Below are 72,089 nucleotides of genomic sequence, written 5' to 3'. Positions count from 1 at the left end.
TATCTTTAAACAAAATATGAATGGATAGATCTGTCTATCTATCTATCTGCCTATCTATCTATCTATGTAGCTCACATAGCTGTAGAAACTCACTTACCTGCTTGTTCTCTGTTGTGTTCTCTTGTCTGACAATGCTGTTAGGTTGCAGCAGTCACAGGTGTGATAGGTTTAAGTATTAAGATGATTTTGCTCAAGGACCTAACAGTAGCATTCTGGCAGTGAGATTTGAACTCTCAAATATCATATTGCCTCTGATTCTGCACACGTCCTGACCTTGAAAATAGCTTTACCTGTTGAACTCGTGTCTGCCTGTGTATTGACCTCCACGACAGATTATGATTTTGGGAAAATCTCCAATTAAAAGCCTTTGCACTTGCATCCAACCGCCTCTGGCTCCACATCATTATAAACAGATGGAAACAGATTTTTTAAATAAATGAGCTTGCGAGTGTGTGTTCCAGTTTCTCCTTGACGGAGTGTGTTTGTTTGGCGGGTGCTCTTTTGATTACACCATCTTGATGCTTTTCTGCCGATTATTCATCATAGCAATAGTTGATGAAAACACACAATGACTAACTGAGTTTTTGGAAATTTGCTTACTATATGTGCAACATTTGGATGGAAACATACATAATGAATGGTGACATGAGTCTGGATTCCATCTTAGAGATTATATAGAATTTTTTTTTTTTAAATGTTTGCAATACAAAAAAAATTCTGTTTCAAGTTATCAGATAAATTGTTTGTTGATGCGTGATTTGTTGCGAAAACCTAACATAAAGGTTTTTTGGAATTGTACATTTTGGTGTCATATGACAAGATTTTCTGCACCAATCCAAACACACCAGCAGGAAAAGCAGGGTAGTGGAACTGCTGGCCTGAGATGTAGATGAGAACCTTTCTTAGTTTCACAATTGTTGATATACATGTGTAATGTGGTAATGAATGATATGATAATGAATGATAGCTTTTTAGCTAGACTAGTGGCTAACTGTGTTTTTGATGAGCTACATGCATTTTTGTAACTCAAACCTGTTTAAATTGACAAAAGTTAGTTTACTGATACATCTATTTGCTCTTGGTGATATATAAATAGAAATGCAGGGTGCGTTAATTCAGGTCTGTGTCTGAACCCTCTAAACTGTTTTAGCTAGCATGTTAGCATAGGCCAGCTAGTAGCTATACTTTCTATACTTTATGCAAAAGGACGCAGTACTACGTCTGGTAGAAAATATTCTTTCGTATGTCACTCACAGTAACGTTTTACTACTGATTCATTATTTTTGCTTGTGGCAGCAGTGCCATGACAACAATAATACAGTGTCAATCAGCCTTTTTATAGCTCTAGTTTCTTTAGTTTCTTCTCTATCTTTGACAGTCGAGGCATGCTCTGACTGAACACACCTGACTCTAATATTTAGATGCTTCTACACACTTGATTAGCAGGCTCTCAGCAGGACGGTGGAGCGCCAGGAGTGAACACAGCACCTGTGATCTAATCATCAGCAATAGAAACGATTTCACATGCTGGGTTTGAGTCAGTGCGATGCTAAGTCACAGTCCTGATTCATTTGGACACATGGCCACATTGGCTGCCCCAGTTGGACCTTTTGTTTTTTTTTCAACTTCATAAGGTTGAAACTAAATGGCCTTGAGCTGTATATGTAGTTTAGATTACTTTCATAGATTTTTTGATACCTTCAAGTCCTCCTCAGATGTTTATGTGTACGTGATTATGATGTATTGGGTGAATGGGGTGGATTTGGTCAGGGGAAAAATGGACAGTGTGAGAACTTATTTAGTTTGTATAGAGTAAAACAGGAATGAGTCCTAAAACCCGGAAATGAGTTAGCATTTTAGCACTTCCGGTTCCATTGTCCTAACCATTGCTAACGAGTGGCTAAATGGGACTACAGAGGTTGTCGGAGACATCACGCCAAACAGGAAAACTCAGAGGCTACAGCCTTGCTGTGTTTATACTCATGATCTTGTAAACTATTCCAACCTAAACTTTCTGACATATACATTTTAAATTTATACTATATTCCACTTGTAATGTTTTTTAAATAATGATTGAAAGGGTTGTCAGAAGCTTAGTGGTAGTGACATTGAAGTCATGCAACCGTGGTGTAGTTTGTTTATAGCCTAAATTTAGCTGAAAAGGGAACGAGACATTGCATGAACTTCATGCTGTGGGAGGTCCCCTCGCATGCAACTGGTATCTGAAGTCTGTGTAAAATCACGCCTATTTATAGGCCTGCCATGGTCAAGTGACGTGGCATTTCGTGTGTTGTGTGACTATAAAATGGTGCCTGTAAAGCACGTCATCAGCTTCTCTTCGTCTGAAGTGAAGACGCAATTTACAGGTATACCCCAGTATAACAAAGCCCTGTTCTCAGGGAACAGGGTTACATGTGTAACCCAGATGTCCCTTTTCAAAGGAAACTCAACATTGCATGAGCTTCACGCTGTGGGAATGAATATACCCACTCTGTCACACTGAGGTTATGGCATGTCCAAAAAGGTCTGAGCCTGAGATTCACTGCAAGATCCTTGACCAAACTGTAATACCAAATGAGTGTGTGAAGCATAGACCACCCCGCCGCAGCACGCATATCCTGTAAGGGTAACCCTTAAATTAAGCCTTTGAGGAGGCAACCCCCCAAGAGTGAGCCCTTAGAGATTGCTTCCACTATCCAAATAGAGATGCACTGCTTTGACACAGCTTCACAACCTCAGTTGAGAGACCGGAATCTATGAGCTGGTGTCCCTCAGGGCCCAGAACCACGGTTTCCATGGTTCCAGCTGAGGGTGACAAATCAACCCTCTGGCTTGAGACAATAGATCCCTGCAAACAGGAATCTCCCTGGGAGTGACGTCCAGTAGAGATTATCTCCAAGAACCATATTTGAGCTGGCCAATAACGTGATACCAGTAGCAGATGTACACGGTCTTGCTGAACTCTCTCTAGAACCTGTGGGAGCAGAGTGATTGGGGAAAAGGTGTACAGATGTGACCTCGGCCTTGTGTATACCATGGCTTCCATCCCTAACCTTTTTGTTTGGTGCGTGAGGAGTGAGGATGAACAACAGCGGGCAGTGTGTTGTCTCCTTGGAGGCAAATACATCCACTTCTGCTCAGCCGAACCTCTGCCATATGGACTTCACCACTTATGGATGTAGCCCCAATCCAGTACCTGCATCAACAAGATGGCTGCTCCCACATTCTGGTTGCTCAGAATTTACCTTGCATTCACTGACAAAACTTCCCTTCTGCAAGAGATCTTCCACCCTGTCTGGTAATAATGGCCACATGGCATCCCACAGAGGTTAGTTCTGGGTCAACTGCTCTGTTCTATCTACAATACATCTCCGGGACAGGTGATTGAGTCTCATGGCTTCTCATACCACTGCTATGCTGATGACACCAAGCTCTATTTTTCCTTCTAGCCTGACAACCCATGATATCCATCTGTGCAGGCAGGGGGATTAGCTCAGCACTCGCTTAGCATGTGAGAGGTAGTGGGATTGATGCCTGCATCCTCCAAATACTGCTCTGTTCTCAGTGTCAAAAACTATCCCTGAGACCCTTTTTATGAACAGCTGCACAAATTCATAGATTATACAACTAAGCCAATCATTTTACACCCTGTCTGGTAATGTGGAGATTCTCAATTACATGCAGGGGGATTAGCTCAGATGGTAGAGCACTTGCTTCGCATGCAAGAAGTAGCAGGATCGATGCCTGCATTCTCCAACTGCTGCTCTGTTTTCAATGTTCAAAAGCTATCCCTGAGAACCTTTTGAGGTACAGCTGCACACATTCATGCATTTATCTAGCCAGGCAATCATGTGGCAGCCCTGCAATGCATAAAATCATGCAGATGTGGGCCAGCAGCTGCAGCTAATGATTTTGAAAGATCGCAAGTTCCTCCAAATATTGCTCGATCTTGCGTTAATTTCTGCGATCGCAAAAATGCCAAAATCCTGGAAGGACTGCTTAATAACTGGAAAAGAAGTCCCATAATTAAGCAATATCACATGAGCAAGAGTGCAGGTATACTGAATATCGGAATCGTGATACTGAGTATAACGACACGATTGCGAGTGCGGTATTGCTTTTATACAACAGATCTATAAACAAGAAAATTGATATTGATTAAGTGACATTTTGGACACAATATGTTCAAAAACTATCCCTGAGAACCTTTTAAGGTACAGCTGCACACATTCATGCATTTATCTAGCCAGGCAATCATGTGGCAGCCCTGCAATGCATAAAATTATGCAGATGTGGGCCAGCAGCTGCAGCTAATGTTCACTTCAACCATCATATTTGGGTATGACATTGACTAGTGGAGCCTTACAGTAATACTTGGGGCTAACTGCTCTAACAACCTCTCGTCCCCTGATTCCTCCCTCCACGGTCCATCAGGACCACTTCTTTCACTGATTATTGTTTTTACATCAGGCCTGTTAGCAGGCTGTGATTGTGGACACACCTTTCTCCTGGCTTTCTACGGAGGGAGGCAGGCTACCACACTCACCTTCTGTTCCTCCCTCACAATTTAGCAGGTCTGCCTGATAGGCCTGCAAGACTTCACCAACCAATGCTGAGGTGGCCTTGCACAGCTTGGATGGCAAAGCTGGCCCCGTAATTTCGCTACCGTTGATGGAGAGAGGTAGCTTGCAAGTGCCTCCTCCACTTTCATTATAGCAAAATAACCATACTGTTTATTCCCCACGATGGTCGAATAATCCGACATCGCAGGGATATAAGTATGGCTGGTGTACAGCTTTCCCCAGAAGCGCAATATTTCGTGATGCACCTCTGGGGAAAAAAGGTGAGTTTTCTGCGGTGTGAGGGAGTTTTATTTTCATTGGGAAGAAAGCGCTTGTCCAGTCTGCCATGACCCTTGTTCTCTTCCGCGGGCCAGTCTAATTTTAACTTCTCAACTGCCCTAGTGATCACTTTGAGCAGCTCTTTTAAGAACTGAGAGCTACTCTCTGTTCTTGATGCACTGCCTCCCCCCTCTCGCTCCTCAGAGTAAGAGAGGGTGGGTTGATTCGCCATACCAGAGGGAGAAGTTGCTTCGTGAGCTCCAAAACCTTTAAGCAGAGAGTTGGATTTGGAGGAAAGAGCAAGAGATAGAACAACACTCGTCTCTGGTTCCCCCTCCAGATCCATACGGGACAGCCAGGATTTGAGCCGGCTGGCTGCCTTGACGGTGGCCAGCACAGAGTCCTGAGGTTCCAAAATCCATCTCACTTCGGCTGAGAAGCGAGAGAGCCGGGAGCAGAGCCGCTTCATTGTGAAGCATTCACAATGAGTGCAGTCAGCCCCCTTGAGGGCTGCTGCAGCAAGCTCCACTTCCATACACTTCACACATAAAATGTGTCCACCCCCCTCTTTAATAAAACAACAGCAGAGAGTAATACACTTTCTGAACTCTCTGTGGCTCATTCTGTTTGCACAGGATAGCGACAGAAGAGAAAAGATATATGTATATATTTTTATTTTAATATACTGACTCATTTATTACATTGATTTAGTATCATTTTCACAACATTTGTTTTTATCACTGATAAAAAATAATGCAACTCATTTTTTTCTTTCTTTTCTTTTCTTTATTTTTTTTTACAGAATCACTCACCAACCAGATTATTAGGAAGCCCGTTTAAGTAAAAAGTAAACTGTCCATTCTGTGAAGCTTTTCTGCTCACCACGGTTGTAAAGAGCGGTTATTTGAGTTACTGTAGCCTTCTTGTCAGCTTGACGTAGTCTGGCCTTTCTCCTATGACCTCTCTCATTAACAAGGTGTTTCTGCCTGCAGAATTGCGGCTCACTGTGTATTTTATTTTCCCCCTCACCATACTGTGAAATTCTAGTGTTGCGTAAAAATCCGTAAAAATCCATATCAGCTGTTTCTGAAATAGTATTTTTTTAACAGGAGGATGACATCCCCTCGAAATTGTACTTTGTAACTTTCCACACATGGCTGTGTTGACTAGCTTAGCTAGTTAGAGTGTTATTGGGTTTTCTTCCCCTCCTTTGTGTTTGAGGGGGTGTGACATCATCAATGGTTACAAACAGAATAAAAGGGATTATAGTTTTTATAGATCTAAATTCATCTACACAAAGAAGAGGAAGATGAAAAAAAAAGTGACTGGACAGAACCTGTATGAATTTCTTATAGAATGATGAAAGTGTGTGTGTGTGTGTGTGTGTGTGTGTGTGTGTGTGTGTGTGTGTGTGTGTGTGTGTGTGTGTGTGTGTGTGTTAATTAGTTAGTTAGTTACTGGGGCTCAGGTGGATCTTGCCCTAATCATAAAAATGAGGCCATGATGATTCATGGCCTGATTTCAACCAGGAATATCAACAAACTGGCAGAGAGGACAGACAGATACACACAGAGAGAGAGTGAGAGTGAGTGAATGAGTGAGAGAGAGAGAGTGAGGGAGAGAGAGAGAGAGAGAGAGAGAGAGAGAGAGAGAGAGAGAGAGAGAGAGAGAGAGAGAGAGAGAGAGAAAGAAATTGTGGAAACAGATAATCAGAAGTGGAGTGGAGGGATTTGAATCTCTTATGAATCCACACACTGCTCGTGACCTTGGGTAAACACAAGTTGGGGAAAATGGATGTGATGAGAAACAGGGGAATGAGGGACAGAGATAAAGAGAGAAAGACTGAGGCATGATGGAGGAAGATGAAGTGGAGTGGCCAGAGGGAGGCCATCAGCATGTGTGTTTCAGGTCTCTGTGGTTAATGGACTCTGTGGGTGAGAGAGAGCGAGAGAGAGAGAGAAAGAGAGAGCGAGAGAGAGGAATGAGTAGATGCATTACTGTAATGGCATGATGCCCATATTAATTACGCAACTGTAATAAACAAAGTAATTTCAGCTTGTTTCTGTCCAGCCTCCTCCTCCTCTCCTAGATATTTGTGTGTGTGCATGTGTGCGTGTGTGTGTGTGTGTGTGCGCGCGTGTGTGTGCGTGTGTGAGTGAGTGAGTGAGTGAGTGAGAAAGAAAGAGAGAGACTGAGGTATCTCTGTAGGCCTCACTTAATAGAAACACAAAAAATGGGTCAATAACGAATAGAACACTGCCTAGTTTCAGAAAACATCCTCGTGCTGCTCACGTGTGTGTCTTGGAGCTGTTCTTCAATATCCCATTTCTTCATCTGTCACTCTCCCTCACACATCTCTTGTTCCCTCCCTCCTGCTCATTCTCAAAGGTTTCCCAGTGCAACGTCTGCTACGCTTCAGTGACAGCAGCTCATGTCCAGCTGCACCCAGAGCTCTCTCACAGAACCAGACCCTGCACTTCAAAGGCCATTTCAGCTGTGGGGGACACGATGCCAGATTGGGTGGTTTCCCTCCCAAATGAGTTTCTTTTCCACTGGGCCGAAACAAAATAACTTGGGGCTATGGATATAATTTTGGTACTTTTGTTGATTATTTATGGGCACTATCATTTATACAGTCTGACATGTATTTGCCAAAAGTTACATTTTGAAATCTAACTGGTATGTAAATGGTTAATGATATCGGTGAAAAAAGTGTGTGTGTGTGTGTGTGTGGGGGGGGGGGGGGGGGGGGGGGGGTCTTTTAAAACTTTTTTTTTTTTTACTATCCAACAAATTGGATGATCTGAGGATTGCTTACAAGTTGAGACAGATGGTATTCCACATTATTTATAAAATATTACATTGATATCATTCACAAAAAAATCACTTAATAAGGAACAAAAGCAAACTGATAAGATTGAATATGAAAATGCCATAATTGCCTAACATTCAATCAGCTTCTTGTTGCTATGCGGTTTCACTTTCATGATGTCACACAAGCTGTTTGATGATGTTTCACAGGCTGTCTGTGATTGGACATTCCATTTATTTATTTATTTATTTATTTATTTTTAATGAAAGATTCTGTCAGGTCCAGTTCTCCAACAAGGACAGCCTAGAACTATTTCATCCACATTAATTTAGAACTACTTCAGCAGTTTGATGTTCTTGAACTACTTCAGTTGGTCACTATTCTAGAACTGCTTCAACTGCTCAGTATTCTAAAATTACTTTAGCCACTAGAGTTCTGGAACTGCTTCAGATGCTCAGCGTTCTACCACTATTTTAGCTGCTACGTATCTTTTGACTATTTTAGCTGTTCTGTGCTGTTGGTTCTGTGTTCTAGAACTATTTTAGCTGCTCACTTTTTCCAAACTACTTCAGCTGCTCAGTATTCTATAACTACTTCAGCAGTTGAGTATTCTACAACTATGTTAGTTGCTGTTCAAGGTTCCAGAACTGCTTCAGCTCCTCATTATTATAGAACTATTTTAGCTGTTCGATATTTTGATGACCTCTTCAGCTGCTCAGTATTCTAGAACTATTTTAGCTGCTTAGTGTTCTGTGATTACTTCAGCTTTTCATGGTTCTACAACTATTTTAGCTGCTCAGTATTCTTCCACTATTTTAGCTGCTTCGTATTCTATGACTACTTCAGCTGTTCAGTGTTGTAGAACTATTTTAGCTACTCAGTATTCTAGAACTATTTTAGCTGCTTGGTATTATATGACTACTTCAGCTGTTCAGGGTTCTAGAACTGCTTTGGCTGATCAGTATTGTCGAACTATTTCAAGTGCTCAGTATTCTAGAACTGCTTTGGCTGATCAGTATTGTCGAACTATTTCAAGTGCTCAGTATTCTAGAACTGCTTCACATGATCAGTATTCTAGCACTAATATTAGCTGCTCAGTATCTTATTACTACTTTAGCTGTGCAGTATTCTAGAACTACTTCATCAGATGACTCTTCTAGAACTATTTAAGCTGTTCACTGTTCTAGAACTATTTTAGTTGCTCAGTATTCTATGATTTCTTCAGCAGTTCAGTATTCTAGAACTGCTCAGAGGTGTTAAATAACACAGCAGAAATACTTTGCTGTTGGTCTTAAATACATTTCAGGAATATTTGATCTTGACTGTGTGTAGATGACTCTTCTATACTGAGCGTCTCCAGTTAATTATATATATTTTATTATTATTATTTATTTATTTTTTTTTACTCAGCAGTCCAATCACCATAACACACCTCCAACGTTCAGCTCAAGGAGCTGACTCAAAGGTTCAACTGATTTACGAACGACACCACTAAAAAACTATTTGGAGCTAACTCTTAAGTCAGAAACTTGTCTCATTTTTTCTGAGAATGACTCTCAGTCCTGCTCATCAGAGCAAAAAGCAATACGATAAGAAAATTGTCATTACTTTTAATAAAATAACTTTTATCTCTCTAGTCATTTCTGAAAAAAACTGTAGCATTAATAATTTACAGACAGACAAAGAAACTGTGTGCCTATATTTTTAGAAATAACCATTAATGTATTTATTTATTTTTTTAAGAATGTTTATGCTTATCACATTAGCACCCAAGCTAACTAGCTAACTGCTTATGCAAACTTAGCGAAGGCATGTTTGGAAGCTGACATCAGCATTATTGATGCTGGGTTGAAATAGATGATTAAGTCGTTGTACTTTACTAAATGTGTTTTTTGTTCTGTAAACAATCTTCTCGGAAATCCTGTCGAGTTAGCTTGAGTCAGCTAGCTAGTCTGGAGTGAGTTAATAGCTATGCACTGAATACTGCAGTGAAGTTAAGTAAATTATTGGACAATATGACAATTTAGACTCCGAATTCTGTCAGAAAGCGACACACAATCTGCTTCACTCAGTGAACTTTACAAAATTTTCAAATCTGTATCTGGTTAGCAAACATTACTACAGCTTTAAAAATTACAACCTTGTGCTGCATGAGCTTGTGAGCTTATGCTACATGGATATCACGTAATTTCCGGGGTTTAGTTTGTGTTGTCCATGTTTACATGACTCGACTGTAAAATGCCATCAAAGTATATAGAAAAAATCTGTGCTTCTGATACAGACAACAACTTTAAAAATTAATCATCAGAATTATTTTTGATTCAGGGAGAAAACAAAAAAATCACATCATGAATCTCAAAGACTGTCAGACACAATATGAGTCATGATTAGACATTTATTTATTTATTTTATTTTCTGCAATACTGATGCTAAAAGCTTGAGTAGTATCAGCTGATATTGATACTCATCTGAGGTGTGTGTGTATGTGTGTGTGTGTGTGTGTATATATATATATATATATATATATATATATATATATATATATATATATATATATATATATAATATATGACACTAAGCTTTAAATGATGTTTTAAACAGAATCACCTAAAATACAGGGCAAATACGTAGCAAATATAACAATGTATATACTATATAATCAAGTATAAATATTGTCTAAATATAATTTATAAGTAGAAAAGTATACTATATTTATAAGTATAAAATCAGTCCTAACAAAATACAAATACAATCAATCCACTTGTAATATGTAAACATTTCCAGTTCCAATAATAAAGATAAAAAATAATAAAAAAAAAACTTTTCCAAATTAATTTTAAATCTTTTCCAGGATCAGTTAAAATGTGTTCTTTTTCCCCCTGTAATATCTCATTTTTGCTGCAGATTGTCGGTATTGAATGGGTACCATCTCTAATCATGATAAAGCCTAATAGCGTAGGTTTGTAGGCAAACTAGAATCAAAACAGTATTGTTGCATTGAAGAAGCCAGTTTGATGATTTAATGTCTACAAAAAGTTACTTTTTTATATTTAGAAAAACATAATTTAATTTACTATGAAAAAAATGTAAATGAAAATAATTATATAAAAAATCGGCACAAATAATAATTATTTTGGACACATTTTTAATAATAGAAATATATCACGACATCTCAGAAAAGCGTATCGTGACAAAATTTGTCACGAACACAAAATAATGTTGACATAATGCCCAGCTCCATTTTTGATTGGGATTGATTAAAAAAAAAAAACCACTACCTTCTTGCTCCTGTGTGCCTTAGACATGTTTTTATATGGTCTTTGCTTTCACAGCTAGTTGTGCTGGCTCAGTGGTTAAGGCTTTGAGCTCGGAAGGTTGTGTGCCGAAATCCCAGCAGCTCCAAACTGCCCTGCTTGGGTCATTGAACAATGACCTTCAGCTCAGATGTTTCCAGCATCACCCAAATTAGCAAATGTTTTGAATAATTTTACACTTTGTAAAATATTACTGTAAAATCTACAGCATTTTTTTTTACAGTGTGTGTGAGACTCAGACACAATGACAATCATAAAGCCTCAATGACCCTGTGTGTATAATCCATCACAAGTCGCCTGTAGACTCACAGTCTATAGACTACACAACATTTGGGATTGAAAATAGTCAGTCCAATTTGACAACCCGCACCCGAGAATTGCTGGCATACCGAAAACCTGCCGCCTGTCTCTGCCTGTGCGCCTCAGGCACTTTCTTCGCTACACCGAATAAGATGAGGCGATCAATTAAACGAACCAAAAGGATCGATTCGACTGAACACAGCTGCTGTAGCTGCCGCAGGGTTCCATATTTATGGACTGAGTTTATTAAAATGAGGAACCGGCGCACGAGCGTGGCGGCCTGCGTGGGCGCGTGGCAGATTTTAGGAGTGTAACAGAAACGGACCGTGTCAGAGCTTTCCAAAACACTGAGTTCAAAAAGTGTAAAAGCACAATCTGTCATGATGCTATAGGCTACTTAAAGGTGTAGTTTGTCATTTTTTCTGCAATCATATATCAATTTCAGTTGATTCTAAGTCAGTTATTATTGATAGTAATTGACCATAAATGTAATATTCTCGAAAAAGGACAGTGTGTAAAAACAAATAATTCGTATTTGCACACTGCTGCATAAGGGAGTTTTCACACTGGTGGTTCAGTCTGAAACAGAGCACGGTTTGCATGAAAAATTGATAATGTGAAAGCTGTCATGCAGACCAGGAAGCGCAGGAACCTTTATTAAAAATAAAGGTTCCAATTAGAACCAAAAAGGGTTTTTCAGCCTGGTGCCACAGGAGAACCCTTTTAAGTTGCACAAAGAACTTTTTACTTTCAAGTTCTTTAGAGAACACTCTATTTATTGGTGCTTTAAATAACCCAGAAATGGTTCTCCACAGCAGTGCCACAAGAAGCCATGTTATCATAAGTTCTCTAAAAAAAAAAAAAAAAAAAAAAGCCCTTAGTGCTTTAAGGAACTAAAGTTAGGTTCTTAAGAGTGATGCCAGAAGAACCATTGCCAGTCCTACAAAGAACCTTATAGGGTTCACTTTAACCTGTTAAGGGATGATACCTTGAAGAACCAATACACTGCTCTGAAGAACCTATAATAAAACATGAACTTCTTTCATTTCCACAGAGCTATATACAGTAGCTCAACTCAAGAACCCTATGCGATGAAAAATGGTTCTTGACAAGAAGAAGGTTCTTTGTATAACTTATGGTGCTGTAAATAATCCCTTAAAGAACCTTCATTTTTAAGAGTGTAGGAGTTTGTCTGAGTTCGGTTGCACTGGATCTGTGCCGTGATTCACATGAATGTGAACGCAACTCTTACTCGGGTTCGCATTTGTACGACCCCATGTGAAGCAGATCAGCCTGGTTTATGTGTGCAGAAGCACCAGTTGTGCCAGCAGCATTATAATTCACACACTCACTACATACATCTGGACGATTTAAAAGCAACATCTCTAGACGGCACTGCAGAGCCAAAACATCCCTGTCAGGTTTCCAAGTCAAACTATAAAATGTTACATTTTATACACAGTGACATTAAGCACACAATGAGCTGTCCCTCACAACTTTCTGCTGTCATCATGACTGTTGTCATGAGCTGTGTTTCAAATTGAAAACTCTAACCTTATATTCAAAGAAAAGCCAAAAGATACACACAAATGAGCACTTTCGGAAGGTTTAAAGGTTTACAAAATTGGAACACTAACTGTAATAAGAAAACTGGTTTGTGTATGCGATTTAAGAGACAATGCTTTTTGTTCAGCATTGGTAGAGAGATGGGAGCCTTCTTTTTTTTTTTTTTTTGCTTCGTTACAGTAATGCAGTGTAAGGATAGTAAAAAGTCCAAAATAACATGCACCCTATTCATTTAAATAAGACTTGTCTGAATGTGTGACCCCAAAAATATTAGCACAAACAATCTCTCTCTAATATTCATTTTTAAAATGAATGAATCAATCAATCAATCAATGAAACAAAAGAGTACATGGGGAGTTTCTCTTGTGACCCCATTTGTAAAAAAGTTTGAGAACTCAGTTACATTCTCACAACAGCCACTCCACCCATCATGATTAGGTCATCATTAACCGACAATGCTGACAATTAAAACATAACATTTAAAGATGAATGGATGGACAAGTGAGTGTAGTTTCAATACAGATGTCTATTTCTATCTTTCTGTGTTGTAATATCACTTGTTACACTGTCATCACTCTGTCATTGCATATCTCCATCAATTGTAATAAAATTAACAATTACCTCTAGCCTTTCTGTATTTCAAAAACATACCCACTGCTACTTTAAATTTCATTCTTGTAGACAGTGTTGGTTTGAGACTTTACTGTTTAATTGATGTAATACAGCTTTATATACAACTACAGCGCCCTCCACTAATATTGGCACCCTTGGTAAATATGAGCAAAGAAAGCTGTGAAAAATTGTCTTTATTGTTAAACCTTTTGATATTCTGGTGAAAAAAAACAAAAAAAAAAAAAACACAGAAATACTCTGCTCTCATGGATATCAAACAATTGAAAACACAACACAGGTTTATCAAAAAAATATCTTTGCTAAATATATGCGTGTGCCACAATTATTAGCACCCCTATGAATTCATATGAAAAAATATATATATTTGAAGTATATTGTCATTAATATTTAACTTTTTTTTTAGTACACCTGGGTGACTAGGAACAGGAAATTGTTCAAACATGACTTCCTGTTTCACAGGGGTATAAATATGAGGTAACACATAGGACAAATTCCTTTAGTCATTCATAACAATGGGTAAGACCAAGGAATGTAGCTTTGATGTGCAGCATAAGGTTGTTGGGCTTCACAAAATTCGAGTTTCTTTAAGAAAATTGCACAAGCATTGAAAATGCCCATTTCCACCATCAGGGCAATAATGAAGAAATGTTATGAATCAACCTGGAATTGGACGTGCGCCTATATTGTCTCAATGCACTTTGAAGAGGACGGTGTAAGTGGCCAAAAAATCTCCAAGGATCACAGCTGGAGAATTGCAGAAGTTAGTTGTGTCTTAAGGTTAGGAAGTCTCCAAAACTACAATCTGAAGTCACCTACATCACCCCAAGTTGTTTGGAAGGGTTCCAAGAAAAAAGCCTCTAATCTCATTCAAAAACAAACTCAAGCATCTTCAGTTTGCCAGACACTACTGGAACTTCAAATGGGATCGGGGTCTATGGTCAGATGAAACCAAAATAGAGCTTTTTGGCAATAAACACCAGAGGTGGTTTTGGTGCACACAGAGAGGTAGCCATATGGAAAAGTACCTCATGCCCACGGTTAAATATGGTGGTGGCTCTTTAATGTTTTGGGGCTGTTTTTCTACCAGAGGACCTGGACATTTTGTTAGGATACATGGCATCATGGACTCTATCAAATATCAACAGATATTAAATGAAAACCTGACTGCCTCTGCCAGAAAGCTTAAAATGGGCCGTTGTTGGATTTTCCAGCAGGACAGTGATCCAAAACATACATCAAAATCAACACAAAAATGGTTTACTGACCACAAAATCAAGGTCCTGCCATGACCATCCCAGTCCCCTGACCTGAACCCCATAGAAAACCTGTGGGGTGAACTGTTTGTTGTAAATAAGTCTTTGTAGTTTGTTGTAAATAAGTCTTTGCGTAAAAGAAGAACGTTCACATGTTTCTTTGTGCATCAAGAATATTGCTTGGAGGATGCGGGCATCGATCCCGCTACCTCTCGCATGCTAAGCGAGCGCTCTACCATAGTGTGTGTATATATTATAGCTGTGACACTGCATAAGAACTCGTTATGATTAGCATTTCTAAAAAAATAGTTTTCTGTATGGGTTTCTCTCCGGTTTTCTGAGGAGACTGAAGGCGCCTGTGTGTGTTTTATACACAGGACAATGTCGCCGCCTAGTGGCCTCACACACACACACACACACACATATACACACACACACACACACACACAAACATTCATTAACTGTGTCAATACATATTATTTAGTTGAAGACTTTTTTGTTTAAATGAGCTATTTGTTGAATAATATGCAGTTTGTAAAAATTCGCTGGCTTTAGATAGACTTATGTAATGCCTTAATTAGAGCCCTATGTTTTAGGGATCATTATCATGACAAACATATGAAAAGTTCTACTACTACTAATCCGTCCATCCATCCATCTCACTGGAAATCTTCAACTATTTTGTACTGAATATTTTGTTTATTTTTGTACAGTTGTTCAATGTGTATTTGTGCTTGTTCAAAGAATTGCACTTAAACCTTGTATTCACTTTGTAATCACAATGTTTTATTGTATATAGTAGTTCCAGTGAAGGGAAATTGTTATGCTACAGCATGCAAAGATACTTTATACAATTGTGTGCTTCCAACTTTGGAAGTTTGTGGAAGAAAGACATATGAGTGTGATGTTCAGGTGTCCACGTACTTCTGGTCATATAATGTATCTCTTCTGTTTTCTATTCAGTTCTTTTGACAATATAGAGTATGAACTGCTGCTCACTGGATGTTGTTCTCTTTATTGCACCATTCTGAGTAAACTCTAGCAAATTTTGTATATGAAAGTCCCAGGAGATCAACAGTTATAGAAATAGTCAAACCAGTCCATCTGGTACCAACAATCATGCCACAGTCAAAATCACTGAGATCACATCATGTTTACTTGCACCCCTTCATGCAATGGAGAATCTCCACATTACCAGACAGTGTGAGATGATTGGCTTAGTTGTACTATGCATGAATTCGTAAGAAGATACCCAGGGATAGTTTTTGACACTGAGAACAGCGCAGTTTTTGGAGGATGCAGGCGTCGATCCCGCTACTTCTCGCATGCTAAGCGAGCGCTCTACCATCTGAGCTAATCCCCCTGCATGCCATGGAAAATCTCCACATTACCAGACAGGGTGAAAGATGATTGGCGTCGCTGTATAACGCATGAATTTGCGCAGCGGTTCCTAAAAAGGTTCTCAGAGTTAGTTTTTCACTCTGGGAAAAGTGCAGTAATTGGAGGATGCGGGTATCGATCCCGCTACCTCTCGCATGCTAAGCGAGCGCTCTACCACCTGAGCTAATCCCCCTACCGAGCAGGCCGGAAACCATGGGTCGTAGCGATGGAAGGGCAAATAGAGCTTGGTGTCATCGGCATAGCCGTGGCACGAGAAGCCACGAGACTCAATCATCCGTCCCAGAGATGTATTGTACATAGAAAAGAGCGGTTGACCCAGAACTGACCTCTGTGGAATGCCATGTGGCCATTATTACCAGACAGGGTGGAAGACCCATTTCTTTTAAATGTTTGCCTGAGCTGGCCTTATATTTGGTAAAGAGCAAATAGTGTCTTCTTTAGGACTCAGAACTTTAACCCGCTTACCCCGTATGGCCGAAAAACCGGCTTGCCCGTCTCCGATCTATTCCCGTAAGCACGATATAGAGGATTTACAGTGTAAAAGTTATCCCCGTAAGGCCGGTGTATCGGAATTACTCTGCTATGATTCCTTACTTATTAAATTATTATTTTTTAACCCGGAAGGTTGATGACGTCATGACGTCCAAATGCCAAAGCGAAAAGCTAATCGTGTTCCAGCTAAAGTTACACCTACAGTGAACACAGGTACATCTAAAACAGTGAAAAAAAGAGAAAACATACACAGGCGAGAGCGAGGATTCTAGATAGTGACAGCAGTGAAAGTTCAGGCGATGTTGAAACCGGAACCGAAACTGATAGAGACGCAAACTCTCCTGATTCAGACCCTGATCCGTCTTCATCTTCAGCGTCAACCAGTGCGACTGACACTGCAGGGGTCTGGAGTCATAACGGGACCATCTCTGTGCATTCGTGAAAACACTACCTGCTGGTCTGATTATCACCAGAAACTTGACTTTTGGCGCTAAAATGCATTTATTTATTTATTATTTACTTGAATTTATTCAAAGGCATTGACCACGCTGATGCTCGTATGGTACTTCTAAATGAGTAAAAGGATTTTAGCGAGCATTTTTTCGTAATTTCTCTAGTTAAGTTTGGTAAAAACACTGAACTGCTTCATTTTCAAAGTAATATTACACAAATACATTATTATAAGTTGTTTCAAGGCCTAAAAATGTTCAAATTAAAATGTTGAGTTTGGCCCAGGAATTCAGGGTTGGCGTGCTGTTTCTCTGGGGAATATAGGCTTATGGGACATGATACTGTGGGAACTCAGGGGTAAGAGGGTTAAGTTAAGGGCCTGTATGTTTACTTGCACTCATCTTTCTCGACTGAAATGCCAAGACGTGAGACTTACTTACATAGCCCAATATGATGGTTGAAGCGAACATTAGCTGCAGCTGCTGGCCCACATCTGCATGATTGTATGCATTGCAGGGCTGCCACATGATTGCCTGGCTTGATAAAGGCATGAATGTGTGCAGCTGTACCTTAAAAGGTTCTCAAGGATAGTTTTTGACACTGACAACAGAGCATTTTTTGGAGGACGCAGGAGGATCCCACTACCTCTCACACGCAAAGCAAGCACTCTACCACTCTAGCTAATCCCCCTTCATGCAATGGAGAATCTCCACATTACCAGACAGTGTGAGATGATTGGCTTAGTTGTACTATGCATGAATTCGTAAGAAGATACCCAGGGATAGTTTTTGACACTGAGAACAGCGCAGTTTTTGGAGGATGCAGGTGTCAATCCCGCTACTTCTCGCATGCTAAGCGAGCGCTCTACCATCTGAGCTAATCCCCCTGCATGCCATGGAAAATCTCCACATTACCAGACAGGGTGAAAGATGATTGGCGTCGCTGTATAACGCATGAATTTGTGCAGCTGTTCCTATAAAGGCTCTCAGAGTTAGTTTTTGACACTGGGAAAAGAGCGGCACTTGGAGGATGCAGGCATCGATCCCGCTACTTCTCGCATGCAAAGCGAGCGCTCTACCATTTGAGCTAATCCCTCTGCATGCAGCAGAGAATGTCCACTTTACCAGACAAGGTGTAAGATGATTGGCTTAGTTGGACAACACATGAATTTGCGCAGCGGTTCCTAAAAAGGTTCTCAGAGTTAGTTTTTCACTCTGGGAAAAGTGCAGTAATTGGAGGATGCGGGTATCGATCCCGCTACCTCTCGCATGCTAAGCTAGCGCTCTACCACCTGAGCTAATCCCCCTACTGATCGGGCCGGATACCATGGGTCGTAGCGCTGGAAGGGCAAATAGAGCTTGGTGTCATCGGCATAGCCGTGGCACGAGAAGCCACGAGACTCAATCATCCGTCCCAGAGATGTATTGTACATAGAAAAGAGCGGTTGACCCAGAACTGACCTCTGTGGAATGCCATGTGGCCATTATTACCAGACAGGGTGGAAGACCCATTTCTTTTAAATGTTTGCCTGAGCTGGCCTTATATTTGGTAAAGAGCAAATAGTGTCTTCTTTAGGACTCAGAACTTTAACCCGCTTACCCCGTATGGCCGAAAAACCGGCTTGCCCGTCTCCGATCTATTCCCGTAAGCACGATATAGAGGATTTACAGTGTAAAAGTTATCCCCGTAAGGCCGGTGTATCGGAATTACTCTGCTATGATTCCTTACTTATTAAATTATTATTTTTTAACCCGGAAGGTTGATGACGTCATGACGTCCAAATGCCAAAGCGAAAAGCTAATCGTGTTCCAGCTAAAGTTACACCTACAGTGAACACAGGTACATCTAAAACAGTGGAAAAAAAGAGAAAACATACACAGGCGAGAGCGAGGATTCTAGATAGTGACAGCAGTGAAAGTTCAGGCGATGTTGAAACCGGAACCGAAACTGACAGAGACGCAAACTCTCCTGATTCAGACCCTGATCCGTCTTCATCTTCAGCGTCAACCAGTGCGACTGACACTGCAGGGGTCTGGAGTCATAACGGGACCATCTCTGTGCATTCGTGAAAACACTACCTGCTGGTCTGATTATCACCAGAAACTTGACTTTTGGCGCTAAAATGCATTTATTTATTTATTATTTACTTGAATTTATTCAAAGGCATTGACCACGCTGATGCTCGTATGGTACTTCTAAATGAGTAAAAGGATTTTAGCGAGCATTTTTTCGTAATTTCTCTAGTTAAGTTTAGTAAAAACACTGAACTGCTCCATTTTCAAAGTAATATTACACAAATACATTATTATAAGTTGTTTCAAGGCCTAAAAATGTTCAAATTAAAATGTTGAGTTTGGCCCAGGAATTCAGGGTTGGCGTGCTGTTTCTCTGGGGAATATAGGCTTATGGGACATGATACTGTGGGAACTCAGGGGTAAGAGGGTTAAGTTAAGGGCCTGTATGTTTACTTGCACTCATCTTTCTCGACTGAAATGCCAAGACGTGAGACTTACTTACATAGCCCAATATGATGGTTGAAGCGAACATTAGCTGCAGCTGCTGGCCCACATCTGCATGATTGTATGCATTGCAGGGCTGCCACATGATTGCCTGGCTTGATAAAGGCATGAATGTGTGCAGCTGTACCTTAAAAGGTTCTCAAGGATAGTTTTTGACACTGACAACAGAGCATTTTTTGGAGGACGCAGGAGGATCCCACTACCTCTCACATGCAAAGCAAGCACTCTACCACTCTAGCTAATCCCCCTTCATGCAATGGAGAATCTCCACATTACCAGACAGTGTGAGATGATTGGCTTAGTTGTACTATGCATGAATTCGCAAGAAGATACCCAGGGATAGTTTTTGACACTGAGAACAGCGCAGTTTTTGGAGGATGCAGGCGTCGATCCCGCTACTTCTCGCATGCTAAGCGAGCGCTCTACCATCTGAGCTAATCCCCCTGCATGCCATGGAAAATCTCCACATTACCAGACAGGGTGAAAGATGATTGGCGTCGCTGTATAACGCATGAATTTGTGCAGCTGTTCCTATAAAGGTTCTCAGAGTTAGTTTTTGACACTGGGAAAAGAGCGGCACTTGGAGGATGCAGGCATCGATCCCGCTACTTCTCGCATGCAAAGCGAGCGCTCTACCATTTGAGCTAATCCCCCTGCATGCAGCAGAGAATGTCCACTTTACCGGACAAGGTGTAAGATGATTGGCTTAGTTGGACAACACATGAATTTGCGCAGCGGTTCCTAAAAAGGTTCTCAGAGTTAGTTTTTCACTCTGGGAAAAGTGCAGTAATTGGAGGATGCGGGTATCGATCCCGCTACCTCTCGCATGCTAAGCGAGCGCTCTACCACCTGAGCTAATCCCCCTACCGATCGGGCCGGATACCATGGGTCGTAGCGCTGGAAGGGCAAATAGAGCTTGGTGTCATCGGCATAGCCGTGGCACGAGAAGCCACGAGACTCAATCATCCGTCCCAGAGATGTATTGTACATAGAAAAGAGCGGTTGACCCAGAACTGACCTCTGTGGAATGCCATGTGGCCATTATTACCAGACAGGGTGGAAGACCCATTTCTTTTAAATGTTTGCCTGAGCTGGCCTTATATTTGGTAAAGAGCAAATAGTGTCTTCTTTAGGACTCAGAACTTTAACCCGCTTACCCCGTATGGCCGAAAAACCGGCTTGCCCGTCTCCGATCTATTCCCGTAAGCACGATATAGAGGATTTACAGTGTAAAAGTTATCCCCGTAAGGCCGGTGTATCGGAATTACTCTGCTATGATTCCTTACTTATTAAATTATTATTTTTTAACCCGGAAGGTTGATGACGTCATGACGTCCAAATGCCAAAGCGAAAAGCTAATCGTGTTCCAGCTAAAGTTACACCTACAGTGAACACAGGTACATCTAAAACAGTGGAAAAAAAGAGAAAACATACACAGGCGAGAGCGAGGATTCTAGATAGTGACAGCAGTGAAAGTTCAGGCGATGTTGAAACCGGAACCGAAACTGATAGAGACGCAAACTCTCCTGATTCAGACCCTGATCCGTCTTCATCTTCAGCGTCAACCAGTGCGACTGACACTGCAGGGGTCTGGAGTCATAACGGGACCATCTCTGTGCATTCGTGAAAACACTACCTGCTGGTCTGATTATCACCAGAAACTTGACTTTTGGCGCTAAAATGCATTTATTTATTTATTATTTACTTGAATTTATTCAAAGGCATTGACCACGCTGATGCTCGTATGGTACTTCTAAATGAGTAAAAGGATTTTAGCGAGCATTTTTTCGTAATTTCTCTAGTTAAGTTTAGTAAAAACACTGAACTGCTCCATTTTCAAAGTAATATTACACAAATACATTATTATAAGTTGTTTCAAGGCCTAAAAATGTTCAAATTAAAATGTTGAGTTTGGCCCAGGAATTCAGGGTTGGCGTGCTGTTTCTCTGGGGAATATAGGCTTATGGGACATGATACTGTGGGAACTCAGGGGTAAGAGGGTTAAGTTAAGGGCCTGTATGTTTACTTGCACTCATCTTTCTCGACTGAAATGCCAAGACGTGAGACTTACTTACATAGCCCAATGTGATGGTTGAAGCGAACATTAGCTGCAGCTGCTGGCCCACATCTGCATGATTGTATGCATTGCAGGGCTGCCACATGATTGCCTGGCTTGATAAAGGCATGAATGTGTGCAGCTGTACCTTAAAAGGTTCTCAAGGATAGTTTTTGACACTGACAACAGAGCATTTTTTGGAGGACGCAGGAGGATCCCACTACCTCTCACATGCAAAGCAAGCACTCTACCACTCTAGCTAATCCCCCTTCATGCAATGGAGAATCTCCACATTACCAGACAGTGTGAGATGATTGGCTTAGTTGTACTATGCATGAATTCGTAAGAAGATACCCAGGGATAGTTTTTGACACTGAGAACAGCGCAGTTTTTGGAGGATGCAGGCGTCGATCCCGCTACTTCTCGCATGCTAAGCGAGCGCTCTACCATCTGAGCTAATCCCCCAGCATGCCATGGAAAATCTCCACATTACCAGACAGGGTGAAAGATGATTGGCGTCGCTGTATAACGCATGAATTTGTGCAGCTGTTCCTATAAAGGTTCTCAGAGTTAGTTTTTGACACTGGGAAAAGAGCGGCACTTGATACCATGGGTCGTAGCGCTGGAAGGGCAAATAGAGCTTGGTGTCATCGGCATAGCCGTGGCACGAGAAGCCACGAGACTCAATCATCCGTCCCAGAGATGTATTGTAGATAGAAAAGAGCGGTTGACCCAGAACTGACCTCTGTGGAATGCCATGTGGCCATTATTACCAGACAGGGTGGAAGACCCATTTCTTTTAAATGTTTGCCTGAGCTGGCCTTATATTTGGTAAAGAGCAAATAGTGTCTTGTTTAGGACTCAGAACTTTAACCCGCTTACCCCGTATGGCCGAAAAACCGGCTTGCCCGTCTCCGATCTATTCCCGTAAGGACGATATAGAGGATTTACAGTGTAAAAGTTATCCCCGTAAGGCCGGTGTACCGGAATTACTCTGCTATGATTCCTTACTTATTCAATTATTATTTTTTAACCCGGAAGGTTGATGACGTCATGACGTCCAAATGCCAAAGCGAAAAGCTAATCGTGTTCCAGCTAAAGTTACACCTACAGTGAACACAGGTACATCTAAAACAGTGAAAAAAAGAGAAAACATACACAGGCGAGAGCGAGGATTCTAGATAGTGACAGCAGTGAAAGTTCAGGCGATGTTGAAACCGGAACCGAAACTGACAGAGACGCAAACTCTCCTGATTCAGACCCTGATCCGTCTTCATCTTCAGCGTCAACCAGTGCGACTGACACTGCAGGGGTCTGGAGTCATAACGGGACCATCTCTGTGCATTCGTGAAAACACTACCTGCTGGTCTGATTATCACCAGAAACTTGACTTTTGGCGCTAAAATGCATTTATTTATTTATTATTTACTTGAATTTATTCAAAGGCATTGACCACGCTGATGCTCGTATGGTACTTCTAAATGAGTAAAAGGATTTTAGCGAGCATTTTTTCGTAATTTCTCTAGTTAAGTTTAGTAAAAACACTGAACTGCTCCATTTTCAAAGTAATATTACACAAATACATTATTATAAGTTGTTTCAAGGCCTAAAAATGTTCAAATTAAAATGTTGAGTTTGGCCCAGGAATTCAGGGTTGGCGTGCTGTTTCTCTGGGGAATATAGGCTTATGGGACATGATACTGTGGGAACTCAGGGGTAAGAGGGTTAAGTTAAGGGCCTGTATGTTTACTTGCACTCATCTTTCTCGACTGAAATGCCAAGACGTGAGACTTACTTACATAGCCCAATATGATGGTTGAAGCGAACATTAGCTGCAGCTGCTGGCCCACATCTGCATGATTGTATGCATTGCAGGGCTGCCACATGATTGCCTGGCTTGATAAAGGCATGAATGTGTGCAGCTGTACCTTAAAAGGTTCTCAAGGATAGTTTTTGACACTGACAACAGAGCATTTTTTGGAGGACGCAGGAGGATCCCACTACCTCTCACATGCAAAGCAAGCACTCTACCACTCTAGCTAATCCCCCTTCATGCAATGGAGAATCTCCACATTACCAGACAGTGTGAGATGATTGGCTTAGTTGTACTATGCATGAATTCGTAAGAAGATACCCAGGGATAGTTTTTGACACTGAGAACAGCGCAGTTTTTGGAGGATGCAGGCGTCGATCCCGCTACTTCTCGCATGCTAAGCGAGCGCTCTACCATCTGAGCTAATCCCCCTGCATGCCATGGAAAATCTCCACATTACCAGACAGGGTGAAAGATGATTGGCGTCGCTGTATAACGCATGAATTTGTGCAGCTGTTCCTATAAAGGTTCTCAGAGTTAGTTTTTGACACTGGGAAAAGAGCGGCACTTGGAGGATGCAGGCATCGATCCCGCTACTTCTCGCATGCAAAGCGAGCGCTCTACCATTTGAGCTAATCCCCCTGCATGCAGCGGAGAATGTCCACTTTACCAGACAAGGTGTAAGATGATTGGCTTAGCTGGACAACACATGAATTTGCGCAGCGGTTCCTAAAAAGGTTCTCAGAGTTAGTTTTTCACTCTGGGAAAAGTGCAGTAATTGGAGGATGCGGGTATCTATCCCGCTACCTCTCGCATGCTAAGCGAGCGCTCTACCACCTTAGCTAATCCCCCTACCGATCGGGCCGGATACCATGGGTCGTAGCGCTGGAAGGGCAAATAGAGCTTGGTGTCATCGGCATAGCCGTGGCACGAGAAGCCACGAGACTCAATCATCCGTCCCAGAGATGTATTGTACATAGAAAAGAGCGGTTGACCCAGAACTGACCTCTGTGGAATGCCATGTGGCCATTATTACCAGACAGGGTGGAAGACCCATTTCTTTTAAATGTTTGCCTGAGCTGGCCTTATATTTGGTAAAGAGCAAATAGTGTCTTCTTTAAGACTCAGAACTTTAACCCGCTTACCCCGTATGGCCGAAAAACCGGCTTGCCCGTCTCCGATCTATTCCCGTAAGCACGATATAGAGGATTTACAGTGTAAAAGTTATCCCCGTAAGGCCGGTGTATCGGAATTACTCTGCTATGATTCCTTACTTATTAAATTATTATTTTTTAACCCGGAAGGTTGATGACGTCATGACGTCCAAATGCCAAAGCGAAAAGCTAATCGTGTTCCAGCTAAAGTTACACCTACAGTGAACACAGGTACATCTAAAACAGTGGAAAAAAAGAGAAAACATACACAGGCGAGAGCGAGGATTCTAGATAGTGACAGCAGTGAAAGTTCAGGCGATGTTGAAACCGGAACCGAAACTGACAGAGACGCAAACTCTCCTGATTCAGACCCTGATCCGTCTTCATCTTCAGCGTCAACCAGTGCGACTGACACTGCAGGGGTCTGGAGTCATAACGGGACCATCTCTGTGCATTCGTGAAAACACTACCTGCTGGTCTGATTATCACCAGAAACTTGACTTTTGGCGCTAAAATGCATTTATTTATTTATTATTTACTTGAATTTATTCAAAGGCATTGACCACGCTGATGCTCGTATGGTACTTCTAAATGAGTAAAAGGATTTTAGCGAGCATTTTTCGTAATTTCTCTAGTTAAGTTTAGTAAAAACACTGAACTGCTTCATTTTCAAAGTAATATTACACAAATACATTATTATAAGTTGTTTCAAGGCCTAAAAATGTTCAAATTAAAATGTTGAGTTTGGCCCAGGAATTCAGGGTTGGCGTGCTGTTTCTCTGGGGAATATAGGCTTATGGGACATGATACTGTGGGAACTCAGGGGTAAGAGGGTTAAGTTAAGGGCCTGTATGTTTACTTGCACTCATCTTTCTCGACTGAAATGCCAAGACGTGAGACTTACTTACATAGCCCAATATGATGGTTGAAGCGAACATTAGCTGCAGCTGCTGGCCCACATCTGCATGATTGTATGCATTGCAGGGCTGCTACATGATTGCCTGGCTTGATAAAGGCATGAATGTGTGCAGCTGTACCTTAAAAGGTTCTCAAGGATAGTTTTTGACACTGACAACAGAGCATTTTTTGGAGGACGCAGGAGGATCCCACTACCTCTCACATGCAAAGCAAGCACTCTACCACTCTAGCTAATCCCCCTTCATGCAAAGGAGAATCTCCACATTACCAGACAGTGTGAGATGATTGGCTTTGTTGTACTATGCATGAATTCGTAAGAAGATACCCAGGGATAGTTTTTGACACTGAGAACAGCGCAGTTTTTGGAGGATGCAGGCGTCGATCCCGCTACTTCTCGCATGCTAAGCGAGCGCTCTACCATCTGAGCTAATCCCCCTGCATGCCATGGATAATCTCCACATTACCAGACAGGGTGAAAGATGATTGGCGTCGCTGTATAACGCATGAATTTGTGCAGCTGTTCCTATAAAGGTTCTCAGAGTTAGTTTTTGACACTGGGAAAAGAGCGGCACTTGATACCATGGGTCGTAGCGCTGGAAGGGCAAATAGAGCTTGGTGTCATCGGCATAGCCGTGGCACGAGAAGCCACGAGACTCAATCATCCGTCCCAGAGATGTATTGTACATAGAAAAGAGCGGTTGACCCAGAACTGACCTCTGTGGAATGCCATGTGGCCATTATTACCAGACAGGGTGGAAGACCCATTTCTTTTAAATGTTTGCCTGAGCTGGCCTTATATTTGGTAAAGAGCAAATAGTGTCTTGTTTAGGACTCAGAACTTTAACCCGCTTACCCCGTATGGCCGAAAAACCGGCTTGCCCGTCTCCGATCTATTCCCGTAAGGACGATATAGAGGATTTACAGTGTAAAAGTTATCCCCGTAAGGCCGGTGTACCGGAATTACTCTGCTATGATTCCTTACTTATTCAATTATTATTTTTTAACCCGGAAGGTTGATGACGTCATGACGTCCAAATGCCAAAGCGAAAAGCTAATCGTGTTCCAGCTAAAGTTACACCTACAGTGAACACAGGTACATCTAAAACAGTGAAAAAAAGAGAAAACATACACAGGCGAGAGCGAGGATTCTAGATAGTGACAGCAGTGAAAGTTCAGGCGATGTTGAAACCGGAACCGAAACTGACAGAGACGCAAACTCTCCTGATTCAGACCCTGATCCGTCTTCATCTTCAGCGTCAACCAGTGCGACTGACACTGCAGGGGTCTGGAGTCATAACGGGACCATCTCTGTGCATTCGTGAAAACACTACCTGCTGGTCTGCTTATCACCAGAAACTTGACTTTTGGCGCTAAAATGCATTTATTTATTTATTATTTACTTGAATTTATTCAAAGGCATTGACCACGCTGATGCTCGTATGGTACTTCTAAATGAGTAAAAGGATTTTAGCGAGCATTTTTTCGTAATTTCTCTAGTTAAGTTTAGTAAAAACACTGAACTGCTTCATTTTCAAAGTAATATTACACAAATACATTATTATAAGTTGTTTCAAGGCCTAAAAATGTTCAAATTAAAATGTTGAGTTTGGCCCAGGAATTCAGGGTTGGCGTGCTGTTTCTCTGGGGAATATAGGCTTATGGGACATGATACTGTGGGAACTCAGGGGTAAGAGGGTTAAGTTAAGGGCCTGTATGTTTACTTGCACTCATCTTTCTCGACTGAAATGCCAAGACGTGAGACTTACTTACATAGCCCAATATGATGGTTGAAGCGAACATTAGCTGCAGCTGCTGGCCCACATCTGCATGATTGTATGCATTGCAGGGCTGCCACATGATTGCCTGGCTTGATAAAGGCATGAATGTGTGCAGCTGTACCTTAAAAGGTTCTCAAGGATAGTTTTTGACACTGACAACAGAGCATTTTTTGGAGGACGCAGGAGGATCCCACTACCTCTCACATGCAAAGCAAGCACTCTACCACTCTAGCTAATCCCCCTTCATGCAATGGAGAATCTCCACATTACCAGACAGTGTGAGATGATTGGCTTAGTTGTACTATGCATGAATTCGTAAGAAGATACCCAGGGATAGTTTTTGACACTGAGAACAGCGCAGTTTTTGGAGGATGCAGGCGTCGATCCCGCTACTTCTCGCATGCTAAGCGAGCGCTCTACCATCTGAGCTAATCCCCCAGCATGCCATGGAAAATCTCCACATTACCAGACAGGGTGAAAGATGATTGGCGTCGCTGTATAACGCATGAATTTGTGCAGCTGTTCCTATAAAGGTTCTCAGAGTTAGTTTTTGACACTGGGAAAAGAGCGGCACTTGATACCATGGGTCGTAGCGCTGGAAGGGCAAATAGAGCTTGGTGTCATCGGCATAGCCGTGGCACGAGAAGCCACGAGACTCAATCATCCGTCCCAGAGATGTATTGTAGATAGAAAAGAGCGGTTGACCCAGAACTGACCTCTGTGGAATGCCATGTGGCCATTATTACCAGACAGGGTGGAAGACCCATTTCTTTTAAATGTTTGCCTGAGCTGGCCTTATATTTGGTAAAGAGCAAATAGTGTCTTGTTTAGGACTCAGAACTTTAACCCGCTTACCCCGTATGGCCGAAAAACCGGCTTGCCCGTCTCCGATCTATTCCCGTAAGGACGATATAGAGGATTTACAGTGTAAAAGTTATCCCCGTAAGGCCGGTGTACCGGAATTACTCTGCTATGATTCCTTACTTATTCAATTATTATTTTTTAACCCGGAAGGTTGATGACGTCATGACGTCCAAATGCCAAAGCGAAAAGCTAATCGTGTTCCAGCTAAAGTTACACCTACAGTGAACACAGGTACATCTAAAACAGTGAAAAAAAGAGAAAACATACACAGGCGAGAGCGAGGATTCTAGATAGTGACAGCAGTGAAAGTTCAGGCGATGTTGAAACCGAAACCGAAACTGACAGAGACGCAAACTCTCCTGATTCAGACCCTGATCCGTCTTCATCTTCAGCGTCAACCAGTGCGACTGACACTGCAGGGGTCTGGAGTCATAACGGGACCATCTCTGTGCATTCGTGAAAACACTACCTGCTGGTCTGATTATCACCAGAAACTTGACTTTTGGCGCTAAAATGCATTTATTTATTTATTATTTACTTGAATTTATTCAAAGGCATTGACCACGCTGATGCTCGTATGGTACTTCTAAATGAGTAAAAGGATTTTAGCGAGCATTTTTTCGTAATTTCTCTAGTTAAGTTTAGTAAAAACACTGAACTGCTTCATTTTCAAAGTAATATTACACAAATACATTATTATAAGTTGTTTCAAGGCCTAAAAATGTTCAAATTAAAATGTTGAGTTTGGCCCAGGAATTCAGGGTTGGCGTGCTGTTTCTCTGGGGAATATAGGCTTATGGGACATGATACTGTGGGAACTCAGGGGTAAGAGGGTTAAGTTAAGGGCCTGTATGTTTACTTGCACTCATCTTTCTCGACTGAAATGCCAAGACGTGAGACTTACTTACATAGCCCAATATGATGGTTGAAGCGAACATTAGCTGCAGCTGCTGGCCCACATCTGCATGATTGTATGCATTGCAGGGCTGCCACATGATTGCCTGGCTTGATAAAGGCATGAATGTGTGCAGCTGTACCTTAAAAGGTTCTCAAGGATAGTTTTTGACACTGACAACAGAGCATTTTTTGGAGGACGCAGGAGGATCCCACTACCTCTCACATGCAAAGCAAGCACTCTACCACTCTAGCTAATCCCCCTTCATGCAATGGAGAATCTCCACATTACCAGACAGTGTGAGATGATTGGCTTAGTTGTACTATGCATGAATTCGTAAGAAGATACCCAGGGATAGTTTTTGACACTGAGAAGAGCGCAGTTTTTGGAGGATGCAGGCGTCGATCCCGCTACTTCTCGCATGCTAAGCGAGCGCTCTACCATCTGAGCTAATCCCCCAGCATGCCATGGAAAATCTCCACATTACCAGACAGGGTGAAAGATGATTGGCGTCGCTGTATAACGCATGAATTTGTGCAGCTGTTCCTATAAAGGTTCTCAGAGTTAGTTTTTGACACTGGGAAAAGAGCGGCACTTGATACCATGGGTCGTAGCGCTGGAAGGGCAAATAGAGCTTGGTGTCATCGGCATAGCCGTGGCACGAGAAGCCACGAGACTCAATCATCCGTCCCAGAGATGTATTGTAGATAGAAAAGAGCGGTTGACCCAGAACTGACCTCTGTGGAATGCCATGTGGCCATTATTACCAGACAGGGTGGAAGACCCATTTCTTTTAAATGTTTGCCTGAGCTGGCCTTATATTTGGTAAAGAGCAAATAGTGTCTTGTTTAGGACTCAGAACTTTAACCCGCTTACCCCGTATGGCCGAAAAACCGGCTTGCCCGTCTCCGATCTATTCCCGTAAGGACGATATAGAGGATTTACAGTGTAAAAGTTATCCCCGTAAGGCCGGTGTACCGGAATTACTCTGCTATGATTCCTTACTTATTCAATTATTATTTTTTAACCCGGAAGGTTGATGACGTCATGACGTCCAAATGCCAAAGCGAAAAGCTAATCGTGTTCCAGCTAAAGTTACACCTACAGTGAACACAGGTACATCTAAAACAGTGAAAAAAAGAGAAAACATACACAGGCGAGAGCGAGGATTCTAGATAGTGACAGCAGTGAAAGTTCAGGCGATGTTGAAACCGGAACCGAAACTGACAGAGACGCAAACTCTCCTGATTCAGACCCTGATCCGTCTTCATCTTCAGCGTCAACCAGTGCGACTGACACTGCAGGGGTCTGGAGTCATAACGGGACCATCTCTGTGCATTCGTGAAAACACTACCTGCTGGTCTGATTATCACCAGAAACTTGACTTTTGGCGCTAAAATGCATTTATTTATTTATTATTTACTTGAATTTATTCAAAGGCATTGACCACGCTGATGCTCGTATGGTACTTCTAAATGAGTAAAAGGATTTTAGCGAGCATTTTTTCGTAATTTCTCTAGTTAAGTTTAGTAAAAACACTGAACTGCTTCATTTTCAAAGTAATATTACACAAATACATTATTATAAGTTGTTTCAAGGCCTAAAAATGTTCAAATTAAAATGTTGAGTTTGGCCCAGGAATTCAGGGTTGGCGTGCTGTTTCTCTGGGGAATATAGGCTTATGGGACATGATACTGTGGGAACTCAGGGGTAAGAGGGTTAAGTTAAGGGCCTGTATGTTTACTTGCACTCATCTTTCTCGACTGAAATGCCAAGACGTGAGACTTACTTACATAGCCCAATATGATGGTTGAAGCGAACATTAGCTGCAGCTGCTGGCCCACATCTGCATGATTGTATGCATTGCAGGGCTGCCACATGATTGCCTGGCTTGATAAAGGCATGAATGTGTGCAGCTGTACCTTAAAAGGTTCTCAAGGATAGTTTTTGACACTGACAACAGAGCATTTTTTGGAGGACGCAGGAGGATCCCACTACCTCTCACATGCAAAGCAAGCACTCTACCACTCTAGCTAATCCCCCTTCATGCAATGGAGAATCTCCACATTACCAGACAGTGTGAGATGATTGGCTTAGATGTACTATGCATGAATTTGTAAGAAGATACCCAGGGATAGTTTTTGACACTGAGAACAGAGCAGTTTTTGGAGGATGCAGGCGTCGATCCCGCTACTTCTCGCATGCTAAGCGAGCGCTCTACCATCTGAGCTAATCCCCCAGCATGCCATGGAAAATCTCCACATTACCAGACAGGGTGAAAGATGATTGGCGTCGCTGTATAACGCATGAATTTGTGCAGCTGTTCCTATAAAGGTTCTCAGAGTTAGTTTTTGACACTGGGAAAAGAGCGGCACTTGATACCATGGGTCGTAGCGATGGAAGGGCAAATAGAGCTTGGTGTCATCGGCATAGCCGTGGCACGAGAAGCCACGAGACTCAATCATCCGTCCCAGAGATGTATTGTACATAGAAAAGAGCGGTTGACCCAGAACTGACCTCTGTGGAATGCCATGTGGCCATTATTACCAGACAGGGTGGAAGACCCATTTCTTTTAAATGTTTGCCTGAGCTGGCCTTATATTTGGTAAAGAGCAAATAGTGTCTTCTTTAGGACTCAGAACTTTAACCCGCTTACCCCGTATGGCCGAAAAACCGGCTTGCCCGTCTCCGATCTATTCCCGTAAGCACGATATAGAGGATTTACAGTGTAAAAGTTATCCCCGTAAGGCCGGTGTATCGGAATTACTCTGCTATGATTCCTTACTTATTAAATTATTATTTTTTAACCCGGAAGGTTGATGACGTCATGACGTCCAAATGCCAAAGCGAAAAGCTAATCGTGTTCCAGCTAAAGTTACACCTACAGTGAACACAGGTACATCTAAAACAGTGGAAAAAAAGAGAAAACATACACAGGCGAGAGCGAGGATTCTAGATAGTGACAGCAGTGAAAGTTCAGGCGATGTTGAAACCGGAACCGAAACTGACAGAGACGCAAACTCTCCTGATTCAGACCCTGATCCGTCTTCATCTTCAGCGTCAACCAGTGCGACTGACACTGCAGGGGTCTGGAGTCATAACGGGACCATCTCTGTGCATTCGTGAAAACACTACCTGCTGGTCTGATTATCACCAGAAACTTGACTTTTGGCGCTAAAATGCATTTATTTATTTATTATTTACTTGAATTTATTCAAAGGCATTGACCACGCTGATGCTCGTATGGTACTTCTAAATGAGTAAAAGGATTTTAGCGAGCATTTTTTCGTAATTTCTCTAGTTAAGTTTAGTAAAAACACTGAACTGCTCCATTTTCAAAGTAATATTACACAAATACATTATTATAAGTTGTTTCAAGGCCTAAAAATGTTCAAATTAAAATGTTGAGTTTGGCCCAGGAATTCAGGGTTGGCGTGCTGTTTCTCTGGGGAATATAGGCTTATGGGACATGATACTGTGGGAACTCAGGGGTAAGAGGGTTAAGTTAAGGGCCTGTATGTTTACTTGCACTCATCTTTCTCGACTGAAATGCCAAGACGTGAGACTTACTTACATAGCCCAATATGATGGTTGAAGCGAACATTAGCTGCAGCTGCTGGCCCACATCTGCATGATTGTATGCATTGCAGGGCTGCCACATGATTGCCTGGCTTGATAAAGGCATGAATGTGTGCAGCTGTACCTTAAAAGGTTCTCAAGGATAGTTTTTGACACTGACAACAGAGCATTTTTTGGAGGACGCAGGAGGATCCCACTACCTCTCACATGCAAAGCAAGCACTCTACCACTCTAGCTAATCCCCCTTCATGCAATGGAGAATCTCCACATTACCAGACAGTGTGAGATGATTGGCTTAGTTGTACTATGCATGAATTCGCAAGAAGATACCCAGGGATAGTTTTTGACACTGAGAACAGCGCAGTTTTTGGAGGATGCAGGCGTCGATCCCGCTACTTCTCGCATGCTAAGCGAGCGCTCTACCATCTGAGCTAATCCCCCTGCATGCCATGGAAAATCTCCACATTACCAGACAGGGTGAAAGATGATTGGCGTCGCTGTATAACGCATGAATTTGTGCAGCTGTTCCTATAAAGGTTCTCAGAGTTAGTTTTTGACACTGGGAAAAGAGCGGCACTTGGAGGATGCAGGCATCGATCCCGCTACTTCTCGCATGCAAAGCGAGCGCTCTACCATTTGAGCTAATCCCCCTGCATGCAGCAGAGAATGTCCACTTTACCGGACAAGGTGTAAGATGATTGGCTTAGTTGGACAACACATGAATTTGCGCAGCGGTTCCTAAAAAGGTTCTCAGAGTTAGTTTTTCACTCTGGGAAAAGTGCAGTAATTGGAGGATGCGGGTATCGATCCCGCTACCTCTCGCATGCTAAGCGAGCGCTCTACCACCTGAGCTAATCCCCCTACCGATCGGGCCGGATACCATGGGTCGTAGCGCTGGAAGGGCAAATAGAGCTTGGTGTCATCGGCATAGCCGTGGCACGAGAAGCCACGAGACTCAATCATCCGTCCCAGAGATGTATTGTACATAGAAAAGAGCGGTTGACCCAGAACTGACCTCTGTGGAATGCCATGTGGCCATTATTACCAGACAGGGTGGAAGACCCATTTCTTTTAAATGTTTGCCTGAGCTGGCCTTATATTTGGTAAAGAGCAAATAGTGTCTTCTTTAGGACTCAGAACTTTAACCCGCTTACCCCGTATGGCCGAAAAACCGGCTTGCCCGTCTCCGATCTATTCCCGTAAGCACGATATAGAGGATTTACAGTGTAAAAGTTATCCCCGTAAGGCCGGTGTATCGGAATTACTCTGCTATGATTCCTTACTTATTAAATTATTATTTTTTAACCCGGAAGGTTGATGACGTCATGACGTCCAAATGCCAAAGCGAAAAGCTAATCGTGTTCCAGCTAAAGTTACACCTACAGTGAACACAGGTACATCTAAAACAGTGGAAAAAAAGAGAAAACATACACAGGCGAGAGCGAGGATTCTAGATAGTGACAGCAGTGAAAGTTCAGGCGATGTTGAAACCGGAACCGAAACTGACAGAGACGCAAACTCTCCTGATTCAGACCCTGATCCGTCTTCATCTTCAGCGTCAACCAGTGCGACTGACACTGCAGGGGTCTGGAGTCATAACGGGACCATCTCTGTGCATTCGTGAAAACACTACCTGCTGGTCTGATTATCACCAGAAACTTGACTTTTGGCGCTAAAATGCATTTATTTATTTATTATTTACTTGAATTTATTCAAAGGCATTGACCACGCTGATGCTCGTATGGTACTTCTAAATGAGTAAAAGGATTTTAGCGAGCATTTTTTCGTAATTTCTCTAGTTAAGTTTAGTAAAAACACTGAACTGCTTCATTTTCAAAGTAATATTACACAAATACATTATTATAAGTTGTTTCAAGGCCTAAAAATGTTCAAATTAAAATGTTGAGTTTGGCCCAGGAATTCAGGGTTGGCGTGCTGTTTCTCTGGGGAATATAGGCTTATGGGACATGATACTGTGGGAACTCAGGGGTAAGAGGGTTAAGTTAAGGGCCTGTATGTTTACTTGCACTCATCTTTCTCGACTGAAATGCCAAGACGTGAGACTTACTTACATAGCCCAATATGATGGTTGAAGCGAACATTAGCTGCAGCTGCTGGCCCACATCTGCATGATTGTATGCATTGCAGGGCTGCCACATGATTGCCTGGCTTGATAAAGGCATGAATGTGTGCAGCTGTACCTTAAAAGGTTCTCAAGGATAGTTTTTGACACTGACAACAGAGCATTTTTTGGAGGACGCAGGAGGATCCCACTACCTCTCACATGCAAAGCAAGCACTCTACCACTCTAGCTAATCCCCCTTCATGCAATGGAGAATCTCCACATTACCAGACAGTGTGAGATGATTGGCTTAGTTGTACTATGCATGAATTCGTAAGAAGATACCCAGGGATAGTTTTTGACACTGAGAACAGCGCAGTTTTTGGAGGATGCAGGCGTCGATCCCGCTACTTCTCGCATGCTAAGCGAGCGCTCTACCATCTGAGCTAATCCCCCTGCATGCCATGGAAAATCTCCACATTACCAGACAGGGTGAAAGATGATTGGCGTCGCTGTATAACGCATGAATTTGTGCAGCTGTTCCTATAAAGGTTCTCAGAGTTAGTTTTTGACACTGGGAAAAGAGCGGCACTTGATACCATGGGTCGTAGCGCTGGAAGGGCAAGTAGAGCTTGGTGTCATCGGCATAGCCGTGGCACGAGAAGCCACGAGACTCAATCATCCGTCCCAGAGATGTATTGTACATAGAAAAGAGCGGTTGACCCAGAACTGACCTCTGTGGAATGCCATGTGGCCATTATTACCAGACAGGGTGGAAGACCCATTTCTTTTAAATGTTTGCCTGAGCTGGCCTTATATTTGGTAAAGAGCAAATAGTGTCTTCTTTAGGACTCAGAACTTTAACCCGCTTACCCCGTATGGCCGAAAAACCGGCTTGCCCGTCTCCGATCTATTCCCGTAAGCACGATATAGAGGATTTACAGTGTAAAAGTTATCCCCGTAAGGCCGGTGTATCGGAATTACTCTGCTATGATTCCTTACTTATTAAATTATTATTTTTTAACCCGGAAGGTTGATGACGTCATGACGTCCAAATGCCAAAGCGAAAAGCTAATCGTGTTCCAGCTAAAGTTACACCTACAGTGAACACAGGTACATCTAAAACAGTGGAAAAAAAGAGAAAACATACACAGGCGAGAGCGAGGATTCTAGATAGTGACAGCAGTGAAAGTTCAGGCGATGTTGAAACCGGAACCGAAACTGACAGAGACGCAAACTCTCCTGATTCAGACCCTGATCCGTCTTCATCTTCAGCGTCAACCAGTGCGACTGACACTGCAGGGGTCTGGAGTCATAACGGGACCATCTCTGTGCATTCGTGAAAACACTACCTGCTGGTCTGATTATCACCAGAAACTTGACTTTTGGCGCTAAAATGCATTTATTTATTTATTATTTACTTGAATTTATTCAAAGGCATTGACCACGCTGATGCTCGTATGGTACTTCTAAATGAGTAAAAGGATTTTAGCGAGCATTTTTTCGTAATTTCTCTAGTTAAGTTTAGTAAAAACACTGAACTGCTTCATTTTCAAAGTAATATTACACAAATACATTATTATAAGTTGTTTCAAGGCCTAAAAATGTTCAAATTAAAATGTTGAGTTTGGCCCAGGAATTCAGGGTTGGCGTGCTGTTTCTCTGGGGAATATAGGCTTATGGGACATGATACTGTGGGAACTCAGGGGTAAGAGGGTTAAGTTAAGGGCCTGTATGTTTACTTGCACTCATCTTTCTCGACTGAAATGCCAAGACGTGAGACTTACTTACATAGCCCAATATGATGGTTGAAGCGAACATTAGCTGCAGCTGCTGGCCCACATCTGCATGATTGTATGCATTGCAGGGCTGCCACATGATTGCCTGGCTTGATAAAGGCATGAATGTGTGCAGCTGTACCTTAAAAGGTTCTCAAGGATAGTTTTTGACACTGACAACAGAGCATTTTTTGGAGGACGCAGGAGGATCCCACTACCTCTCACATGCAAAGCAAGCACTCTACCACTCTAGCTAATCCCCCTTCATGCAATGGAGAATCTCCACATTACCAGACAGTGTGAGATGATTGGCTTAGTTGTACTATGCATGAATTCGTAAGAAGATACCCAGGGATAGTTTTTGACACTGAGAACAGCGCAGTTTTTGGAGGATGCAGGCGTCGATCCCGCTACTTCTCGCATGCTAAGCGAGCGCTCTACCATCTGAGCTAATCCCCCTGCATGCCATGGAAAATCTCCACATTACCAGACAGGGTGAAAGATGATTGGCGTCGCTGTATAACGCATGAATTTGTGCAGCTGTTCCTATAAAGGTTCTCAGAGTTAGTTTTTGACACTGGGAAAAGAGCGGCACTTGATACCATGGGTCGTAGCGCTGGAAGGGCAAGTAGAGCTTGGTGTCATCGGCATAGCCGTGGCACGAGAAGCCACGAGACTCAATCATCCGTCCCAGAGATGTATTGTACATAGAAAAGAGCGGTTGACCCAGAACTGACCTCTGTGGAATGCCATGTGGCCATTATTACCAGACAGGGTGGAAGACCCATTTCTTTTAAATGTTTGCCTGAGCTGGCCTTATATTTGGTAAAGAGCAAATAGTGTCTTGTTTAGGACTCAGAACTTTAACCCGCTTACCCCGTATGGCCGAAAAACCGGCTTGCCCGTCTCCGATCTATTCCCGTAAGGACGATATAGAGGATTTACAGTGTAAAAGTTATCCCCGTAAGGCCGGTGTACCGGAATTACTCTGCTATGATTCCTTACTTATTCAATTATTATTTTTTAACCCGGAAGGTTGATGACGTCATGACGTCCAAATGCCAAAGCGAAAAGCTAATCGTGTTCCAGCTAAAGTTACACCTACAGTGAACACAGGTACATCTAAAACAGTGAAAAAAAGAGAAAACATACACAGGCGAGAGCGAGGATTCTAGATAGTGACAGCAGTGAAAGTTCAGGCGATGTTGAAACCGGAACCGAAACTGACAGAGACGCAAACTCTCCTGATTCAGACCCTGATCCGTCTTCATCTTCAGCGTCAACCAGTGCGACTGACACTGCAGGGGTCTGGAGTCATAACGGGACCATCTCTGTGCATTCGTGAAAACACTACCTGCTGGTCTGATTATCACCAGAAACTTGACTTTTGGCGCTAAAATGCATTTATTTATTTATTATTTACTTGAATTTATTCAAAGGCATTGACCACGCTGATGCTCGTATGGTACTTCTAAATGAGTAAAAGGATTTTAGCGAGCATTTTTTCGTAATTTCTCTAGTTAAGTTTAGTAAAAACACTGAACTGCTTCATTTTCAAAGTAATATTACACAAATACATTATTATAAGTTGTTTCAAGGCCTAAAAATGTTCAAATTAAAATGTTGAGTTTGGCCCAGGAATTCAGGGTTGGCGTGCTGTTTCTCTGGGGAATATAGGCTTATGGGACATGATACTGTGGGAACTCAGGGGTAAGAGGGTTAAGTTAAGGGCCTGTATGTTTACTTGCACTCATCTTTCTCGACTGAAATGCCAAGACGTGAGACTTACTTACATAGCCCAATATGATGGTTGAAGCGAACATTAGCTGCAGCTGCTGGCCCACATCTGCATGATTGTATGCATTGCAGGGCTGCCACATGATTGCCTGGCTTGATAAAGGCATGAATGTGTGCAGCTGTACCTTAAAAGGTTCTCAAGGATAGTTTTTGACACTGACAACAGAGCATTTTTTGGAGGACGCAGGAGGATCCCACTACCTCTCACATGCAAAGCAAGCACTCTACCACTCTAGCTAATCCCCCTTCATGCAATGGAGAATCTCCACATTACCAGACAGTGTGAGATGATTGGCTTAGTTGTACTATGCATGAATTCGTAAGAAGATACCCAGGGATAGTTTTTGACACTGAGAACAGCGCAGTTTTTGGAGGATGCAGGCGTCGATCCCGCTACTTCTCGCATGCTAAGCGAGCGCTCTACCATCTGAGCTAATCCCCCTGCATGCCATGGAAAATCTCCACATTACCAGACAGGGTGAAAGATGATTGGCGTCGCTGTATAACGCATGAATTTGTGCAGCTGTTCCTATAAAGGTTCTCAGAGTTAGTTTTTGACACTGGGAAAAGAGCGGCACTTGGAGGATGCAGGCATCGATCCCGCTACTTCTCGCATGCAAAGCGAGCGCTCTACCATTTGAGCTAATCCCCCTTCATGCAATGGAGAATCTCCACATTACCAGACAGGGTGAAAGATGATTGGCATCGCTGTATAACGCATGAATTTGTGCATCGGTTCCTATAAAGGTTCTCAGAGTTAGTTTTTCACTCTGGGAAAAGTGCAGTAATTGGAGGATGCAGGCATCGATCCCGCTACCTCTCGCATGCTAAGCGAGCGCTCTACCACCTGAGCTAATCCCCCTAACGATCGGGCTGGATACCATGGGTCGTAGCGCTGGAAGGGCAAATAGAGCTTGGTGTCATCGGCATAGCCGTGGCACGAGAAGCCACGAGACTCAATCATCCGTCCCAGAGATGTATTGTACATAGAAAAGAGCGGTTGACCCAGAACTGACCTCTGTGGAATGCCATGTGGCCATTATTACCAGACAGGGTGGAAGACCCATTTCTTTTAAATGTTTGCCTGAGCTGGCCTTATATTTGGTAAAGAGCAAATAGTGTCTTCTTTAGGACTCAGAACTTTAACCCGCTTACCCCGTATGGCCGAAAAACCGGCTTGCCCGTCTCCGATCTATTCCCGTAAGCACGATATAGAGGATTTACAGTGTAAAAGTTATCCCCGTAAGGCCGGTGTACCGGAATTACTCTGCTATGATTCCTTACTTATTTAATTATTATTTTTTAACCCGGAAGGTTGATGACGTCATGACGTCAAAATGCCAAAGCGAAAAGCTAATCGTGTTCCAGCTAAAGTTACACCTACAGTGAACACAGGTACATCTAAAACAGTGTAAAAAAAAAGAGAAAACATACACAGGCGAGAGAAGCCACGAGACTCAATCATCCGTCCCAGAGATGTATTGTAAATAGAAAAGAGCGGTTGACCCAGAACTGACCTCTGTGGAATGCCATGTGGCCATTATTACCAGACAGGGTGGAAGACCCATTTCTTTTAAATGTTTGCCTGAGCTGGCCTTATATTTGGTAAAGAGCAAATAGTGTCTTCTTTAGGACTCAGAACTTTAACCCGCTTACCCCGTATGGCCGAAAAACCGGCTTGCCCGTCTCCGATCTATTCCCGTAAGCACGATATAGAGGATTTACAGTGTAAAAGTTATCCCCGTAAGGCCGGTGTATCGGAATTACTCTGCTATGATTCCTTACTTATTCAATTATTATTTTTTAACCCGGAAGGTTGATGACGTCATGACGTCCAAATGCCAAAGCGAAAAGCTAATCGTGTTCCAGCTAAAGTTACACCTACAGTGAACACAGGTACATCTAAAACAGTGGAAAAAAAGAGAAAACATACACAGGCGAGAGCGAGGATTCTAGATAGTGACAGCAGTGAAAGTTCAGGCGATGTTGAAACCGGAACCGAAACTGACAGAGACGCAAACTCTCCTGATTCAGACCCTGATCCGTCTTCATCTTCAGCGTCAACCAGTGCGACTGACACTGCAGGGGTCTGGAGTCATAACGGGACCATCTCTGTGCATTCGTGAAAACACTACCTGCTGGTCTGATTATCACCAGAAACTTGACTTTTGGCGCTAAAATGCATTTATTTATTTATTATTTACTTGAATTTATTCAAAGGCATTGACCACGCTGATGCTCGTATGGTACTTCTAAAAGAGTAAAAGGATTTTAGCGAGCTTTTTTTTCGTAATTTCTCTAGTTAAGTTTAGTAAAAACACTGAACTGCTTCATTTTCAAAGTAATATTACACAAATACATTATTATAAGTTGTTTCAAGGCCTAAAAATGTTCAAATTAAAATGTTGAGTTTGGCCCAGGAATTCAGGGTTGGCGTGCTGTTTCTCTGGGGAATATAGGCTTATGGGACATGATACTGTGGGAACTCAGGGGTAAGAGGGTTAAGTTAAGGGCCTGTATGTTTACTTGCACTCATCTTTCTCGACTGAAATGCCAAGACGTGAGACTTACTTACATAGCCCAATATGATGGTTGAAGCGAACATTAGCTGCAGCTGCTGGCCCACATCTGCATGATTGTATGCATTGCAGGGCTGCCACATGATTGCCTGGCTTGATAAAGGCATGAATGTGTGCAGCTGTACCTTAAAAGGTTCTCAAGGATAGTTTTTGACACTGACAACAGAGCATTTTTTGGAGGACGCAGGAGGATCCCACTACCTCTCACATGCAAAGCAAGCACTCTACCACTCTAGCTAATCCCCCTTCATGCAATGGAGAATCTCCACATTACCAGACAGTGTGAGATGATTGGCTTAGTTGTACTATGCATGAATTCGTAAGAAGATACCCAGGGATAGTTTTTGACACTGAGAACAGCGCAGTTTTTGGAGGATGCAGGCGTCGATCCCGCTACTTCTCGCATGCTAAGCGAGCGCTCTACCATCTGAGCTAATCCCCCAGCATGCCATGGAAAATCTCCACATTACCAGACAGGGTGAAAGATGATTGGCGTCGCTGTATAACGCATGAATTTGTGCAGCTGTTCCTATAAAGGTTCTCAGAGTTAGTTTTTGACACTGGGAAAAGAGCGGCACTTGATACCATGGGTCGTAGCGATGGAAGGGCAAATAGAGCTTGGTGTCATCGGCATAGCCGTGGCACGAGAAGCCACGAGACTCAATCATCCGTCCCAGAGATGTATTGTACATAGAAAAGAGCGGTTGACCCAGAACTGACCTCTGTGGAATGCCATGTGGCCATTATTACCAGACAGGGTGGAAGACCCATTTCTTTTAAATGTTTGCCTGAGCTGGCCTTATATTTGGTAAAGAGCAAATAGTGTCTTGTTTAGGACTCAGAACTTTAACCCGCTTACCCCGTATGGCCGAAAAACCGGCTTGCCCGTCTCCGATCTATTCCCGTAAGGACGATATAGAGGATTTACAGTGTAAAAGTTATCCCCGTAAGGCCGGTGTACCGGAATTACTCTGCTATGATTCCTTACTTATTCAATTATTATTTTTTAACCCGGAAGGTTGATGACGTCATGACGTCCAAATGCCAAAGCGAAAAGCTAATCGTGTTCCAGCTAAAGTTACACCTACAGTGAACACAGGTACATCTAAAACAGTGAAAAAAAGAGAAAACATACACAGGCGAGAGCGAGGATTCTAGATAGTGACAGCAGTGAAAGTTCAGGCGATGTTGAAACCGGAACCGAAACTGACAGAGACGCAAACTCTCCTGATTCAGACCCTGATCCGTCTTCATCTTCAGCGTCAACCAGTGCGACTGACACTGCAGGGGTCTGGAGTCATAACGGGACCATCTCTGTGCATTCGTGAAAACACTACCTGCTGGTCTGATTATCACCAGAAACTTGACTTTTGGCGCTAAAATGCATTTATTTATTTATTATTTACTTGAATTTATTCAAAGGCATTGACCACGCTGATGCTCGTATGGTACTTCTAAATGAGTAAAAGGATTTTAGCGAGCATTTTTTCGTAATTTCTCTAGTTAAGTTTAGTAAAAACACTGAACTGCTTCATTTTCAAAGTAATATTACACAAATACATTATTATAAGTTGTTTCAAGGCCTAAAAATGTTCAAATTAAAATGTTGAGTTTGGCCCAGGAATTCAGGGTTGGCGTGCTGTTTCTCTGGGGAATATAGGCTTATGGGACATGATACTGTGGGAACTCAGGGGTAAGAGGGTTAAGTTAAGGGCCTGTATGTTTACTTGCACTCATCTTTCTCGACTGAAATGCCAAGACGTGAGACTTACTTACATAGCCCAATATGATGGTTGAAGCGAACATTAGCTGCAGCTGCTGGCCCACATCTGCATGATTGTATGCATTGCAGGGCTGCCACATGATTGCCTGGCTTGATAAAGGCATGAATGTGTGCAGCTGTACCTTAAAAGGTTCTCAAGGATAGTTTTTGACACTGACAACAGAGCATTTTTTGGAGGACGCAGGAGGATCCCACTACCTCTCACATGCAAAGCAAGCACTCTACCACTCTAGCTAATCCCCCTTCATGCAATGGAGAATCTCCACATTACCAGACAGTGTGAGATGATTGGCTTAGATGTACTATGCATGAATTTGTAAGAAGATACCCAGGGATAGTTTTTGACACTGAGAACAGAGCAGTTTTTGGAGGATGCAGGCGTCGATCCCGCTACTTCTCGCATGCTAATCGAGCGCTCTACCATCTGAGCTAATCCCCCAGCATGCCATGGAAAATCTCCACATTACCAGACAGGGTGAAAGATGATTGGCGTCGCTGTATAACGCATGAATTTGTGCAGCTGTTCCTATAAAGGTTCTCAGAGTTAGTTTTTGACACTGGGAAAAGAGCGGCACTTGATACCATGGGTCGTAGCGATGGAAGGGCAAATAGAGCTTGGTGTCATCGGCATAGCCGTGGCACGAGAAGCCACGAGACTCAATCATCCGTCCCAGAGATGTATTGTACATAGAAAAGAGCGGTTGACCCAGAACTGACCTCTGTGGAATGCCATGTGGCCATTATTACCAGACAGGGTGGAAGACCCATTTCTTTTAAATGTTTGCCTGAGCTGGCCTTATATTTGGTAAAGAGCAAATAGTGTCTTCTTTAGGACTCAGAACTTTAACCCGCTTACCCCGTATGGCCGAAAAACCGGCTTGCCCGTCTCCGATCTATTCCCGTAAGCACGATATAGAGGATTTACAGTGTAAAAGTTATCCCCGTAAGGCCGGTGTATCGGAATTACTCTGCTATGATTCCTTACTTATTAAATTATTATTTTTTAACCCGGAAGGTTGATGACGTCATGACGTCCAAATGCCAAAGCGAAAAGCTAATCGTGTTCCAGCTAAAGTTACACCTACAGTGAACACAGGTACATCTAAAACAGTGGAAAAAAAGAGAAAACATACACAGGCGAGAGCGAGGATTCTAGATAGTGACAGCAGTGAAAGTTCAGGCGATGTTGAAACCGGAACCGAAACTGACAGAGACGCAAACTCTCCTGATTCAGACCCTGATCCGTCTTCATCTTCAGCGTCAACCAGTGCGACTGACACTGCAGGGGTCTGGAGTCATAACGGGACCATCTCTGTGCATTCGTGAAAACACTACCTGCTGGTCTGATTATCACCAGAAACTTGACTTTTGGCGCTAAAATGCATTTATTTATTTATTATTTACTTGAATTTATTCAAAGGCATTGACCACGCTGATGCTCGTATGGTACTTCTAAATGAGTAAAAGGATTTTAGCGAGCATTTTTTCGTAATTTCTCTAGTTAAGTTTAGTAAAAACACTGAACTGCTTCATTTTCAAAGTAATATTACACAAATACATTATTATAAGTTGTTTCAAGGCCTAAAAATGTTCAAATTAAAATGTTGAGTTTGGCCCAGGAATTCAGGGTTGGCGTGCTGTTTCTCTGGGGAATATAGGCTTATGGGACATGATACTGTGGGAACTCAGGGGTAAGAGGGTTAAGTTAAGGGCCTGTATGTTTACTTGCACTCATCTTTCTCGACTGAAATGCCAAGACGTGAGACTTACTTACATAGCCCAATATGATGGTTGAAGCGAACATTAGCTGCAGCTGCTGGCCCACATCTGCATGATTGTATGCATTGCAGGGCTGCCACATGATTGCCTGGCTTGATAAAGGCATGAATGTGTGCAGCTGTACCTTAAAAGGTTCTCAAGGATAGTTTTTGACACTGACAACAGAGCATTTTTTGGAGGACGCAGGAGGATCCCACTACCTCTCACATGCAAAGCAAGCACTCTACCACTCTAGCTAATCCCCCTTCATGCAATGGAGAATCTCCACATTACCAGACAGTGTGAGATGATTGGCTTAGTTGTACTATGCATGAATTCGTAAGAAGATACCCAGGGATAGTTTTTGACACTGAGAACAGCACAGTTTTTGGAGGATGCAGGCGTCGATCCCGCTACTTCTCGCATGCTAAGCGAGCGCTCTACCATCTGAGCTAATCCCCCTGCATGCCATGGAAAATCTCCACATTACCAGACAGGGTGAAAGATGATTGGCGTCGCTGTATAACGCATGAATTTGTGCAGCTGTTCCTATAAAGGTTCTCAGAGTTAGTTTTTGACACTGGGAAAAGAGCGGCACTTGATACCATGGGTCGTAGCGCTGGAAGGGCAAGTAGAGCTTGGTGTCATCGGCATAGCCGTGGCACGAGAAGCCACGAGACTCAATCATCCGTCCCAGAGATGTATTGTACATAGAAAAGAGCGGTTGACCCAGAACTGACCTCTGTGGAATGCCATGTGGCCATTATTACCAGACAGGGTGGAAGACCCATTTCTTTTAAATGTTTGCCTGAGCTGGCCTTATATTTGGTAAAGAGCAAATAGTGTCTTCTTTAGGACTCAGAACTTTAACCCGCTTACCCCGTATGGCCGAAAAACCGGCTTGCCCGTCTCCGATCTATTCCCGTAAGCACGATATAGAGGATTTACAGTGTAAAAGTTATCCCCGTAAGGCCGGTGTATCGGAATTACTCTGCTATGATTCCTTACTTATTAAATTATTATTTTTTAACCCGGAAGGTTGATGACGTCATGACGTCCAAATGCCAAAGCGAAAAGCTAATCGTGTTCCAGCTAAAGTTACACCTACAGTGAACACAGGTACATCTAAAACAGTGGAAAAAAAGAGAAAACATACACAGGCGAGAGCGAGGATTCTAGATAGTGACAGCAGTGAAAGTTCAGGCGATGTTGAAACCGGAACCGAAACTGACAGAGACGCAAACTCTCCTGATTCAGACCCTGATCCGTCTTCATCTTCAGCGTCAACCAGTGCGACTGACACTGCAGGGGTCTGGAGTCATAACGGGACCATCTCTGTGCATTCGTGAAAACACTACCTGCTGGTCTGATTATCACCAGAAACTTGACTTTTGGCGCTAAAATGCATTTATTTATTTATTATTTACTTGAATTTATTCAAAGGCATTGACCACGCTGATGCTCGTATGGTACTTCTAAATGAGTAAAAGGATTTTAGCGAGCATTTTTTCGTAATTTCTCTAGTTAAGTTTAGTAAAAACACTGAACTGCTTCATTTTCAAAGTAATATTACACAAATACATTATTATAAGTTGTTTCAAGGCCTAAAAATGTTCAAATTAAAATGTTGAGTTTGGCCCAGGAATTCAGGGTTGGCGTGCTGTTTCTCTGGGGAATATAGGCTTATGGGACATGATACTGTGGGAACTCAGGGGTAAGAGGGTTAAGTTAAGGGCCTGTATGTTTACTTGCACTCATCTTTCTCGACTGAAATGCCAAGACGTGAGACTTACTTACATAGCCCAATATGATGGTTGAAGCGAACATTAGCTGCAGCTGCTGGCCCACATCTGCATGATTGTATGCATTGCAGGGCTGCCACATGATTGCCTGGCTTGATAAAGGCATGAATGTGTGCAGCTGTACCTTAAAAGGTTCTCAAGGATAGTTTTTGACACTGACAACAGAGCATTTTTTGGAGGACGCAGGAGGATCCCACTACCTCTCACATGCAAAGCAAGCACTCTACCACTCTAGCTAATCCCCCTTCATGCAATGGAGAATCTCCACATTACCAGACAGTGTGAGATGATTGGCTTAGTTGTACTATGCATGAATTCGTAAGAAGATACCCAGGGATAGTTTTTGACACTGAGAACAGCGCAGTTTTTGGAGGATGCAGGCGTCGATCCCGCTACTTCTCGCATGCTAAGCGAGCGCTCTACCATCTGAGCTAATCCCCCTGCATGCCATGGAAAATCTCCACATTACCAGACAGGGTGAAAGATGATTGGCGTCGCTGTATAACGCATGAATTTGTGCAGCTGTTCCTATAAAGGTTCTCAGAGTTAGTTTTTGACACTGGGAAAAGAGCGGCACTTGATACCATGGGTCGTAGCGCTGGAAGGGCAAGTAGAGCTTGGTGTCATCGGCATAGCCGTGGCACGAGAAGCCACGAGACTCAATCATCCGTCCCAGAGATGTATTGTACATAGAAAAGAGCGGTTGACCCAGAACTGACCTCTGTGGAATGCCATGTGGCCATTATTACCAGACAGGGTGGAAGACCCATTTCTTTTAAATGTTTGCCTGAGCTGGCCTTATATTTGGTAAAGAGCAAATAGTGTCTTGTTTAGGACTCAGAACTTTAACCCGCTTACCCCGTATGGCCGAAAAACCGGCTTGCCCGTCTCCGATCTATTCCCGTAAGGACGATATAGAGGATTTACAGTGTAAAAGTTATCCCCGTAAGGCCGGTGTACCGGAATTACTCTGCTATGATTCCTTACTTATTCAATTATTATTTTTTAACCCGGAAGGTTGATGACGTCATGACGTCCAAATGCCAAAGCGAAAAGCTAATCGTGTTCCAGCTAAAGTTACACCTACAGTGAACACAGGTACATCTAAAACAGTGAAAAAAAGAGAAAACATACACAGGCGAGAGCGAGGATTCTAGATAGTGACAGCAGTGAAAGTTCAGGCGATGTTGAAACCGGAACCGAAACTGACAGAGACGCAAACTCTCCTGATTCAGACCCTGATCCGTCTTCATCTTCAGCGTCAACCAGTGCGACTGACACTGCAGGGGTCTGGAGTCATAACGGGACCATCTCTGTGCATTCGTGAAAACACTACCTGCTGGTCTGATTATCACCAGAAACTTGACTTTTGGCGCTAAAATGCATTTATTTATTTATTATTTACTTGAATTTATTCAAAGGCATTGACCACGCTGATGCTCGTATGGTACTTCTAAATGAGTAAAAGGATTTTAGCGAGCATTTTTTCGTAATTTCTCTAGTTAAGTTTAGTAAAAACACTGAACTGCTTCATTTTCAAAGTAATATTACACAAATACATTATTATAAGTTGTTTCAAGGCCTAAAAATGTTCAAATTAAAATGTTGAGTTTGGCCCAGGAATTCAGGGTTGGCGTGCTGTTTCTCTGGGGAATATAGGCTTATGGGACATGATACTGTGGGAACTCAGGGGTAAGAGGGTTAAGTTAAGGGCCTGTATGTTTACTTGCACTCATCTTTCTCGACTGAAATGCCAAGACGTGAGACTTACTTACATAGCCCAATATGATGGTTGAAGCGAACATTAGCTGCAGCTGCTGGCCCACATCTGCATGATTGTATGCATTGCAGGGCTGCCACATGATTGCCTGGCTTGATAAAGGCATGAATGTGTGCAGCTGTACCTTAAAAGGTTCTCAAGGATAGTTTTTGACACTGACAACAGAGCATTTTTTGGAGGACGCAGGAGGATCCCACTACCTCTCACATGCAAAGCAAGCACTCTACCACTCTAGCTAATCCCCCTTCATGCAATGGAGAATCTCCACATTACCAGACAGTGTGAGATGATTGGCTTAGTTGTACTATGCATGAATTCGTAAGAAGATACCCAGGGATAGTTTTTGACACTGAGAACAGCGCAGTTTTTGGAGGATGCAGGCGTCGATCCCGCTACTTCTCGCATGCTAAGCGAGCGCTCTACCATCTGAGCTAATCCCCCTGCATGCCATGGAAAATCTCCACATTACCAGACAGGGTGAAAGATGATTGGCGTCGCTGTATAACGCATGAATTTGTGCAGCTGTTCCTATAAAGGTTCTCAGAGTTAGTTTTTGACACTGGGAAAAGAGCGGCACTTGGAGGATGCAGGCATCGATCCCGCTACTTCTCGCATGCAAAGCGAGCGCTCTACCATTTGAGCTAATCCCCCTTCATGCAATGGAGAATCTCCACATTACCAGACAGGGTGAAAGATGATTGGCATCGCTGTATAACGCATGAATTTGTGCATCGGTTCCTATAAAGGTTCTCAGAGTTAGTTTTTCACTCTGGGAAAAGTGCAGTAATTGGAGGATGCAGGCATCGATCCCGCTACCTCTCGCATGCTAAGCGAGCGCTCTACCACCTGAGCTAATCCCCCTAACGATCGGGCTGGATACCATGGGTCGTAGCGCTGGAAGGGCAAATAGAGCTTGGTGTCATCGGCATAGCCGTGGCACGAGAAGCCACGAGACTCAATCATCCGTCCCAGAGATGTATTGTACATAGAAAAGAGCGGTTGACCCAGAACTGACCTCTGTGGAATGCCATGTGGCCATTATTACCAGACAGGGTGGAAGACCCATTTCTTTTAAATGTTTGCCTGAGCTGGCCTTATATTTGGTAAAGAGCAAATAGTGTCTTCTTTAGGACTCAGAACTTTAACCCGCTTACCCCGTATGGCCGAAAAACCGGCTTGCCCGTCTCCGATCTATTCCCGTAAGCACGATATAGAGGATTTACAGTGTAAAAGTTATCCCCGTAAGGCTGGTGTACCGGAATTACTCTGCTATGATTCCTTACTTATTTAATTATTATTTTTTAACCCGGAAGGTTGATGACGTCATGACGTCAAAATGCCAAAGCGAAAAGCTAATCGTGTTCCAGCTAAAGTTACACCTACAGTGAACACAGGTACATCTAAAACAGTGTAAAAAAAAAGAGAAAACATACACAGGCGAGAGAAGCCACGAGACTCAATCATCCGTCCCAGAGATGTATTGTAAATAGAAAAGAGCGGTTGACCCAGAACTGACCTCTGTGGACTGCCATGTGGCCATTATTACCAGACAGGGTGGAAGACCCATTTCTTTTAAATGTTTGCCTGAGCTGGCCTTATATTTGGTAAAGAGCAAATAGTGTCTTCTTTAGGACTCAGAACTTTAACCCGCTTACCCCGTATGGCCGAAAAACCGGCTTGCCCGTCTCCGATCTATTCCCGTAAGCACGATATAGAGGATTTACAGTGTAAAAGTTATCCCCGTAAGGCCGGTGTATCGGAATTACTCTGCTATGATTCCTTACTTATTCAATTATTATTTTTTAACCCGGAAGGTTGATGACGTCATGACGTCCAAATGCCAAAGCGAAAAGCTAATCGTGTTCCAGCTAAAGTTACACCTACAGTGAACACAGGTACATCTAAAACAGTGGAAAAAAAGAGAAAACATACACAGGCGAGAGCGAGGATTCTAGATAGTGACAGCAGTGAAAGTTCAGGCGATGTTGAAACCGGAACCGAAACTGACAGAGACGCAAACTCTCCTGATTCAGACCCTGATCCGTCTTCATCTTCAGCGTCAACCAGTGCGACTGACACTGCAGGGGTCTGGAGTCATAACGGGACCATCTCTGTGCATTCGTGAAAACACTACCTGCTGGTCTGATTATCACCAGAAACTTGACTTTTGGCGCTAAAATGCATTTATTTATTTATTATTTACTTGAATTTATTCAAAGGCATTGACCACGCTGATGCTCGTATGGTACTTCTAAATGAGTAAAAGGATTTTAGCGAGCATTTTTTCGTAATTTCTCTAGTTAAGTTTAGTAAAAACACTGAACTGCTTCATTTTCAAAGTAATATTACACAAATACATTATTATAAGTTGTTTCAAGGCCTAAAAATGTTCAAATTAAAATGTTGAGTTTGGCCCAGGAATTCAGGGTTGGCGTGCTGTTTCTCTGGGGAATATAGGCTTATGGGACATGATACTGTGGGAACTCAGGGGTAAGAGGGTTAAGTTAAGGGCCTGTATGTTTACTTGCACTCATCTTTCTCGACTGAAATGCCAAGACGTGAGACTTACTTACATAGCCCAATATGATGGTTGAAGCGAACATTAGCTGCAGCTGCTGGCCCACATCTGCATGATTGTATGCATTGCAGGGCTGCCACATGATTGCCTGGCTTGATAAAGGCATGAATGTGTGCAGCTGTACCTTAAAAGGTTCTCAAGGATAGTTTTTGACACTGACAACAGAGCATTTTTTGGAGGACGCAGGAGGATCCCACTACCTCTCACATGCAAAGCAAGCACTCTACCACTCTAGCTAATCCCCCTTCATGCAATGGAGAATCTCCACATTACCAGACAGTGTGAGATGATTGGCTTAGTTGTACTATGCATGAATTCGCAAGAAGATACCCAGGGATAGTTTTTGACACTGAGAACAGCGCAGTTTTTGGAGGATGCAGGCGTCGATCCCGCTACTTCTCGCATGCTAAGCGAGCGCTCTACCATCTGAGCTAATCCCCCTGCATGCCATGGAAAATCTCCACATTACCAGACAGGGTGAAAGATGATTGGCGTCGCTGTATAACGCATGAATTTGTGCAGCTGTTCCTATAAAGGTTCTCAGAGTTAGTTTTTGACACTGGGAAAAGAGCGGCACTTGGAGGATGCAGGCATCGATCCCGCTACTTCTCGCATGCAAAGCGAGCGCTCTACCATTTGAGCTAATCCCCCTGCATGCAGCAGAGAATGTCCACTTTACCGGACAAGGTGTAAGATGATTGGCTTAGTTGGACAACACATGAATTTGCGCAGCGGTTCCTAAAAAGGTTCTCAGAGTTAGTTTTTCACTCTGGGAAAAGTGCAGTAATTGGAGGATGCGGGTATCGATCCCGCTACCTCTCGCATGCTAAGCGAGCGCTCTACCACCTGAGCTAATCCCCCTACCGATCGGGCCGGATACCATGGGTCGTAGCGCTGGAAGGGCAAATAGAGCTTGGTGTCATCGGCATAGCCGTGGCACGAGAAGCCACGAGACTCAATCATCCGTCCCAGAGATGTATTGTACATAGAAAAGAGCGGTTGACCCAGAACTGACCTCTGTGGAATGCCATGTGGCCATTATTACCAGACAGGGTGGAAGACCCATTTCTTTTAAATGTTTGCCTGAGCTGGCCTTATATTTGGTAAAGAGCAAATAGTGTCTTCTTTAGGACTCAGAACTTTAACCCGCTTACCCCGTATGGCCGAAAAACCGGCTTGCCCGTCTCCGATCTATTCCCGTAAGCACGATATAGAGGATTTACAGTGTAAAAGTTATCCCCGTAAGGCCGGTGTATCGGAATTACTCTGCTATGATTCCTTACTTATTAAATTATTATTTTTTAACCCGGAAGGTTGATGACGTCATGACGTCCAAATGCCAAAGCGAAAAGCTAATCGTGTTCCAGCTAAAGTTACACCTACAGTGAACACAGGTACATCTAAAACAGTGGAAAAAAAGAGAAAACATACACAGGCGAGAGCGAGGATTCTAGATAGTGACAGCAGTGAAAGTTCAGGCGATGTTGAAACCGGAACCGAAACTGACAGAGACGCAAACTCTCCTGATTCAGACCCTGATCCGTCTTCATCTTCAGCGTCAACCAGTGCGACTGACACTGCAGGGGTCTGGAGTCATAACGGGACCATCTCTGTGCATTCGTGAAAACACTACCTGCTGGTCTGATTATCACCAGAAACTTGACTTTTGGCGCTAAAATGCATTTATTTATTTATTATTTACTTGAATTTATTCAAAGGCATTGACCACGCTGATGCTCGTATGGTACTTCTAAATGAGTAAAAGGATTTTAGCGAGCATTTTTTCGTAATTTCTCTAGTTAAGTTTAGTAAAAACACTGAACTGCTTCATTTTCAAAGTAATATTACACAAATACATTATTATAAGTTGTTTCAAGGCCTAAAAATGTTCAAATTAAAATGTTGAGTTTGGCCCAGGAATTCAGGGTTGGCGTGCTGTTTCTCTGGGGAATATAGGCTTATGGGACATGATACTGTGGGAACTCAGGGGTAAGAGGGTTAAGTTAAGGGCCTGTATGTTTACTTGCACTCATCTTTCTCGACTGAAATGCCAAGACGTGAGACTTACTTACATAGCCCAATATGATGGTTGAAGCGAACATTAGCTGCAGCTGCTGGCCCACATCTGCATGATTGTATGCATTGCAGGGCTGCCACATGATTGCCTGGCTTGATGAAGGCATGAATGTGTGCAGCTGTACCTTAAAAGGTTCTCAAGGATAGTTTTTGACACTGACAACAGAGCATTTTTTGGAGGACGCAGGAGGATCCCACTACCTCTCACATGCAAAGCAAGCACTCTACCACTCTAGCTAATCCCCCTTCATGCAATGGAGAATCTCCACATTACCAGACAGTGTGAGATGATTGGCTTAGTTGTACTATGCATGAATTCGTAAGAAGATACCCAGGGATAGTTTTTGACACTGAGAACAGCGCAGTTTTTGGAGGATGCAGGCGCCGATCCCGCTACTTCTCGCATGCTAAGCGAGCGCTCTACCATCTGAGCTAATCCCCCTGCATGCCATGGAAAATCTCCACATTACCAGACAGGGTGAAAGATGATTGGCGTCGCTGTATAACGCATGAATTTGTGCAGCTGTTCCTATAAAGGTTCTCAGAGTTAGTTTTTGACACTGGGAAAAGAGCGGCACTTGATACCATGGGTCGTAGCGCTGGAAGGGCAAATAGAGCTTGGTGTCATCGGCATAGCCGTGGCACGAGAAGCCACGAGACTCAATCATCCGTCCCAGAGATGTATTGTAGATAGAAAAGAGCGGTTGACCCAGAACTGACCTCTGTGGAATGCCATGTGGCCATTATTACCAGACAGGGTGGAAGACCCATTTCTTTTAAATGTTTGCCTGAGCTGGCCTTATATTTGGTAAAGAGCAAATAGTGTCTTGTTTAGGACTCAGAACTTTAACCCGCTTACCCCGTATGGCCGAAAAACCGGCTTGCCCGTCTCCGATCTATTCCCGTAAGGACGATATAGAGGATTTACAGTGTAAAAGTTATCCCCGTAAGGCCGGTGTACCGGAATTACTCTGCTATGATTCCTTACTTATTCAATTATTATTTTTTAACCCGGAAGGTTGATGACGTCATGACGTCCAAATGCCAAAGCGAAAAGCTAATCGTGTTCCAGCTAAAGTTACACCTACAGTGAACACAGGTACATCTAAAACAGTGAAAAAAAGAGAAAACATACACAGGCGAGAGCGAGGATTCTAGATAGTGACAGCAGTGAAAGTTCAGGCGATGTTGAAACCGAAACCGAAACTGACAGAGACGCAAACTCTCCTGATTCAGACCCTGATCCGTCTTCATCTTCAGCGTCAACCAGTGCGACTGACACTGCAGGGGTCTGGAGTCATAACGGGACCATCTCTGTGCATTCGTGAAAACACTACCTGCTGGTCTGATTATCACCAGAAACTTGACTTTTGGCGCTAAAATGCATTTATTTATTTATTATTTACTTGAATTTATTCAAAGGCATTGACCACGCTGATGCTCGTATGGTACTTCTAAATGAGTAAAAGGATTTTAGCGAGCATTTTTTCGTAATTTCTCTAGTTAAGTTTAGTAAAAACACTGAACTGCTTCATTTTCAAAGTAATATTACACAAATACATTATTATAAGTTGTTTCAAGGCCTAAAAATGTTCAAATTAAAATGTTGAGTTTGGCCCAGGAATTCAGGGTTGGCGTGCTGTTTCTCTGGGGAATATAGGCTTATGGGACATGATACTGTGGGAACTCAGGGGTAAGAGGGTTAAGTTAAGGGCCTGTATGTTTACTTGCACTCATCTTTCTCGACTGAAATGCCAAGACGTGAGACTTACTTACATAGCCCAATATGATGGTTGAAGCGAACATTAGCTGCAGCTGCTGGCCCACATCTGCATGATTGTATGCATTGCAGGGCTGCCACATGATTGCCTGGCTTGATAAAGGCATGAATGTGTGCAGCTGTACCTTAAAAGGTTCTCAAGGATAGTTTTTGACACTGACAACAGAGCATTTTTTGGAGGACGCAGGAGGATCCCACTACCTCTCACATGCAAAGCAAGCACTCTACCACTCTAGCTAATCCCCCTTCATGCAATGGAGAATCTCCACATTACCAGACAGTGTGAGATGATTGGCTTAGTTGTACTATGCATGAATTCGTAAGAAGATACCCAGGGATAGTTTTTGACACTGAGAACAGCGCAGTTTTTGGAGGATGCAGGCGTCGATCCCGCTACTTCTCGCATGCTAAGCGAGCGCTCTACCATCTGAGCTAATCCCCCTGCATGCCATGGAAAATCTCCACATTACCAGACAGGGTGAAAGATGATTGGCGTCGCTGTATAACGCATGAATTTGTGCAGCTGTTCCTATAAAGGTTCTCAGAGTTAGTTTTTGACACTGGGAAAAGAGCGGCACTTGGAGGATGCAGGCATCGATCCCGCTACTTCTCGCATGCAAAGCGAGCGCTCTACCATTTGAGCTAATCCCCCTTCATGCAATGGAGAATCTCCACATTACCAGACAGGGTGAAAGATGATTGGCATCGCTGTATAACGCATGAATTTGTGCATCGGTTCCTATAAAGGTTCTCAGAGTTAGTTTTTCACTCTGGGAAAAGTGCAGTAATTGGAGGATGCAGGTATCGATCCCGCTACCTCTCGCATGCTAAGCGAGCGCTCTACCACCTGAGCTAATCCCCCTAACGATCGGGCTGGATACCATGGGTCGTAGCGCTGGAAGGGCAAATAGAGCTTGGTGTCATCGGCATAGCCGTGGCACGAGAAGCCACGAGACTCAATCATCCGTCCCAGAGATGTATTGTACATAGAAAAGAGCGGTTGACCCAGAACTGACCTCTGTGGAATGCCATGTGGCCATTATTACCAGACAGGGTGGAAGACCCATTTCTTTTAAATGTTTGCCTGAGCTGGCCTTATATTTGGTAAAGAGCAAATAGTGTCTTCTTTAGGACTCAGAACTTTAACCCGCTTACCCCGTATGGCCGAAAAACCGGCTTGCCCGTCTCCGATCTATTCCCGTAAGCACGATATAGAGGATTTACAGTGTAAAAGTTATCCCCGTAAGGCCGGTGTACCGGAATTACTCTGCTATGATTCCTTACTTATTTAATTATTATTTTTTAACCCGGAAGGTTGATGACGTCATGACGTCAAAATGCCAAAGCGAAAAGCTAATCGTGTTCCAGCTAAAGTTACACCTACAGTGAACACAGGTACATCTAAAACAGTGTAAAAAAAAAGAGAAAACATACACAGGCGAGAGAAGCCACGAGACTCAATCATCCGTCCCAGAGATGTATTGTAAATAGAAAAGAGCGGTTGACCCAGAACTGACCTCTGTGGAATGCCATGTGGCCATTATTACCAGACAGGGTGGAAGACCCATTTCTTTTAAATGTTTGCCTGAGCTGGCCTTATATTTGGTAAAGAGCAAATAGTGTCTTCTTTAGGACTCAGAACTTTAACCCGCTTACCCCGTATGGCCGAAAAACCGGCTTGCCCGTCTCCGATCTATTCCCGTAAGCACGATATAGAGGATTTACAGTGTAAAAGTTATCCCCGTAAGGCCGGTGTATCGGAATTACTCTGCTATGATTCCTTACTTATTAAATTATTATTTTTTAACCCGGAAGGTTGATGACGTCATGACGTCCAAATGCCAAAGCGAAAAGCTAATCGTGTTCCAGCTAAAGTTACACCTACAGTGAACACAGGTACATCTAAAACAGTGGAAAAAAAGAGAAAACATACACAGGCGAGAGCGAGGATTCTAGATAGTGACAGCAGTGAAAGTTCAGGCGATGTTGAAACCGGAACCGAAACTGACAGAGACGCAAACTCTCCTGATTCAGACCCTGATCCGTCTTCATCTTCAGCGTCAACCAGTGCGACTGACACTGCAGGGGTCTGGAGTCATAACGGGACCATCTCTGTGCATTCGTGAAAACACTACCTGCTGGTCTGATTATCACCAGAAACTTGACTTTTGGCGCTAAAATGCATTTATTTATTTATTATTTACTTGAATTTATTCAAAGGCATTGACCACGCTGATGCTCGTATGGTACTTCTAAATGAGTAAAAGGATTTTAGCGAGCATTTTTTCGTAATTTCTCTAGTTAAGTTTAGTAAAAACACTGAACTGCTTCATTTTCAAAGTAATATTACACAAATACATTATTATAAGTTGTTTCAAGGCCTAAAAATGTTCAAATTAAAATGTTGAGTTTGGCCCAGGAATTCAGGGTTGGCGTGCTGTTTCTCTGGGGAATATAGGCTTATGGGACATGATACTGTGGGAACTCAGGGGTAAGAGGGTTAAGTTAAGGGCCTGTATGTTTACTTGCACTCATCTTTCTCGACTGAAATGCCAAGACGTGAGACTTACTTACATAGCCCAATATGATGGTTGAAGCGAACATTAGCTGCAGCTGCTGGCCCACATCTGCATGATTGTATGCATTGCAGGGCTGCCACATGATTGCCTGGCTTGATGAAGGCATGAATGTGTGCAGCTGTACCTTAAAAGGTTCTCAAGGATAGTTTTTGACACTGACAACAGAGCATTTTTTGGAGGACGCAGGAGGATCCCACTACCTCTCACATGCAAAGCAAGCACTCTACCACTCTAGCTAATCCCCCTTCATGCAATGGAGAATCTCCACATTACCAGACAGTGTGAGATGATTGGCTTAGTTGTACTATGCATGAATTCGTAAGAAGATACCCAGGGATAGTTTTTGACACTGAGAACAGCGCAGTTTTTGGAGGATGCAGGCGTCGATCCTGCTACTTCTCGCATGCTAAGCAAGCGCTCTACCATCTGAGCTAAGCCCCCTGCATGCCATGGAATATCTCCACATTACCAGACAGGGTGAAAGATGATTGGCGTCGCTGTATAACGCATGAATTTGTGCAGCTGTTCCTATAAAGGTTCTCAGAGTTAGTTTTTGACACTGGGAAAAGAGCGGCACTTGGAGGATGCAGGCATCGATCCCGCTACTTCTCGCATGCAAAGCGAGCGCTCTACCATTTGAGCTAATCCCCCTGCATGCAGCAGAGAATGTCCACTTTACCGGACAAGGTGTAAGATGATTGGCTTAGTTGGACAACACATGAATTTGCGCAGCGGTTCCTAAAAAGGTTCTCAGAGTTAGTTTTTCACTCTGGGAAAAGTGCAGTAATTGGAGGATGCGGGTATCGATCCCGCTACCTCTCGCATGCTAAGCGAGCGCTCTACCACCTGAGCTAATCCCCCTACCGATCTGGCCGGATACCATGGGTCGTAGCGCTGGAAGGGCAAATAGAGCTTGGTGTCATCGGCATAGCCGTGGCACGAGAAGCCACGAGACTCAATCATCCGTCCCAGAGATGTATTGTACATAGAAAAGAGCGGTTGACCCAGAACTGACCTCTGTGGAATGCCATGTGGCCATTATTACCAGACAGGGTGGAAGACCCATTTCTTTTAAATGTTTGCCTGAGCTGGCCTTATATTTGGTAAAGAGCAAATAGTGTCTTCTTTAGGACTCAGAACTTTAACCCGCTTACCCCGTATGGCCGAAAAACCGGCTTGCCCGTCTCCAATCTATTCCCGTAAGCACGATATAGAGGATTTACAGTGTAAAAGTTATCCCCGTAAGGCCGGTGTACCGGAATTACTCTGCTATGATTCCTTACTTATTTAATTATTATTTTTTAACCCGGAAGGTTGATGACGTCATGACGTCAAAATGCCAAAGCGAAAAGCTAATCGTGTTCCAGCTAAAGTTACACCTACAGTGAACACAGGTACATCTAAAACAGTGTAAAAAAAAAGAGAAAACATACACAGGCGAGAGAAGCCACGAGACTCAATCATCCGTCCCAGAGATGTATTGTAAATAGAAAAGAGCGGTTGACCCAGAACTGACCTCTGTGGAATGCCATGTGGCCATTATTACCAGACAGGGTGGAAGACCCATTTCTTTTAAATGTTTGCCTGAGCTGGCCTTATATTTGGTAAAGAGCAAATAGTGTCTTCTTTAGGACTCAGAACTTTAACCCGCTTACCCCGTATGGCCGAAAAACCGGCTTGCCCGTCTCCGATCTATTCCCGTAAGCACGATATAGAGGATTTACAGTGTAAAAGTTATCCCCGTAAGGCCGGTGTATCGGAATTACTCTGCTATGATTCCTTACTTATTAAATTATTATTTTTTAACCCGGAAGGTTGATGACGTCATGACGTCCAAATGCCAAAGCGAAAAGCTAATCGTGTTCCAGCTAAAGTTACACCTACAGTGAACACAGGTACATCTAAAACAGTGGAAAAAAAGAGAAAACATACACAGGCGAGAGCGAGGATTCTAGATAGTGACAGCAGTGAAAGTTCAGGCGATGTTGAAACCGGAACCGAAACTGACAGAGACGCAAACTCTCCTGATTCAGACCCTGATCCGTCTTCATCTTCAGCGTCAACCAGTGCGACTGACACTGCAGGGGTCTGGAGTCATAACGGGACCATCTCTGTGCATTCGTGAAAACACTACCTGCTGGTCTGATTATCACCAGAAACTTGACTTTTGGCGCTAAAATGCATTTATTTATTTATTATTTACTTGAATTTATTCAAAGGCATTGACCACGCTGATGCTCGTATGGTACTTCTAAATGAGTAAAAGGATTTTAGCGAGCATTTTTTCGTAATTTCTCTAGTTAAGTTTAGTAAAAACACTGAACTGCTTCATTTTCAAAGTAATATTACACAAATACATTATTATAAGTTGTTTCAAGGCCTAAAAATGTTCAAATTAAAATGTTGAGTTTGGCCCAGGAATTCAGGGTTGGCGTGCTGTTTCTCTGGGGAATATAGGCTTATGGGACATGATACTGTGGGAACTCAGGGGTAAGAGGGTTAAGTTAAGGGCCTGTATGTTTACTTGCACTCATCTTTCTCGACTGAAATGCCAAGACGTGAGACTTACTTACATAGCCCAGTATGATGGTTGAAGCGAACATTAGCTGCAGCTGCTGGCCCACATCTGCATGATTGTATGCATTGCAGGGCTGCCACATGATTGCCTGGCTTGATGAAGGCATGAATGTGTGCAGCTGTACCTTAAAAGGTTCTCAAGGATAGTTTTTGACACTGACAACAGAGCATTTTTTGGAGGACGCAGGAGGATCCCACTACCTCTCACATGCAAAGCAAGCACTCTACCACTCTAGCTAATCCCCCTTCATGCAATGGAGAATCTCCACATTACCAGACAGTGTGAGATGATTGGCTTAGTTGTACTATGCATGAATTCGTAAGAAGATACCCAGGGATAGTTTTTGACACTGAGAACAGCGCAGTTTTTGGAGGATGCAGGCGTCGATCCCGCTACTTCTCGCATGCTAAGCGAGCGCTCTACCATCTGAGCTAATCCCCCTGCATGCCATGGAAAATCTCCACATTACCAGACAGGGTGAAAGATGATTGGCGTCGCTGTATAACGCATGAATTTGTGCAGCTGTTCCTATAAAGGTTCTCAGAGTTAGTTTTTGACACTGGGAAAAGAGCGGCACTTGATACCATGGGTCGTAGCGCTGGAAGGGCAAATAGAGCTTGGTGTCATCGGCATAGCCGTGGCACGAGAAGCCACGAGACTCAATCATCCGTCCCAGAGATGTATTGTAGATAGAAAAGAGCGGTTGACCCAGAACTGACCTCTGTGGAATGCCATGTGGCCATTATTACCAGACAGGGTGGAAGACCCATTTCTTTTAAATGTTTGCCTGAGCTGGCCTTATATTTGGTAAAGAGCAAATAGTGTCTTGTTTAGGACTCAGAACTTTAACCCGCTTACCCCGTATGGCCGAAAAACCGGCTTGCCCGTCTCCGATCTATTCCCGTAAGGACGATATAGAGGATTTACAGTGTAAAAGTTATCCCCGTAAGGCCGGTGTACCGGAATTACTCTGCTATGATTCCTTACTTATTCAATTATTATTTTTTAACCCGGAAGGTTGATGACGTCATGACGTCCAAATGCCAAAGCGAAAAGCTAATCGTGTTCCAGCTAAAGTTACACCTACAGTGAACACAGGTACATCTAAAACAGTGAAAAAAAGAGAAAACATACACAGGCGAGAGCGAGGATTCTAGATAGTGACAGCAGTGAAAGTTCAGGCGATGTTGAAACCGTAACCGAAACTGACAGAGACGCAAACTCTCCTGATTCAGACCCTGATCCGTCTTCATCTTCAGCGTCAACCAGTGCGACTGACACTGCAGGGGTCTGGAGTCATAACGGGACCATCTCTGTGCATTCGTGAAAACACTACCTGCTGGTCTGATTATCACCAGAAACTTGACTTTTGGCGCTAAAATGCATTTATTTATTTATTATTTACTTGAATTTATTCAAAGGCATTGACCACGCTGATGCTCGTATGGTACTTCTAAATGAGTAAAAGGATTTTAGCGAGCATTTTTTCGTAATTTCTCTAGTTAAGTTTAGTAAAAACACTGAACTGCTTCATTTTCAAAGTAATATTACACAAATACATTATTATAAGTTGTTTCAAGGCCTAAAAATGTTCAAATTAAAATGTTGAGTTTGGCCCAGGAATTCAGGGTTGGCGTGCTGTTTCTCTGGGGAATATAGGCTTATGGGACATGATACTGTGGGAACTCAGGGGTAAGAGGGTTAAGTTAAGGGCCTGTATGTTTACTTGCACTCATCTTTCTCGACTGAAATGCCAAGACGTGAGACTTACTTACATAGCCCAATATGATGGTTGAAGCGAACATTAGCTGCAGCTGCTGGCCCACATCTGCATGATTGTATGCATTGCAGGGCTGCCACATGATTGCCTGGCTTGATAAAGGCATGAATGTGTGCAGCTGTACCTTAAAAGGTTCTCAAGGATAGTTTTTGACACTGACAACAGAGCATTTTTTGGAGGACGCAGGAGGATCCCACTACCTCTCACATGCAAAGCAAGCACTCTACCACTCTAGCTAATCCCCCTTCATGCAATGGAGAATCTCCACATTACCAGACAGTGTGAGATGATTGGCTTAGTTGTACTATGCATGAATTCGTAAGAAGATACCCAGGGATAGTTTTTGACACTGAGAACAGCGCAGTTTTTGGAGGATGCAGGCGTCGATCCCGCTACTTCTCGCATGCTAAGCGAGCGCTCTACCATCTGAGCTAATCCCCCTGCATGCCATGGAAAATCTCCACATTACCAGACAGGGTGAAAGATGATTGGCGTCGCTGTATAACGCATGAATTTGTGCAGCTGTTCCTATAAAGGTTCTCAGAGTTAGTTTTTGACACTGGGAAAAGAGCGGCACTTGGAGGATGCAGGCATCGATCCCGCTACTTCTCGCATGCAAAGCGAGCGCTCTACCATTTGAGCTAATCCCCCTTCATGCAATGGAGAATCTCCACATTACCAGACAGGGTGAAAGATGATTTTCATCGCTGTATAACGCATGAATTTGTGCATCGGTTCCTATAAAGGTTCTCAGAGTTAGTTTTTCACTCTGGGAAAAGTGCAGTAATTGGAGGATGCAGGCATCGATCCCGCTACCTCTCGCATGCTAAGCGAGCGCTCTACCACCTGAGCTAATCCCCCTAACGATCGGGCTGTATACCATGGGTCGTAGCGCTGGAAGGGCAAATAGAGCTTGGTGTCATCGGCATAGCCGTGGCACGAGAAGCCACGAGACTCAATCATCCGTCCCAGAGATGTATTGTACATAGAAAAGAGCGGTTGACCCAGAACTGACCTCTGTGGAATGCCATGTGGCCATTATTACCAGACAGGGTGGAAGACCCATTTCTTTTAAATGTTTGCCTGAGCTGGCCTTATATTTGGTAAAGAGCAAATAGTGTCTTCTTTAGGACTCAGAACTTTAACCCGCTTACCCCGTATGGCCGAAAAACCGGCTTGCCCGTCTCCGATCTATTCCCGTAAGCACGATATAGAGGATTTACAGTGTAAAAGTTATCCCCGTAAGGCCGGTGTACCGGAATTACTCTGCTATGATTCCTTACTTATTTAATTATTATTTTTTAACCCGGAAGGTTGATGACGTCATGACGTCAAAATGCCAAAGCGAAAAGCTAATCGTGTTCCAGCTAAAGTTACACCTACAGTGAACACAGGTACATCTAAAACAGTGTAAAAAAAAAAGAGAAAACATACACAGGCGAGAGAAGCCACGAGACTCAATCATCCGTCCCAGAGATGTATTGTACATAGAAAAGAGCGGTTGACCCAGAACTGACCTCTGTGGAATGCCATGTGGCCATTATTACCAGACAGGGTGGAAGACCCATTTCTTTTAAATGTTTGCCTGAGCTGGCCTTATATTTGGTAAAGAGCAAATAGTGTCTTGTTTAGGACTCAGAACTTTAACCCGCTTACCCCGTATGGCCGAAAAACCGGCTTGCCCGTCTCCGATCTATTCCCGTAAGGACGATATAGAGGATTTACAGTGTAAAAGTTATCCCCGTAAGGCCGGTGTACCGGAATTACTCTGCTATGATTCCTTACTTATTCAATTATTATTTTTTAACCCGGAAGGTTGATGACGTCATGACGTCCAAATGCCAAAGCGAAAAGCTAATCGTGTTCCAGCTAAAGTTACACCTACAGTGAACACAGGTACATCTAAAACAGTGAAAAAAAGAGAAAACATACACAGGCGAGAGCGAGGATTCTAGATAGTGACAGCAGTGAAAGTTCAGGCGATGTTGAAACCGTAACCGAAACTGACAGAGACGCAAACTCTCCTGATTCAGACCCTGATCCGTCTTCATCTTCAGCGTCAACCAGTGCGACTGACACTGCAGGGGTCTGGAGTCATAACGGGACCATCTCTGTGCATTCGTGAAAACACTACCTGCTGGTCTGATTATCACCAGAAACTTGACTTTTGGCGCTAAAATGCATTTATTTATTTATTATTTACTTGAATTTATTCAAAGGCATTGACCACGCTGATGCTCGTATGGTACTTCTAAATGAGTAAAAGGATTTTAGCGAGCATTTTTTCGTAATTTCTCTAGTTAAGTTTAGTAAAAACACTGAACTGCTTCATTTTCAAAGTAATATTACACAAATACATTATTATAAGTTGTTTCAAGGCCTAAAAATGTTCAAATTAAAATGTTGAGTTTGGCCCAGGAATTCAGGGTTGGCGTGCTGTTTCTCTGGGGAATATAGGCTTATGGGACATGATACTGTGGGAACTCAGGGGTAAGAGGGTTAAGTTAAGGGCCTGTATGTTTACTTGCACTCATCTTTCTCGACTGAAATGCCAAGACGTGAGACTTACTTACATAGCCCAATATGATGGTTGAAGCGAACATTAGCTGCAGCTGCTGGCCCACATCTGCATGATTGTATGCATTGCAGGGCTGCCACATGATTGCCTGGCTTGATAAAGGCATGAATGTGTGCAGCTGTACCTTAAAAGGTTCTCAAGGATAGTTTTTGACACTGACAACAGAGCATTTTTTGGAGGACGCAGGAGGATCCCACTACCTCTCACATGCAAAGCAAGCACTCTACCACTCTAGCTAATCCCCCTTCATGCAATGGAGAATCTCCACATTACCAGACAGTGTGAGATGATTGGCTTAGTTGTACTATGCATGAATTTGTAAGAAGATACCCAGGGATAGTTTTTGACACTGAGAACAGCGCAGTTTTTGGAGGATGCAGGCGTCGATCCCGCTACTTCTCGCATGCTAAGCGAGCGCTCTACCATCTGAGCTAATCCCCCAGCATGCCATGGAAAATCTCCACATTACCAGACAGGGTGAAAGATGATTGGCGTCGCTGTATAACGCATGAATTTGTGCAGCTGTTCCTATAAAGGTTCTCAGAGTTAGTTTTTGACACTGGGAAAAGAGCGGCACTTGATACCATGGGTCGTAGCGCTGGAAGGGCAAGTAGAGCTTGGTGTCATCGGCATAGCCGTGGCACGAGAAGCCACGAGACTCAATCATCCGTCCCAGAGATGTATTGTAGATAGAAAAGAGCGGTTGACCCAGAACTGACCTCTGTGGAATGCCATGTGGCCATTATTACCAGACAGGGTGGAAGACCCATTTCTTTTAAATGTTTGCCTGAGCTGGCCTTATATTTGGTAAAGAGCAAATAGTGTCTTGTTTAGGACTCAGAACTTTAACCCGCTTACCCCGTATGGCCGAAAAACCGGCTTGCCCGTCTCCGATCTATTCCCGTAAGGACGATATAGAGGATTTACAGTGTAAAAGTTATCCCCGTAAGGCCGGTGTACCGGAATTACTCTGCTATGATTCCTTACTTATTCAATTATTATTTTTTAACCCGGAAGGTTGATGACGTCATGACGTCCAAATGCCAAAGCGAAAAGCTAATCGTGTTCCAGCTAAAGTTACACCTACAGTGAACACAGGTACATCTAAAACAGTGAAAAAAAGAGAAAACATACACAGGCGAGAGCGAGGATTCTAGATAGTGACAGCAGTGAAAGTTCAGGCGATGTTGAAACCGAAACCGAAACTGACAGAGACGCAAACTCTCCTGATTCAGACCCTGATCCGTCTTCATCTTCAGCGTCAACCAGTGCGACTGACACTGCAGGGGTCTGGAGTCATAACGGGACCATCTCTGTGCATTCGTGAAAACACTACCTGCTGGTCTGATTATCACCAGAAACTTGACTTTTGGCGCTAAAATGCATTTATTTATTTATTATTTACTTGAATTTATTCAAAGGCATTGACCACGCTGATGCTCGTATGGTACTTCTAAATGAGTAAAAGGATTTTAGCGAGCATTTTTTCGTAATTTCTCTAGTTAAGTTTAGTAAAAACACTGAACTGCTTCATTTTCAAAGTAATATTACACAAATACATTATTATAAGTTGTTTCAAGGCCTAAAAATGTTCAAATTAAAATGTTGAGTTTGGCCCAGGAATTCAGGGTTGGCGTGCTGTTTCTCTGGGGAATATAGGCTTATGGGACATGATACTGTGGGAACTCAGGGGTAAGAGGGTTAAGTTAAGGGCCTGTATGTTTACTTGCACTCATCTTTCTCGACTGAAATGCCAAGACGTGAGACTTACTTACATAGCCCAATATGATGGTTGAAGCGAACATTAGCTGCAGCTGCTGGCCCACATCTGCATGATTGTATGCATTGCAGGGCTGCCACATGATTGCCTGGCTTGATAAAGGCATGAATGTGTGCAGCTGTACCTTAAAAGGTTCTCAAGGATAGTTTTTGACACTGACAACAGAGCATTTTTTGGAGGACGCAGGAGGATCCCACTACCTCTCACATGCAAAGCAAGCACTCTACCACTCTAGCTAATCCCCCTTCATGCAATGGAGAATCTCCACATTACCAGACAGTGTGAGATGATTGGCTTAGTTGTACTATGCATGAATTTGTAAGAAGATACCCAGGGATAGTTTTTGACACTGAGAACAGCGCAGTTTTTGGAGGATGCAGGCGTCGATCCCGCTACTTCTCGCATGCTAAGCGAGCGCTCTACCATCTGAGCTAATCCCCCAGCATGCCATGGAAAATCTCCACATTACCAGACAGGGTGAAAGATGATTGGCGTCGCTGTATAACGCATGAATTTGTGCAGCTGTTCCTATAAAGGTTCTCAGAGTTAGTTTTTGACACTGGGAAAAGAGCGGCACTTGATACCATGGGTCGTAGCGCTGGAAGGGCAAGTAGAGCTTGGTGTCATCGGCATAGCCGTGGCACGAGAAGCCACGAGACTCAATCATCCGTCCCAGAGATGTATTGTAGATAGAAAAGAGCGGTTGACCCAGAACTGACCTCTGTGGAATGCCATGTGGCCATTATTACCAGACAGGGTGGAAGACCCATTTCTTTTAAATGTTTGCCTGAGCTGGCCTTATATTTGGTAAAGAGCAAATAGTGTCTTGTTTAGGACTCAGAACTTTAACCCGCTTACCCCGTATGGCCGAAAAACCGGCTTGCCCGTCTCCGATCTATTCCCGTAAGGACGATATAGAGGATTTACAGTGTAAAAGTTATCCCCGTAAGGCCGGTGTATCGGAATTACTCTGCTATGATTCCTTACTTATTCAATTATTATTTTTTAACCCGGAAGGTTGATGACGTCATGACGTCCAAATGCCAAAGCGAAAAGCTAATCGTGTTCCAGCTAAAGTTACACCTACAGTGAACACAGGTACATCTAAAACAGTGAAAAAAAGAGAAAACATACACAGGCGAGAGCGAGGATTCTAGATAGTGACAGCAGTGAAAGTTCAGGCGATGTTGAAACCGAAACCGAAACTGACAGAGACGCAAACTCTCCTGATTCAGACCCGGATCCGTCTTCATCTTCAGCGTCAACCAGTGCGACTGACACTGCAGGGGTCTGGAGTCATAACGGGACCATCTCTGTGCATTCGTGAAAACACTACCTGCTGGTCTGATTATCACCAGAAACTTGACTTTTGGCGCTAAAATGCATTTATTTATTTATTATTTACTTGAATTTATTCAAAGGCATTGACCACGCTGATGCTCGTATGGTACTTCTAAATGAGTAAAAGGATTTTAGCGAGCATTTTTTCGTAATTTCTCTAGTTAAGTTTAGTAAAAACACTGAACTGCTTCATTTTCAAAGTAATATTACACAAATACATTATTATAAGTTGTTTCAAGGCCTAAAAATGTTCAAATTAAAATGTTGAGTTTGGCCCAGGAATTCAGGGTTGGCGTGCTGTTTCTCTGGGGAATATAGGCTTATGGGACATGATACTGTGGGAACTCAGGGGTAAGAGGGTTAAGTTAAGGGCCTGTATGTTTACTTGCACTCATCTTTCTCGACTGAAATGCCAAGACGTGAGACTTACTTACATAGCCCAATATGATGGTTGAAGCGAACATTAGCTGCAGCTGCTGGCCCACATCTGCATGATTGTATGCATTGCAGGGCTGCCACATGATTGCCTGGCTTGATAAAGGCATGAATGTGTGCAGCTGTACCTTAAAAGGATCTCAAGGATAGTTTTTGACACTGACAACAGAGCATTTTTTGGAGGACGCAGGAGGATCCCACTACCTCTCACATGCAAAGCAAGCACTCTACCACTCTAGCTAATCCCCCTTCATGCAATGGAGAATCTCCACATTACCAGACAGTGTGAGATGATTGGCTTAGTTGTACTATGCATGAATTCGTAAGAAGATACCCAGGGATAGTTTTTGACACTGAGAACAGCGCAGTTTTTGGAGGATGCAGGCGTCGATCCCGCTACTTCTCGCATGCTAAGCGAGCGCTCTACCATCTGAGCTAATCCCCCAGCATGCCATGGAAAATCTCCACATTACCAGACAGGGTGAAAGATGATTGGCGTCGCTGTATAACGCATGAATTTGTGCAGCTGTTCCTATAAAGGTTCTCAGAGTTAGTTTTTGACACTGGGAAAAGAGCGGCACTTGATACCATGGGTCGTAGCGCTGGAAGGGCAAATAGAGCTTGGTGTCATCGGCATAGCCGTGGCACGAGAAGCCACGAGACTCAATCATCCGTCCCAGAGATGTATTGTAGATAGAAAAGAGCGGTTGACCCAGAACTGACCTCTGTGGAATGCCATGTGGCCATTATTACCAGACAGGGTGGAAGACCCATTTCTTTTAAATGTTTGCCTGAGCTGGCCTTATATTTGGTAAAGAGCAAATAGTGTCTTGTTTAGGACTCAGAACTTTAACCCGCTTACCCCGTATGGCCGAAAAACCGGCTTGCCCGTCTCCGATCTATTCCCGTAAGGACGATATAGAGGATTTACAGTGTAAAAGTTATCCCCGTAAGGCCGGTGTACCGGAATTACTCTGCTATGATTCCTTACTTATTCAATTATTATTTTTTAACCCGGAAGGTTGATGACGTCATGACGTCCAAATGCCAAAGCGAAAAGCTAATCGTGTTCCAGCTAAAGTTACACCTACAGTGAACACAGGTACATCTAAAACAGTGAAAAAAAGAGAAAACATACACAGGCGAGAGCGAGGATTCTAGATAGTGACAGCAGTGAAAGTTCAGGCGATGTTGAAACCGGAACCGAAACTGACAGAGACGCAAACTCTCCTGATTCAGACCCTGATCCGTCTTCATCTTCAGCGTCAACCAGTGCGACTGACACTGCAGGGGTCTGGAGTCATAACGGGACCATCTCTGTGCATTCGTGAAAACACTACCTGCTGGTCTGATTATCACCAGAAACTTGACTTTTGGCGCTAAAATGCATTTATTTATTTATTATTTACTTGAATTTATTCAAAGGCATTGACCACGCTGATGCTCGTATGGTACTTCTAAATGAGTAAAAGGATTTTAGCGAGCATTTTTTCGTAATTTCTCTAGTTAAGTTTAGTAAAAACACTGAACTGCTTCATTTTCAAAGTAATATTACACAAATACATTATTATAAGTTGTTTCAAGGCCTAAAAATGTTCAAATTAAAATGTTGAGTTTGGCCCAGGAATTCAGGGTTGGCGTGCTGTTTCTCTGGGGAATATAGGCTTATGGGACATGATACTGTGGGAACTCAGGGGTAAGAGGGTTAAGTTAAGGGCCTGTATGTTTACTTGCACTCATCTTTCTCGACTGAAATGCCAAGACGTGAGACTTACTTACATAGCCCAATATGATGGTTGAAGCGAACATTAGCTGCAGCTGCTGGCCCACATCTGCATGATTGTATGCATTGCAGGGCTGCCACATGATTGCCTGGCTTGATAAAGGCATGAATGTGTGCAGCTGTACCTTAAAAGATTCTCAAGGATAGTTTTTGACACTGACAACAGAGCATTTTTTGGAGGACGCAGGAGGATCCCACTACCTCTCACATGCAAAGCAAGCACTCTACCACTCTAGCTAATCCCCCTTCATGCAATGGAGAATCTCCACATTACCAGACAGTGTGAGATGATTGGCTTAGTTGTACTATGCATGAATTTGTAAGAAGATACCCAGGGATAGTTTTTGACACTGAGAACAGCGCAGTTTTTGGAGGATGCAGGCGTCGATCCCGCTACTTCTCGCATGCTAAGCGAGCGCTCTACCATCTGAGCTAATCCCCCAGCATGCCATGGAAAATCTCCACATTACCAGACAGGGTGAAAGATGATTGGCGTCGCTGTATAACGCATGAATTTGTGCAGCTGTTCCTATAAAGGTTCTCAGAGTTAGTTTTTGACACTGGGAAAAGAGCGGCACTTGATACCATGGGTCGTAGCGCTGGAAGGGCAAGTAGAGCTTGGTGTCATCGGCATAGCCGTGGCACGAGAAGCCACGAGACTCAATCATCCGTCCCAGAGATGTATTGTAGATAGAAAAGAGCGGTTGACCCAGAACTGACCTCTGTGGAATGCCATGTGGCCATTATTACCAGACAGGGTGGAAGACCCATTTCTTTTAAATGTTTGCCTGAGCTGGCCTTATATTTGGTAAAGAGCAAATAGTGTCTTGTTTAGGACTCAGAACTTTAACCCGCTTACCCCGTATGGCCGAAAAACCGGCTTGCCCGTCTCCGATCTATTCCCGTAAGGACGATATAGAGGATTTACAGTGTAAAAGTTATCCCCGTAAGGCCGGTGTATCGGAATTACTCTGCTATGATTCCTTACTTATTCAATTATTATTTTTTAACCCGGAAGGTTGATGACGTCATGACGTCCAAATGCCAAAGCGAAAAGCTAATCGTGTTCCAGCTAAAGTTACACCTACAGTGAACACAGGTACATCTAAAACAGTGGAAAAAAAGAGAAAACATACACAGGCGAGAGCGAGGATTCTAGATAGTGACAGCAGTGAAAGTTCAGGCGATGTTGAAACCGGAACCGAAACTGACAGAGACGCAAACTCTCCTGATTCAGACCCTGATCCGTCTTCATCTTCAGCGTCAACCAGTGCGACTGACACTGCAGGGGTCTGGAGTCATAACGGGACCATCTCTGTGCATTCGTGAAAACACTACCTGCTGGTCTGATTATCACCAGAAACTTGACTTTTGGCGCTAAAATGCATTTATTTATTTATTATTTACTTGAATTTATTCAAAGGCATTGACCACGCTGATGCTCGTATGGTACTTTTAAATGAGTAAAAGGATTTTAGCGAGCATTTTTTCGTAATTTCTCTAGTTAAGTTTAGTAAAAACACTGAACTGCTTCATTTTCAAAGTAATATTACACAAATACATTATTATAAGTTGTTTCAAGGCCTAAAAATGTTCAAATTAAAATGTTGAGTTTGGCCCAGGAATTCAGGGTTGGCGTGCTGTTTCTCTGGGGAATATAGGCTTATGGGACATGATACTGTGGGAACTCAGGGGTAAGAGGGTTAAGTTAAGGGCCTGTATGTTTACTTGCACTCATCTTTCTCGACTGAAATGCCAAGACGTGAGACTTACTTACATAGCCCAATATGATGGTTGAAGCGAACATTAGCTGCAGCTGCTGGCCCACATCTGCATGATTGTATGCATTGCAGGGCTGCCACATGATTGCCTGGCTTGATAAAGGCATGAATGTGTGCAGCTGTACCTTAAAAGGTTCTCAAGGATAGTTTTTGACACTGACAACAGAGCATTTTTTGGAGGACGCAGGAGGATCCCACTACCTCTCACATGCAAAGCAAGCACTCTACCACTCTAGCTAATCCCCCTTCATGCAATGGAGAATCTCCACATTACCAGACAGTGTGAGATGATTGGCTTTGTTGTACTATGCATGAATTCGTAAGAAGATACCCAGGGATAGTTTTTGACACTGAGAACAGCGCAGTTTTTGGAGGATGCAGGCGTCGATCCCGCTACTTCTCGCATGCTAAGCGAGCGCTCTACCATCTGAGCTAATCCCCCTGCATGCCATGGAAAATCTCCACATTACCAGACAGGGTGAAAGATGATTGGCGTCGCTGTATAACGCATGAATTTGTGCAGCTGTTCCTATAAAGGTTCTCAGAGTTAGTTTTTGACACTGGGAAAAGAGCGGCACTTGATACCATGGGTCGTAGCGCTGGAAGGGCAAATAGAGCTTGGTGTCATCGGCATAGCCGTGGCACGAGAAGCCACGAGACTCAATCATCCGTCCCAGAGATGTATTGTACATAGAAAAGAGCGGTTGACCCAGAACTGACCTCTGTGGAATGCCATGTGGCCATTATTACCAGACAGGGTGGAAGACCCATTTCTTTTAAATGTTTGCCTGAGCTGGCCTTATATTTGGTAAAGAGCAAATAGTGTCTTGTTTAGGACTCAGAACTTTAACCCGCTTACCCCGTATGGCCGAAAAACCGGCTTGCCCGTCTCCGATCTATTCCCGTAAGGACGATATAGAGGATTTACAGTGTAAAAGTTATCCCCGTAAGGCCGGTGTACCGGAATTACTCTGCTATGATTCCTTACTTATTCAATTATTATTTTTTAACCCGGAAGGTTGATGACGTCATGATGTCCAAAT

At 43.1% G+C, this 72,089-nt stretch overlaps 10 non-coding genes across 10 annotated transcripts; all 10 read right to left on the bottom strand.

Annotated features, from left to right (window-relative positions):
* Positions 1 to 16,219: 16,219 nt before the first annotated feature.
* On the bottom strand, positions 16,220 to 16,292 carry trnaa-agc (transfer RNA alanine (anticodon AGC)). The gene has a single exon. It is a non-coding gene; the product is annotated as a tRNA-Ala (tRNA).
* A 2,003-nt stretch (positions 16,293 to 18,295) lies between these two features.
* Positions 18,296 to 18,368, bottom strand: trnaa-agc (transfer RNA alanine (anticodon AGC)). Its single transcript has one exon. It is a non-coding gene; the product is annotated as a tRNA-Ala (tRNA).
* A 2,004-nt stretch (positions 18,369 to 20,372) lies between these two features.
* Positions 20,373 to 20,445, bottom strand: trnaa-agc (transfer RNA alanine (anticodon AGC)). Its single transcript has one exon. It is a non-coding gene; the product is annotated as a tRNA-Ala (tRNA).
* Positions 20,446 to 33,426: 12,981 nt separating this feature from the next.
* On the bottom strand, positions 33,427 to 33,499 carry trnaa-agc (transfer RNA alanine (anticodon AGC)). Its single transcript has one exon. It is a non-coding gene; the product is annotated as a tRNA-Ala (tRNA).
* A 5,565-nt stretch (positions 33,500 to 39,064) lies between these two features.
* Positions 39,065 to 39,137, bottom strand: trnaa-agc (transfer RNA alanine (anticodon AGC)). Its single transcript has one exon. It is a non-coding gene; the product is annotated as a tRNA-Ala (tRNA).
* A 9,628-nt stretch (positions 39,138 to 48,765) lies between these two features.
* trnaa-agc (transfer RNA alanine (anticodon AGC)) lies at positions 48,766 to 48,838 on the bottom strand. Its single transcript has one exon. It is a non-coding gene; the product is annotated as a tRNA-Ala (tRNA).
* Positions 48,839 to 51,343: 2,505 nt separating this feature from the next.
* On the bottom strand, positions 51,344 to 51,416 carry trnaa-agc (transfer RNA alanine (anticodon AGC)). Its single transcript has one exon. It is a non-coding gene; the product is annotated as a tRNA-Ala (tRNA).
* Positions 51,417 to 55,200: 3,784 nt separating this feature from the next.
* trnaa-agc (transfer RNA alanine (anticodon AGC)) lies at positions 55,201 to 55,273 on the bottom strand. The gene has a single exon. It is a non-coding gene; the product is annotated as a tRNA-Ala (tRNA).
* A 2,505-nt stretch (positions 55,274 to 57,778) lies between these two features.
* Positions 57,779 to 57,851, bottom strand: trnaa-agc (transfer RNA alanine (anticodon AGC)). The gene has a single exon. It is a non-coding gene; the product is annotated as a tRNA-Ala (tRNA).
* Positions 57,852 to 62,136: 4,285 nt separating this feature from the next.
* trnaa-agc (transfer RNA alanine (anticodon AGC)) lies at positions 62,137 to 62,209 on the bottom strand. The gene has a single exon. It is a non-coding gene; the product is annotated as a tRNA-Ala (tRNA).
* Positions 62,210 to 72,089: the final 9,880 nt, after the last annotated feature.

This window comes from Ictalurus punctatus, chromosome 14 (genome assembly GCF_001660625.3).
Source record: "Ictalurus punctatus breed USDA103 chromosome 14, Coco_2.0, whole genome shotgun sequence".
Classification (NCBI taxonomy): domain Eukaryota; kingdom Metazoa; phylum Chordata; class Actinopteri; order Siluriformes; family Ictaluridae; genus Ictalurus; species Ictalurus punctatus.
Note: the sequence above shows the minus strand (reverse complement) of the source record. Positions and strands in the feature narration are given on the sequence as shown.